This window comes from Nerophis ophidion, linkage group LG14 (genome assembly GCF_033978795.1).
Source record: "Nerophis ophidion isolate RoL-2023_Sa linkage group LG14, RoL_Noph_v1.0, whole genome shotgun sequence".
NCBI lineage: Eukaryota > Metazoa > Chordata > Actinopteri > Syngnathiformes > Syngnathidae > Nerophis > Nerophis ophidion.
The window spans coordinates 13,481,048-13,553,136 of NC_084624.1; the positions used below are offsets into that span (position 1 = coordinate 13,481,048).

A 72,089-nucleotide genomic window follows, 5' to 3' on the forward strand; every position below is an offset into this window, starting at 1 on the left:
ATAACATTCTAAAGTTAATGATTATTTGCAAAAAAAAAAAAAATGTTTCAGTTTGAACATCAAATATGTTGTCTTTGTAGCATATTTAATTGAATATGGGTTGAAAATGATTTACAGATCATTGTATTTTGTTTATATTTACAACTAACACAATTTCCCAACTCATATGGAAAAAGGGTTTGTAGAAAAGAAGAGCTTGTGCAAATGTGGGAGTATTTCACATTGTCATAACGGTGATCCACTCTCATTCCAGGCGGGAGCCCCTACCGGGCCGTTCACTTCGGGGGGTTCCACAACCAACCCCTTCCTGTAGCACAACTCCCAGTCCTCACCAGCAGAGGACAGCATGCAGCACATAGTCAACGCACCGTTCCGTCACGCTATTAGTGGCAGTACATTTCTTACAAAAAAAAAAAAACGTTTACACTATTAAGAAGTGCAAAGGACTATATTCAAGGGACTGTTAGCGGGGGAAAATGTACTGTTTGGACTATATTCATGATATGCTTTTTATTCTTTGTTTATGACCACGTGCATATCATTTGTAATCACATTTACGTACGTGTTATGTATAACAGGTGAGTAGACGCCTTGTGGAGAAACCACTACATGTAAGTAAAGGTTTACACTTTATGATCTACAGGGTTCTCTATAAACATCCGTTGTCTGGAGTGTGGCCCACCCATGGAGATGCAGGTATTTCATTTCAAAAAAGGGATTGTTTTATTGTTCTTTTAGCATAAATGTTACTATACTGGCACTTGGGCCCGAATTGTCCACGGGTAAGCTTTTAACAGGCAGTTAAAGTTGCCTCAAATCAAACGTGCGCTGAATTTCACATGCAGTTTTGTTGCAAGCTGGAAACTAAGGTCAGAGCTTTTGAGGAAATAGATGTGTGCCATAGAGCACAGATGCAGTAAAGCCGCAAGGTGATTTGGATGAACTGTGCAACAAATATCATCCAAATATGCTCCGTTGTTGTTTAGGGCTGTCAGATGAGCCGGTTTCAAATGTTCACAATGAACAGCGTTAACATAAGATTCAGTCTTGCTTCAAGCGCTGAAAAAGCTCTGTCTAATCGAGGCCTCTTGACTCTGGACGTGGATTAGGGTCCCCATTTGTGCCGCTAGTGACTAACAATGAACTTTGTGTGTTTCTTGTCTTTGCAAGAATAGCTAAGTCAATGTGTACATATATAAATATATGTATAAATAAATTAAAGATTTTTAAATACTGCATTCGTTTGTGGAACTGCATTTTATTTCAGCAAGAGTCGGTGTCAAACTCAAATACAGAGTGGGCCAAAATTCTAAACTGAACAAAGCCGCGGGCCAAAGTTGAACAACTTAACCTTTTAATAGGGACCCAAACAAGTTTTGCATTGAATATTGACCAAGCAAGGCTTATATAACTTTATAGTGACATGCAAAATCGAGTTTTGTTGGTAGCGGGGGGTGTATATTGTAGCGTCCCGGAAGAGTTAGTGCTGCCAGGGATTCTGGGAATTTGTTCTGTTGTGTTTAAGTTGTGTTACGGTGTGGATGTTCTCCCGAAATGTGTTTGTCATTCTTGTTTGGTGTGGGTTCATATTGTGGTGTAACAGTGTTAAAGTTGTTTATAGGCTAATAATACATTTGAAAATGAAATAACAATAATGAATGCATCAAACATTCAAGCCTTGAAGTAGCAAGAGAAAGCGCATGAATAAAACGTTAATTATTGCTCAGTTTGTTACACAGATTTGCTTTAACACTGAATATGGAACAAGCAACGCTTATATAATTTGATAGATGGATAGATAGATAGATGGATGGATAGATAGATAGATAGATAGAACATTATTGATTCGTTCAGGAGAGTTTATTCAGGAAAATTAAACAATAGTGAAATAAAATAAAATAAAATAGTGCAAAATCAACTTTCCAAAAAACAAACGAAAAAACATCAATGCTATATTAAATAAAATTTAACTAAAAAAATGTAATGCCTCTTTTCTATTTGCAGTCTTCTGAGGTAAATATCAACATTAACTTTTTCCATTGGCTAATACATTTGAAAATAAAATAACAATGTGGTGGGCGGGGTTGGAGGTAGCGGGGGTGGGGGGTGTATATTGTAGCATCCCGGAAGAGTTAGTGCTGCAAAGGGTTATGGGTATTTGCTCTGTTGTGTTACGGTGCATATGTTCTCCCGAAATCTGTTTGTCATTCTTGTTTGGTGTGGGTTCACAGTGTGGTGTAACAGTGTTAAAGTTGTTTATACGGCCACCCTCAGTGTGACCTGTATGGCTGTTGACCAAGTATGCCTTGCAATCACTGGTATGTGTGTATAAGCCGCATATATTACGTGACTGGGCTGGCACGCTGTTTGTATGGAGGAAAAGGTGGACGTGACGACAGGTTGTAGAGCAGGGGTGTTAAACTCAAATACAGAGTGGGCCAAATTTTTAAAACTGAACAAAGCCGCGGGCAAAAATTGAACAAATGAACCTTTTAATAGGGACCCAAACAAGTTTTGCGATGAATATTGAACAAGCAAAGCTTATGTTACTTTACAGTGACATGCAAAATCCAGTTTCAAATAATAATAATAATAATTAAAAAATATCAATGGCATATCAAATAAAATTTGAATAAAATTGTAATGCCTCTTTTCTATTTGCAGCCCTCTGAGGTAAGTATTAAAATAAACTTTTTCCAAAGGCTAATAATACATTTGAAAATAAAATAACAATAATGAATGAATCAAACATTCAGGTAACCAGAGAAAGTGCAAGAATAAAAACGTTAATTATTGCTCAGTTTGCTAAACTGATTTGCTTTAACACTGAACATAAAACAAGCAAGGCTTATATAACTTAACAGTGAAAAATTAAATTTCAAAAAACAAACGAAAGAATATCAATGGCATATTAAATAAAATAAAAAAAAAAATGGTGGTAGCAGGGGGTGTGGGGGATGTGTAGTGTATCATCCCGGAAGAGTTAGTGCTGCAAGGGATTCTCGGTATTTGTTCTGTTGTGTTTATGTTGCGAATGTTTTCCCGAAATGCGTTTGTCATTCTTGTTTGGTGTGGGTTCACAGTGTGGCCCATATTTGTAACAGTGTTAAAGTTGTTTACACGGCCACCCTCAGTATGGGTGTTGACCAAGTAGGCCTTGCATTCATTTCTGTGCGTAAAAGCCGCATATTTTATGTGACCGGGCTGGCACGCTGTTTGCAGGGAGGAAAAGAGGACATGACGACAGGTTGTAGAGTATGATAAAGGCAGGGTCCTCAATATTGTTGTCCAGGTGGAAATCGGGAGAAATTCGGGAGAATGGTTGCCCCCGGGAGATTTTCGAAAGGGGCACTGACATTCGGGAGTCTTCTGGGAAAATCGTGAGGGTTGGCAAGTATGACAATTAGCGTTGAATGCGGTGATACAGCGGCACCGCCACTGTATAATACCGGCGGGCCAGCTCTAATGTTAATTTATTATTGCCTCAAGGGCCAAATGAAATTACACGGCGGGCCAATTTTGGCCCGCGGGCTAGAGTTTGACACCCGTGGACTATACAAACTTATTTCAGCTCCGGGGCCGCATGGAGGAAAATCTGTGCACACGTATTAAAACCATGGCATTAAAACTGTAAAATAAAGACAACTTCAGATTGTTTTCTTTGTCTTACCTTGGCCTAAAATAGAACATACACGTTATGAAAATATTACAATAAAAATACAGGCAGCGGTAAAGTCTAGATCAGGGGTCTCAATCTCAATTCACCTGGGGGCCACTGGATGCAGAGTCTGGGTTGCGAGAAAATATTTCTTAAAAAAATGTTACATAGTCCTAAGCATATAATGACATTTCAAATTGTATCCCTTGTGCACCGCAACTTTCTTTGTGCAAATAAGACACGAGGTGCTCAAAAAAAAGAAATATTGCATCCCTCACTTTTCCTGGAATTGTCTTTGCTCATTACTAACCTTTCTCTTCACTGCAGGCTTTGAAAAAGACGTGTTTGGGGTTGTAGAATATATTTGTATTTAGCCGACGCACGGGGAATAATGTTATTTCCGCAATATGTCGTTTTGCTTTTCCTCCCTACAGCAACACGGCGGTCGGCGGATAATAGTAAGTACCTGGATAGCGGGCGCAAAAAAGTGACGGCTCCCGGAGTGTTATTCGCCGTCTAAAGGAATATATGTCGTGTTCATCGTGTGAGGCAATGCAAATTAAACAGTTAAATAACGGTTTGAATGGGTCCAGACTTATCGGGGACTGTTATTACTGACGGACAGGTGTCGCGGTCGTGGTGTGACTGCAGCCAGGCATGTAAGAAAACCCTCGTCTCCATGGCAACGTTTCTGTCGCTTTCACTTATTTGCCGCTTTTCCACCAACGCAGGGGTAGGCCAGTGTTTTTCAACCTTTTTTGAGCCAAGGCACATTTTTTGCGTTGAAAAAATCAGTTGGCACACCACCAGCAGAAATCATCAACTCAGTTGACAGTTAAGTCATTGTCGCAATTGTTGGGTATGATTGTAGCTGAGATAGGCACCAGCAACCCCAAAGGGAATAAGCGGTATAAAATGGATGGACATTAAAGCATAACCAAGTATGCATCAATTAGCTCTTGTCTCAAAGTAGGTGTAATGTTACATCATGCCATGACTTATTTGTAGTTTTTTGCTGTTTTCCTGTGTGTAGTGTTTTGGTGGCTTTTTCCTTTTTTTGGTATTTTCCTGTAGCAGCTTCATATCTTCCTTTTTGAGCGATATTTCCTGCATCTACTTTGTTTTAGCAATCAAGAATGTTTCAGTTGTTATTATCCGTCTTTTTGGGGACATTGTTGACTGTCATGTCATGTTCGGATTTACATTGCGGACGCCGTCTTTGTTCCACAGCAAGTTTTTGCTGTCGTCCAGCATTCTGTTTTTGTTTACTTTGCAGCCTGTTCACTAAGCTGCAAAGCCTTTCCTTAAGGGCACTCACCTTTTGTTTATTTTTGGTTTAAGCATAAGACACATTTTTACCTGCATTTAAAAAGCAATTAGCTACCGCCCTGCCGCCTACTGATATGTAAGAGTATTACACGGCTCTAGACAGCACCGCCACTCAAAAATAACAACATATAATTTGGAGACTATAATTACTGGTTTGCAAAAAATGTTTTTATCACAAATAGGTGAAATTAGATCATCTCCCACGGCACACCGGAATGTGGTTGAAAAACACTGGGGTAGGCAACCCAGAACGTTGAAAGAGCCATTTTAGACCAAAATAATACAACGCCGTCAAGTGCCATTCATATCAAACTCGCGGGCCGCACTAACATTAAACTCTTATATTAAGGTGATGGCCGCAAAATGACGTCTCGCGGGCCGCATTTGGCCCGCGGGCCGCATGTCTGATACCCCTGGTTATAGATCCATGAAGGAAGGAAGAACGTGAATGAATGTTGATAACTGAATAAATTTACATGTGCATAAAAATGTGTTTTCTTTTGTATTATTATTTTTTTGATTAATTAACATTAATGACGATCCCTTTCCAAAACACAATATAGAATGTGAGATATAACAAGATAATGCATACATGGATCATTTGTTTTCAAAACGGTTACAAAAAGTGTCACCCCAAAAATTTACTGTGGCACACCATTTTTATGACTTGATGGGGTCCCTGGGACCCCATTTTGAAAATTCCTAGCGTTAACACTGATGGAGTATTGGTGCGTGACAAATATCATCCCCGGGGCCATATGATAAATAAATATATTCATTCCAGGTCCTTGACTTTGACACTGTTGGATTTGGTTGTCTTTTTATTTCCTGGTCAGATTTTAGAACAGCTAAAGTGTGAGCCTTTTACATAGACCTTGAATTTAGAATGTAGGAATGAAGCCGTAACAATCTGTTATCTCAACTATCCGAGGTAGGGAGGAGAAGAAGAGGGGCGGGTAAGAGTGAGTGAGGAGGGAGAAACTGCCATTTTAGGTTAGATCAATTTGGACCGTGCCTTTGAAATGTTGTATCTAGATTGAACTCCTAAGGCGCTTTGGATATAAAATATCAAAATGAGCAACCTCTGTCACTGATTGATTTAAAACCAGCTTATGTGTCATACAAGAACCTGGGGGCGTTGACCGAAGGAAGAACAGGTCCAAACGCAACAACACCCTTGCACTAAAGCAGGGGTCACCAACCTTTTTGAAACCAAGAGCTACTTCTTGGGTACTGATTAATGCGAAGGGCTACCAGTTTGATACACACTTAAATACGTTGCCAGGAATAGCCAATTTGCTCAATTTGCCTTTAATAAATAAATCTACATGTATTAAAAAAATGGGTAATTCTGACTTTCATTCCGTTGTACATTTTTTTTCCTTTTACAGAAGTTTTTTTTTGTAGAGAATAAATGATTAAAAAACTTAATTGAATGGTTTAAAAGAGGGGAAAACAGGAAAAAAATGAAAGTTAAATTTTCAAACATAGTTTATCTTCATTTTTGACTCTTTAAAATTCAAAATTCAACCAAAAAAAAGAAGGGAAAAACTAGCTAATTCGAATCTTTTTGAAAAAATAAAAAATTTATGGAACATCATTAGTCATTTTTCCTGATTAAGATTAATTTTCGAATTTTGATGAAATGTTTTAAATAGGTTAAAATCCAATCTGCACTTTGTTAGAATATATAACAAATTGGACCAAGCTATATTTCTAACAAAAACAAATCATTATTTCTTTTAGATTTTACAGGACAAACATTTTAAAAGAAATTCAAAAGACTTTGAAACAAGATTTAAATTTGAGTCTCAAGATATTTTAAATTTGCCAGAATAATTTTTTTAAATTTTAATCATAGAAAGTTTGAAGAAATATTTCACAAATATTTTTCGTCGAAAAAACAGAAGCTAAAATGAAGAATTAAATTAAAATGTATTTATTATTCTTTACAATACAAAAATAAATTGACTTGAACATTGATTGAAATTGTCAGGAAAGAAGAGGAAGGAATTTAAAAGCTAAAAAGGTATATGTGTTTAAAAATCCTAAAATCATTTTTAAGGTTGTATTTTTTCTCTAAAATTGTCTTTCTGAAAGTTATAAGAAGCAAAGTAAAAAAAATACATCAATTTATTTAAACAAGTGAAGACCAAGTCTAAAATATTTTCTTGGATTTCCAAATTCTATTTGAGTTTTGTCTCTCTTAGAATTAAAAATGTCGAGCAAAGCGAGACCAGCTTGCTAGTAAATAAATAAAATTCAAAAAGTAGAGGCAGCTCACTGGTAAGTGCTGCTATTTGAGCTATTTTTAGAACAGGCTGTTGGTGACCCCTGCATTAAAGTCATCCATTTGATTCAAAAGTATATTTAAGTTTACATAATGAATAATCCATTTTTTAAAGACAATTGATTCAAAAAGTGTACTTCATTAATTCCAGGCTTATATTACAAAGAATACACTTTTGTTCAGATATATTCGAAGTCTGTACATTAAGGGAGTATAAAGACGTCTATTGCTGACGTCTTAGCCTTAACCCGAGTCCCGACCATTAAACGTGGTTACCATAGCAACACAAAACTGTCATGGCGTCCCTTCTGAAAGACCCGCTGTTTGAAACCTCAGGACGGGGACCGTCAACTAACAAAAACTTCTATAACTTTTCCATCACTAAGTCGAACGTAAGTAAAGCCCATTTATGTAATAACAAATGTTACAATGTTTATTTTCGCGTTTCTGCTTTCTGGTTTTCCTGGCTAATTTCGTCATACTGGCTACTGAATACTAACTGCTGTTAGCCGTTATGCTATGAAAGTTTCCATCCATCCATCCGTTTCCTACCGCTTGTCCCGTTCGGAGTACTGGGGGTGGCTGGTGCTGGAGCCTATCTCAGCTGCTTAGGAAGGCGGGGTACACCCTGGAAAAGTCGCCCTCTCATCGCAGATAAAAGTTTCTCATTAAAAAAAAAAAAAAAGAATATAAATACAAACCCCGTTTCCATATGAGTTGGGAAATTGTGTTGGATGTAAATATAAACAGAATATGCAAATCATTTTCAACCCATATTCAGTTCAATATGCAACAAAGACAACATATTTGATGTTTAAACTGAAAAACATTTTTTGGTTTGCAAATAATCATTAACTTTAGAATTTGATGCCAGCAACACGTGACAAAGAAGTTGGGAAAGGTGGCAATAAATACTGATAAAGTTGAGGAGTGCTCATCAAACACTTATTTGGAACATCCCACAGGTGTGCAGGCTAATTGGGAACAGGTGGGTGCCATGATTGGGTATAAAAGCAGCTTCCATGAAATGCTAAGTAATTCACAAACAAGGATTGGGTGAGGGTCACCACTTTGTAAGCAAATTGTCGAACAGAATAACATTTCTCAACGAGCTATTGCAAGGAATTTAGGGATTTTACCATCTATGGTCCGTAAAATCATCAAAAAGTTCTGAGAATCTGGAGAAATCACTCCACGTAACCAATGATATTACGGACCTTTGATCCCTCAGGTGGTACTGCATCAAAAACCGACATCAGTATGTAAAGGATATCACCACATGAGCTCAGGAACACTTCATAAAACCACTGTCAGTAACTACAGTTGGTCGCTACATCTGTAAGTGCAAGTTAAAACTACTACTATGCAAAGCCCCAAACCCATTTATCAACAATACCCAGAAACACCACCGGCTTCGCTGGGCCCGAGATCACCTAAGATGGACTGATGCAAAGTGGAAAAGTGTTCTGTGGTCTGACGAGTCCACATTTCAAATTATATTTGGAAACTGTGGATGTGGTGTCCTCCGGAACAAAGAAGAAAATAAGCATTGGGATTGTTATAGGCGCAAAGTTCAAAACCCAGCATCTCTGATGGTATGGGGGTGTATAAGTGCCCAAGGCATTGGTAACTTACACATCTGTGAAGGCACCATTGACGCTGAATGGTCCAAACAGGTTTTGGAGCAACATATGTTGTCATCCATGCAATGTTATCATGGACGCCCCTGCTTGTTCCAGCAAAACAATGCCAAGCCACGTGTTACAACAGCATGGCCTCGTAGTAAAAGAGTGCGGGTACTTTCCTGGCCCGCCTGCAGTCCAGACCTGTCTCCCATGGAAAATGTGTGGTGCATTATAAAGCGTAAAATACAACAGTGCGGACCCCGGACTGTTGAACGACTGAAGCTCTACATAAAACAAGAATGGGAAAGAATTCCACTTTCAAAGCTTCAACAATTAGTTTCCTCAGTTCCCAAACATTTATTGAGTGTTGTTAAAAAAAAAGGTGACATAACACAGTGGTGAACATGCCCTTTCCCAACTACTTTGTCACGTGTTGCAGCCATGAAATTCTAAGGTAATTATTATTTGCAAAAAAAAAAATAAAGTTTATGAGTTTGAACATCAAATATCTTGTCTTTGTAGTGCATTCAACTGAATATGGGTTGAAAATGATTTGCAAATCATTGTATTCCGTTTATATTTACATAAAACACAATTTCCCAACTCATATGGAAACAGGGTTTGTAAATATAAACATAAATAATATATACATTTAAACAAGGCATTTTTTCTCCTCTGCTGACAACAGTGTTGGCGGTAGGAATTTTCCAAATGGGGTCCCACTTTTTTGTAAGCGTTTTAAAAACAAATGATAAACAATTGCATTGTCCTGTTATATCTCACATTTTATATTGGGTTTTGGAAAAAAGTTGTCATATCCATCCATCCATTTTCTACCGCTTGTCCTTTTTTGGCGTCGCTGGAGCCTATCTCAGCTGCATTCGGGCGGAAGGCGGGGTACACCCTGGACAAGTCGATATAAACATTACATAATTCATCAAAAGAAATAATGAAAAAAGAAGACAAATTTGTATGCATATGTAAATGTATTCAGTTATAAACATTATTTCACTTTCTTCTTTTCTTAATGGATTTAAACTTTACCGCTGCTAGTAGTTTTTTCAATGTTTTTGTTTAATAAGTTGTAGTTGTATTCATTTCAGTATAAAAGTATAAAAAGTGTTTTGCTTCGGTCAATAAAATGATGATAATGTTGTCCCAGGGCATATATATATTTTATATTAAACGCTTAAATCTCTGGATTCTACATCAACTTCAGATGCATCTCTCATTTCAAAATCTTCCGCCAAAAATTGTTTTCAAAAATGTAATATTTGATGTGAAGTAATGGGAACCTTGGATATGTCAATAATTCATAATAACATTGATTTTGATTCAATATTTTTTGAGCAATGACAGTTTGAAAGGAAAAAAAATAGCTTTGTTTTATTAGTCATCATTGCAAGTTTTTCTCATTTACATTTCACCTTTAAGCTTTTTTGTTCCACTTTTGTTATGTTTTTTGTTTATTTTAAAAGTATTTTTAGAATGTGCCTTGAACGTTTAAAACATTAGCTGCGGGCTGCTAATGTGCCTCCGGGTCACACTTTTGACATTCCTGCTATAGATGATAAAACTGATAAATCTGATAAAACTGATAAATCTGATAAATCTATCGATAAAAAGCAGAGCCTGGCGACGCATGCGTGTTTATCATAACTTTCTCGTTCTCTCTGTCTTGGCCCCTGCAGCGCACAACTTTACAATTTATTTTGTTTTAAACCCCTTATTAACCCTGAACGTACATTGGAAATACACGCAACCTTGACTCAAAATGCCGGACATTTGAAGCATTTAAGGAACTCCGCCCGGACAGCCCAGCAAAAGAGGACATGTCCGGGGAAAAGAGGACGTATGGTCAGTCTCGCATAACATAACATCTCTTCCAGTGTCAGTCAACTTTGAGAATCAGTAAAGTCATGTCCAAAATTGAAATCTAAGTGATCATTCATAATTAAAAATATTTTTTGCCAAGCCCTTTCTATGCTAGACACATTTGCAAATCTTAAGTCAGTGGTTATACATTTGTTTTCATCAGGTACTACTTTACAAAAAACACTTGGCTCTCCAAGTACCACCATAATGACCAACATTTAAAATACAGCATTGTCGTAGGCCCGAGTATTCATTAAAAATAGGACAGAGGTGCGATTTAACAAGTACCTTTGCGAGTTGGACAGGCCTTCTCTCAATCTCTTCTCAAATCACTCTTAAAAACGCACTTTTATTCCATAGCCATTAACATTCTGTGATCTCCATCCTGCTATGGCATCCCATTATGCACCTGCTGTGAACCTATTTCTATGTTTTAGGATAGGATAGGATAGGTCTTTATTGTCATTGCACAAGTACAATGAAACTTTGTTTTCAGCACAAACCTGTTCAAGATTAGACAAGCAAACAGTATACAGGGTTACAGAACAAAAACGCTGATGGGTCGCCATAAGGCGCCCCGTAAAAGATGGGAAAAGGGTAAACGCTGGGGAAGGATGAGTAAAAATAAATACACTCCATAGCAAAGCACATATACATATTACAACATACATCTCGAGATATCTAGCATCAGAGGGAAGGAAGTTCAAGGTCATGGTGGTAGGCCGCAGCTCTCAGGCGCTGACTATCCATTCATCACTCCTATCGGATTTGCGTCGAGGGCGTTGGGTTGGGGGGTGATGGGGTGTGTATGTGTGGCGTATATTTTTGTGGATGTGTGTGTGTGTAAGCCCGTAGTGTGTCTCAGTTCCGCGGCCTTGATGTATTGCAGTCGCTAGTCCAAAGTCAACAACAACAGGTGTGTGTCCATGAGAGACAAGAAGGGAGTTTGTTGTGTCTTCACAGCACCGTCCTGCGGGAGAGTCTCAAATCCAGGGAAAGGATCCAAGTTAGAATTATTTTTATGCGGGTGAAAATAAAATTTGCTTTTCACTCTAAATTGTCTATGACTGGTCCTCAAAACTGCGGGGTAGACAGTCTGATGCAATCCACAGTTCTTCCCGCGTCCTCCAATCATTTGCGGCAGCTTTGGGGTACTTTGAAGACTGCCATCAACCTCCAATTTGTCGACAAACCAGAGCAGCGCTTACTCCAATCAGCAGATGTCCTGTTGTCATAATTCCGAATAGGTGGATATCTTCACGTCCTCGACAGAAAAGGGTCGCCAGGAATGCGGCCCTCCTTCTTCTCCCAAGAGTCCGGCGTGTGTCCAGCAACAACCGCTTTGTCACGACAGCAGGTTCCCCCAAAACCCAAGATCTTGTCAATTTTGTTGAGGCCAGTTAAATAGTTGCAATGTTTAGATTTGGAGAGCAGTGCAAAAAGAGGCAACAAGAAATTTAAGACAAGATAAAACAAAGAAGCAAGCAGGAGAGATAAGGGAGAGGAAAGGGCAGCGTCCATCCTCGATGAGTGCCAGAGATATTTATTTATTTATTTATTATCGTCCTGTGTTTGTGTTTGGTTGTGTTTGCTCGTTTTCCTTGTGTTATCTTTTAACCTGCCTATTTCACAGCACTTTGGCTACCCCCTGTGGTACATTTTAAATGTGCTTTAGAAATAAAGTTGATTTGATTTGTTTAGATGTTTTGGCTACTGTAACATTACACACAGTTTGAACAGTAACACTGGGTTTGAATATTTCATCAAGTGATTCTTTGGCGCACCATAAGGTAGAGCGCAAGTACCACAATTTGAGAATCCCAGTAATATTTCTCAAATCTGAAGTGTAGGCTACAGTACTTAAAATAATTGGTCTAAGATCGAAGTGAGAAACTGTCAGGCTTGGACTTGGATTTGGTTTACTCCTTCGATGCAGAGAGGATACGGGACGAGCCAAACGGGAGTGTAAGTACATGGTTTATTTGAATACTAAATACAAAAATAATCGAACTAAGGGCGCTCACAAAGAGGTATAAAGCTTGGCTACAAAAATACAAACAGGAAAACAAAACACCTGCTCGATGGCATGACAGACGATAAACTATAAATTTAAACTTACACTGTGGCAGAACTATGAACAACTAAAACAAAAACACTTAACTGTGACCGAAACAAGGGGGCATGGATAGCAGGGTGCGTAGCAAGTAATCGTGAAGGCATGAAGCAGAAAGCAAATAGAAAAGTTCCCAGAATGATGAACAGAAAGCAAATGACTTAAGTACTGGCTGTGGTAATAGAAAACAGGTGTGAGAGGCTGAGGACCGGGGCGCGACTTAAGGGGACCAGGTGGAAACTAATAGGTTGGCATGGAAACAAACAAAACCAGGAAGTGCAAAACGTGACTGAATGTCCAAAATCAAAACATGACAAAACAAAACATGATCCATAGGTGTGACAGAAACACTTTGGACAATCATTTTAGATATTTTGCTCATTTTTCCATTTTTTGGCCATGCAGATTGTGTAAGTGTACCTAATGCTGTGGACACTGAGTGTGTAATACCTGAACAGGTGATATGGAGATGGTGGCTGATATCCCCCAGAGCTGTGTACAAACTTTCAAAGCCCGGCCAGCTGATTCTGACTTATGAGGACTTCTTGGATGACAGCAAGCTACAAAGTAAGACCTTTGTTTTTATTAGGCCAGAATTAATCAAACTTTCCTTACCAAGTAGCACCTCAGAAGAAACTTGTCTCTCCAAGTCCAAATATAATGACAACATAAAATACAGTAGAATATTCAGCCGAAATATTAATTTAAAACAAAGCAGAGGTTTTATTTAACAAGTAAACAGAATATTGTGGCCCACATTACACACAGTTTGAGCAGTAACACTGTGTTTGAATATTTAATGAACTGATTCTTTGGCGTCCCAAGTAGAATGAGTAACACAGTTTGAGAATCACCCTTTTAGGCAATACTACTCCTTTTCGGACATGTGGTAAAAAAAAAAAGAAAAGAAAAAAGTGTGAAATATGGCATTATATTGTAACTTTGCACTATCAAAATAAACTTCAGCAATATGCTCTATATTGCTCTATTTTGCCTGTCACCTGCAACACCAGAGCTGTTTTTCCAATAGCTTGGCATAAATTGATCCACATTGTATTCTTTTGGGCATTTTTAGTCAAAGTATTGTCCAAGAAAACTTCCAGTAATTTTTGGTAATATAACAAAACTCTGTCAAGGTAGAAAAACATTTTTTTTTTCAAATTTGTCGCACTTTTATTATTTAGCAATTTTTTTTTACTTTTTATTCGACTCCTTTTACCGTATTGCTTTTGCACTATCTTGTTTAGCTCATTCATTGTTATTTTATTTATTTATTTATTTATTGCCCTATGCTTTTTAACCTGTAAAGCACTTTGGTTCAATTTAAACATTGTTGTAAATGTGCTATACAAATAAGTAAAGTGAAGGGAATTATATTTATATAGCGTTTTTTCTCTAGTGACTCAAAGCGCTTTACATAGTGAAACCCAATATCTAATTTTTACATTTAAACCAGTGTGGGTGGCACTGGGAGCAGGTGGGTAAAGTGCCTTGCCCAAGGACACAACGGCAGTGACTAGGATGGCGGAAGCGGGGATCGAACCTGCAACCCTCAAGTTGCTGGCACTGCCGCTCTACCAACCGAGCTATACCGCCCCAACCGAGCTATACCGAGCTATAAAGTTGCCTTGCCTTGCCATTTACACAGAAACAAGTATTAGTATTTGTAAATGTTTTATGCAAAAAATATCTACAGACAATATTTTTTGTGGATCTTTTTTGTTTTGATTTTTCAATGCTAATCTTTCGATTTTTTTTTGTTTGACACTTATTGTGAATTATTCAATTTTTTTCAGACTCCTCTTTTTAGTAACAACATACTGGCACAGTTTTTACATTGAGGGGGAGTTTTTTGAATTTTTTTATTTTTTGCAATTTTACAATATATAATATTTTTTTCAATGTCACTACAACTTTTTTTGTTTGTTTTTTCAACATCAAAAGTTACTGGCAGTGTTCTGGCTCCACTGCAAAGCGGTATAACAAAATAATGAGGGGATAATGGTGACCATAACACTTGCAATAAGTTCTTACAAGCCAGCAAAGAAAATGAAGCGGTATAACAAAAGAATGAGGGGATAATGGTGACCTTAACACTTGCAATAAGTTCTTACAAGCCAGCAAAGAAAATGAAGCGGTATAACAAAAGAATGAGGGGATAATGGTGACCATAACACTTGCAATAAGTTCTTACAAGCCAGGAAAGAAAATGATTACAGTTTTATATATTTAAAGAATTCCATAAGCTGCTCTATCTATTCAGGAGAGCTCAGCTCGGTCTTTGGCAGAGGGATCTTGCAGTATGCCAAAGCTTTGTGCCAGGGCCACTATGATTACCTGGAACGCCTGCCTGACCCTTTACTTCTGTGGATCATCAACCATCTGGAGCTCGAAGATGTTGGACAACTTGCAAGAACCTCACACAGGTTTAGGCAGGTGAGGTCTACAGACTCAAATTTTGATAAAAATGTAAGACTCTCAATTGTCCTTAGGTGTGAATCTGACTGTCACACACTAAGTCAGGGGTAGGGAACCTATGGCTCGAGAGCCAGATGTGGCTCTTTGGATGACTGCATCTGGCTCTCAGATAAATCTTAGCTGGCATTGCTTAACACGATAAGTCAGTGTTTTTCAACCTTTTTTGAGCCAAAACACATTTTTTTCATTGAAAAAATTCTGTGGCGCACCACCAGCAGAAAACATAAAAAAAATTCAACTCAGTAGCCGATATTGACAAAAAAAAATTGTTCTCGCAATAGCTCTTGTCTTCATGTACGTGTACTGTCAAGCCGTAACTTATTTTGAGTTTTTTCTGTGTTTTCCTGTGTGACTTCCGCTCCTATTTTGGTGGCTTTTCTTCTTTTGTTGGTATTTTCCTGTGGCAGTTTCATGTCCTCCTGGAATGCTATTCATCGCACCTGCTTTGTTTTTACAATCAAGACTATTTAAGTTGTGCGGACGCACTCCTTCTTTGTGTGGACATTGTTGATTGTTATGCCATGTACGGATGTATTTTGTGGACGCCGTCTGCTCCGCACACTGTAAGTCTTTGCTGTCGTCCAGCATTCTGTTTTTGTTTACTTTGCAGCCAGTTCAGTTTTAGTTTTGTTTTGCTTCAATGAATTTTCTTAGCGGCACTCGCCTTTTGTTTATTTTTAGTATAAGTGTTGGATACCTTTTTACCTACATGCTGCCTCCCGCATATTGTGATCATGACATACCATGTTCCCGACATGTATAAAAGCAATTACCTACCTGCTGCCACCTACTGATATGGAAGAGTATTACACGCTTACTCTGCCAAGCTCTAGACAGCACAGACACTCAATAACAGCATATTTTTGAATTATAGTTACAGGTTTGCATAAAATATTATCAACCTAATTAGGTGAAATTACATAATCTCTCCCACGACACACCAGACTATCTCACTGCACACTATGGTGTGCCGCGGTACAATGGTTGAAAAACACAGCGTTAAGTAATGAATAATTCCGCTGGTAATCACAGTGTTAAAAATAACGTTCAAAATATAAAACATTCTCATGCATTTGAATCCATCCATCCGTTTTCTACCGTTCCTGTTCAAGAAGTCGCATTAATGGTAAGAAGTATTTTATTCATTAGCTTCAGAATAACAATGTTATTGAAAAGAAGAAGATACTTATTGTATTCTTAAAATGTTGGTCTTACTTAAAAATGCACACATATATTTGTATTCAGTGTTAAAAATGACTACTATATGGCTCGTTCGGAAATACATTTTTAAATATTTTGCTTTCATGGCTCTCTCAGCCAAAAAGGTTCCCGACCCCTGCACTAAGTGGTAGAAAATTAATACATCACTAAGACATAGGAGTCCGAACTATGGTCCACGGGCTAAGTGCAGCACACTGGTATCATGAGTTTTTTTAAGGAACGTGGCCTGTGGGGTGTTTCCAAATTATTTTTTCATTTCATTTAACAACTTGTGGACGACGTGAGTAAATCAGCAGGGGAAGTATATTGTAGTATCCCGGAAGAGTTAGTGCTGCAAGGGGTTCTGAGTATTTGTTCTGTTGTGTTTTAGTTGTGTTACGGTGCGGCTGTTCTCCCGAAATGTGTTTGTCATTCTTGTTTGGTGTGGGTTCACAATGTGGCGCATATTTGTAACAGTGATAAAGTTGTTTATACGGCCACCCTCAGTGTGACCTGTATGGCTGTTGACCAAGTATGATTTGGATTCACTTGTGTGTGTGAAAAGATGTAGATATTATGTGACTGGGCCAGCACGCAAAGGCAGTCAGTGCCTTTAAGGTTTATTGGCGTTTTGTACTTCTCCCTGCGTTTGTGTACCACTGGGTACAGCGGCGTTCCAAAAAGTCATAAATTTTACTTTTTGAAACTGATACCAATAGTTTCCAACATTACATTTTAAAGCATTTATCAACCGTTAATATCGGCAGTCCGATATTATCGGACATCTCTACTGATGACCCTTTGAACATGTGACCCAATCCAAACAACTTTCCTTAGTCATTGCTCAAAAACATGCAACCAACACAAAAAGTCAACACTCATGGTCACACACATAACACAACCTACTCACTGAACTTTGTGGACATTATAAAAAACATCTAATCACCATAAAAAATTTCAAAATAAAAACCATTTAAATCTATAACATTGCATAATGGGAAAACATGTTAGACACTCTCTTCCATACTTGCCAACGCTCCCGATTTTCCTGGGAGACTCCCAAATTTCAGTGCCCCTCCTGAAAATTTCCCGGGGCAACCATTCTTACGAATTTGTCCCGATTTCCACGCAGACAACAAACTTTGCGTGCCTTCCCAGCCACATATTACCTGCGGCTTTTCACACACACACAAGGCAAAGCATACTTGGTCAACAAACGTACAGGTCCCACTCAGGGTGGCCGTATAAACAACTTTAATACTGTTACAAATATGCGCAATACTGTGAACCCACACCAAACAAGAATGACAAACACATTTCGGGAGAACATCCGTACCGTAACAGAAAAAATACCCAGAAACCCTTGCAGCACTAACTATTTCGGGACGCCACAATATACACCCCCAACGCCCCCGGTACCCCCTCACCTCAACCCCGCCCCCCAGCCCCGCCCACCTCAACCTCCTCATGCTCTCTCAGGGAGAGCATGTCCCAAATTCCAAGCTGCTATTTTGAGGCATGTTAAAAAAAAATCATTCACTTTGTGACTTCAATAACAAATATGGTAATGCCATGTTGGCATTTTTCTCCATGACTTGAGTTGATTTATTTTTGGAAAACCTTGTTACATTGTTTAATGCATCCAGCGGGGCAGCACAACAAAATTAGACATAATGTGTTAATTTCACTACTGTATATATAGGTACCGGTTGATATCGGAATCTGTAATTAAGAGTTGGACAATATCGGAATATTGGATATCGCCAAAAAGCCATTATCGGACATCTCTACTAATCACCATAAACAATTCTAAATTACAACCATTTAAATCTATAACATTGCATGATGGGAAAAATGTTAGACACTCTCTTCACACTTATCCATGTTTGGGGTATTGTAGCTACTTGATCATTCTGATTGATTACAATTACTCAAGTAAACAAGGTAGGATTCCAACTTTCACATACTCTTTGTACCAACTATTCTGGATTATATTACTACATTAATATACTATGTAAACACATATGTGCTGGCTATATACTTGTATCATTTACTGTACATGTAGTCGGCATTCGGCCCCCAGGCAAATTTTTTTGAACCCAATGCGGCCACTCAAGTAGGGCTGGGCGATATATCGATATACTCGCTATATCGCGGGTTTGTCTCTGTGTGATGTAGAAAATGACTATATTGTGATATTCGAGTATACGTTCACGCAGTTGCTTTTAGCTGCGGGCATTACACTACAGGCTCTTCCCACTCTTTCTTGTCTCTCCTTCTCACAGAGACGTAAACAAGCGCACCTTCTTACATACGTCACATACGTATACGCCCTCGCGGAGCAGAGAGGTAGGAGCATGGGTAAAGTTAGCTGTGGTGCGAGTGGTAATACGAGAGAAAGAAGGTGCCAATCTGGTAACGAATGAAGGAAGAATTAATTCCCAAGATAAACAGCAGGGTGTCCATCGTCTGGCTTCAAGTTGGAACATGTCGAACAGACAACCGTAATTTGTCAAGTGTGGGGCAAAAGCGTTGCTACAAAAAGGAATATGTAGCATCATTTGAAAAGTCACCCGCTAGAGAATGAAGAGTGATTACTCCGCATGTCAACATCTCCTTTCAGTGCCACACCAACAAAATGCCAAAGCAACCATTTCCCCATCAACACTGTATAAAAAAATAGTGAACATCATAAGGAGATAACGTCCGCAGGAACCTACCACATATCGATTTGATTTCCTATTATACAGCTCATTTTTATTTGACAGTTATTGAAATGTCTTTCTTATGTGACATCATGCACAAAAGTGCACTTTATTTATTTTAATCTATTGTTTTGGCGTTCTGTACAAAAAGTGCACTTTAATTTAGTGTTGTTTTCATATGTCATCTTATTCACATCATGCACAAAAGTGAACTTATAGCTTGTTTTAAAATGTCTCTGACAATCTTGCACTTTCTGTTTTGAAATGACATGAATGTTTGTGCCACTGCTTAATAACTGTTTAATAAATACACTTTTGCTGAATCGACTTAGTAGTGATTTGGCACTCTGCATGAAAGTTTAAAATAGGCATACTGTATATTAATGCAGTATGAAGAAGAATGTTGTAATGTGGACATATAGAATCATCATACTGCTGTGATTATATGCATCAAGTGTTCATTCAAGGCTAAGGCAAAATATGGAGATATATATCATGTATCGTGACATGGCCTAAAAATATCGAGATATTTAAAAAGGGCCATATCGCCCAGCTCTACCCTCTGCATTAAGATATTCTGTTCTCTGCTCTTCGATGCTAACATGCTATTTACCGGCGGTGCTAAGGCAGACATGGCACAGAGATGTATGGAATACCTGCAGATGCATTTGCAACGATAAAGTCAACGAAATCCCAAAGGTGAGTTTGGTCGATGTTGACTGCCAGCTAATCGATGCTAACATGTTACGCTAATCGATGCTAACATGCTATTTACCGGCGGTGCTAAAGCACACATGACACAGAGATGTATGGATAACCTGCAGATGCATTTGCAACTATATTACGTTTCCTTCCACCCACATTTAATGCGAAAAAAACACTTAACAATCGATGGATTTAAGTTGCCCCAGTGTCAAGAGATGCGAAAGTCCTGATCGTTTGGTCCGCACATTTTACCGGCGATGCTAACGCAGCTATTCAGCCATGCTATAGCTATGAATAGCGTCAATAGCTATTCGCTCAATAGCTTCAGTTTCTTCTTCAATACTTTCATACTCCAACCATCCATTTCAATACGTGCGTAATCTGTTGAATCGCTTAAGTCGCTGAAATCCGAGTCCGAATCCGAGCTAATGTCGCTATACCTTGCTGTGGTATCTGCCATTGTTTGTTTACTTTGGCAGCACTGTATGGCGTCACAGGGAATGGATAGTCGCATCGCAAATAGCGAAAATCAAGCACTTTAAAGCTTTTTTTGGGGATATTCCGGGACCGGTAATATTTTGAAAAAAACTTTTAAAAATACAACAAACCACTGGGAACTGATTTTTATTGTTTTTAACCATTTTGAATTTGTGATTATGTTCCCCTTTAAGCTTTGTGGATCAGAGGAATTCTGGGAGCAGGCAGTGCGGCGTCGCTGCAAAACAGTTTCCGCTGAGGTCCCCTCCCTGGCACAAGAGGTGGGTTGGCGCAACATCTTCTTCACCAACAAGCTGCAGCTGCAGAAGCTCATCAACCGCCGGAGGTTGAGGGGCGACGAACAGAAGGCAGAGGTAACGGCTGGCAAAAGGTCAGAGATGTCCCATCACGACCTAAAACCAACAGGTTCGAAATCCTCGAAGGAAGGAGGGACGTCTTAAAACAGAATATCAGTTTTGTACGTGACAACTTCTTGATCAGGGCCTTCCTTCAGCATTAACATCTGCCAAGGCTGTGCTATTCACAAAAATGATGGATTGTGTTTGTGAGGTCGCAAGCTATTTTCTGGTTCACGCGCCATGTGGTGCCAGTTTGATCAATTACCGCAGACATGCCTTCATCCCAAATTGTAATGGAGCAGAAATGACAAACATATTTGTAGTCTTACAATGTCAACATTTTGTACATGACTATCACCTTAGGTCACTCCTTTGGAAATTTGGTTGTAAAATGTGAATGCCTAATCTGTATCATCTCTGCCATTTGGAAAGGTTTGCTGAGATTGCTTTGTGCCATTTTTAAAGTCGACCCCCAGAAATAAATTATGAACTGAAACATTCCAAAGTCCAGATGAAACACAAATGACTGCTTTGCCTAAATTTTTTGATGAGCACCAGTTTTAAGTTGCATCATGATCCGAGTTCCTGGAAGAATCAACACGTCTGTTGGAGCCCTGATAGGATTATGACGAAATAGGACGAACTAGTCCTCTGGAGGGCGCACTTTGCCAAATGTGGTTGATTGGCAACACTAAATTGACTCTAGTGTGTGAATGTTGTCTGTCTATCTGTGTTGGCCCTGTGATGAGGTGGCGACTTGTCTAGGGTGTACCCCGCCTTCCGCCCGATTGTAGCTGAGATAGGCTCCAGCACTCCCAGCAACCACAAAGGGAATAAGCGGTAGAAAATGGATGGATGGAATGAACTCCATTAATATCACAGAATCCGTTTGAACTGATTTAAGAGAGGCATGCAGTTTTAATCCTGCAGAAATAGGACTGACTAGTCCTGTAGAGGGCGGACTTTGCCGCTCGTGGAATGTACTCCGTCATTATCACAAAATCAGATTGAAAGGTTGAATTTAGAGAGTGGGATGCAGTTATAGTCTAACAGAAAATAAGACTGACTAGTCCTCTCGAAGGTGCACTTTGCTGCTCGTGGAATGAACTCCATCATTATCACAGAATCAGTCTGAAATAATAGAGCTCCTGTGTTGAATTCAAGGCCCGGTGGCCAGTTCCAGGGCCCATGAAAGCCTGGAAAAATTGTGCATACTTCATCTTTCTTACTTAATGTTTTCATTATTTCCATTTTGACAGAAAAACATGTACATCAGGGGTGTCAAACTAGAATACAGAGTGGGCCAAAATTTTAAACTGAACAAAGCCGCGGGCCAAGGTTGAACAAATTAACCTTTTAATAGGGACCCAAACAAGTTTTGCATTGAATATTGAACAAGCGAGACTTATATAACTTTATAGTGACATGCAAAATCGAGTTTTAAATAATACTAATAATTTGAAAATAGCAATGGCATATCAAATCAAATTTAAATAGAAATTGAATGCCTCTTTTCTATTTTCAGCCTTCTCAGGTAAATATCAAAATAGACTTTTCCCACAGACTAATAATACATTTGTATATTGTAGCGTCCAGGAAGATGTAGTGCTGCAAGTGGTTCTGTGTATTTGTTCTGTTGTGTTTATGTTGTGTTACAGTGCAGATGTTCTCCCGAAATTTGCTTGTCATTCTCGTTTAGTGTTGGTTCACAGTGTGGCGCATATTTGTAACAGTCTTAAAGTTGTTTATACGGCCACCCTCAGTGTGACCTGTATGGCTGTTGACCAAACTTGCATTACATTAGCGTGTGTGTGTGTAAAAGCCACATATATCATGTGACTATGCCGGCACGCTTTTTCTACGTAGGAAAAGCGGACGTGACGAAAGGTTTTAGAGGACGCTTGAGGCAGTGCCTTTAAGGCACGCCCCCAATATTGTTGTCCAGGTGGGAATCGGGAGAAATTTGGGAGAATGGTTGCCCCCTCGTGATTTTCGGGAGGGGCACTGAAATTTGGGAATCTCCTTGGAAAATCGGGGCTGAGGGTTAGCAAGTATGAGTATTAGCGGTGAATGCGGTGTTACAGCTACACTGCCGCTGTATAATACCGGCGGGCCAGCTCTAATGTTAATTTGATATTGCCTCAAGGGCCAAATGAAAATACACGGCGGGCCAAATTTGGCCCGCGGGCCAGAGTTTGACACCCATGATGTACATAATACAGGAAATTCCACATGTTTTTAATTTTGATACTATCTGCTCATGCAACAAATATTCAATTGTTATTGGCGTGAATCTCTGGGCACCTCGCCATTCGATCCGATTCTTGGGGTGAAGGTTTGATTCATAATCGATTCTCGATTCAAATTGATTTTCGCAATGTATTATTTTTTATAATAATAACTTATCAAAACAACTTACGGGTTACAAAACCTATTTTTGGTTGCTGAGGTATGATACACATGAGCATTATGTAAGCATTGAAATGGCCTAAAAAATGTTTTGTTTTTTTAAAAATAATTTGTCAGAAAATTTAGATTTTTTTCAAATTATTAATCAATTTACAATCGAGAAGCAGCGCGGTGAAACAGGGGTTTTGCATGTGTCTCACAACACAAAGGTCCTGAAGGTTCAATCTTAGAGTCATATCTTTCTGTGTGGAGTTGGCATGTTCTCGACCCCGAAAGGGACAAGCGGTAGAAAATGGATGGATGGAATTTACAATCGAGATGAATAAGAATCTCGATTGAATAATTTTATTAGGACCTCTAAATATTATATACCGTATTATAGTTTGCAAAAATAATTAAAGCTGCAAGCAGCGTTGGTCGGGTCCGCCTTTAGCTGCTGCCCCCGTAACCCAAGGCCGGATAAACGGTAGAAGATGGATGGATGGATTATTAGACAGAGAAAAAGTTGTATACACATGTGTTATACATCAGTTTCATAGTAATAACAGTTGTAAAGTGGCTGGGGCATTTTTATAAGGATGCCTTTGTGCCACCATTTTGAGATCTAATGCATTGTGAAAGGAATGTAGTTGTATTGAAGTGGGAATAGCAAACTTCCTGTTGATTGTTGCTGAAGGATGTCAATTATAAAAATATAGGTGTAATTAAGACCTACATAGAGGTTTTTGTCTCTCTGACATTCTTACCGGAAGTTACAAGAGGTTTTGTCTGTGTTTTCTTCCTAGGACCAGTTTGTCTGTGTTGTATTCCTAGGGGGCGCTAGAGCGCAATTTTGAGTTTTTATTTTTTTATTTATTTTTTTATTAGATAGCAATTTTCGCCAGTCCTGATGTGTGTGCCAAGTGTGGTGCGTTTTAAAGCATTTTAAGGGGGTCAAATTACAGCTCAAAGAGGCAAAAATGACATTTTTTTAGGAAAATTTGCGCAGGGGTTCTTTAAAGGCGTGTAAAATCTAAACCGGAGCATTAATCAAAACTCTGAATAACTTTTAATCAGAAGGGTTCAATCTCTCTCCTGTGCGAGTTTTAAGCCGACACGACAAACGCGCTCTGAGGAGATAATGTTTGAAAAAAGGTGACAGGTTTTTACAAAACTTTTATTTTGAAGGGGTAATTTTTAACTTCCTGTTGATTTTTGCTGAAGGATGTCGATTTTTAAAATGTAGGTCTAATTGAGACCTACATAGAGGTTTTTGTTTCATGTCTTTCCGGCATTCCTACCGGTAGTTACAAGCAGTTTTGTCTGTGTTTTCTTCCTAGGAGCAGTTTTTTCTGTGTTTTATTAAAAAATTGCGTTAGAGCGCAATTTTGAGTTTTGGGGTTTGGTTTTTTCATTAAATTTTTGCCAGTCCTGATGTGTGTGCCAAGTTTGGTGAGTTTTGAAGCATTTTAAGTGGGTCAAATTACAGCTCTAAGAGGCAAAAATTGCATTTTTTGCAAAAATTTTGTTTTGAAGGGGTTTTTGCCAACTTCCTGTTGATTTTTGCCCGAGGATGTACAATTAGGAAATGTAGGTCTAGGTTAGACTTCCATAGTGTGATGACTCTTCTTCGGCATTGTAATGCCGGTGTGGTTTTCCCGTGGATGCGTCGAAGCAGAACACAGCATAGGTAAGATAAAGGGTATTTAATAACAAAAGTCTATGAACAAAAATACTGGTGTAAAGAGAAAAAGTAAACAAAAGACGCTAGCGTGAAAGCTAGGATAAAACAAGGAAAACTAGAACTTGGTACGAGGACACAAAAAAGTAAACAAAACATTTAGCATGAAAGCTAGACAATAAAGTGGCTTGGCGTGAGAGCTAGCGAGAAAATACATACGAATGATGAGAGTCGTCACTGATGCGCGTGGGCAAATTAGGATCCGAGAATGAGTAAACAGAAAAGGTGAGCTTAAATAGGAGGGTGAAAATTAGTAGCAGGTGTGCGGGGCGAGACTAACAGGTGGACTGATGTGTAACCATAGTGATGGACAAAAACAGGAAATAAACGGGTCAGACTGAAAATGAAAAAACAAACACGTGAAGATCTGAGCAGCAGATCGCAACAGTATTCCCCCCCAACAAAAGACAGATACCAGATGTCTTAAAAAACAAACAAAACTTGAACCCCCTCCCCAAAACCAGAAAGTTCACAAACGAAGGGAGGGCGGAGGGAGTCCACGGTGGAGGGTCGCCAGATCGCATGTCCCCGAATCCACCGAGGACACATCATGTGGCGGCGGCGGGTGGAACGCTGCTGCCGAAAAAGTTTTGGCGGGCGACCTCGAAAAGGCCACATTAGTGGCCGCCTCGCAGGATGAGGTGCCCGGCGAGGCGGACGACCCGGGCACGGCCACATCCGTGGCCGACATGGAGGAGGGAGTGTCTGGCGAGGAGGATGACCTCGCAGAGGCCACGCCCGTGATCGACGTGGTGGACGACGCCTCAGCACCGAAATCCCAGCAGGCTTGGAAGCAGCAGACGAGGGTGCGGGGACTGCAGCCAAAGCAGGCCCGAGTGCAGCTGGCGAGGATGATGCGGGTGCTGCAGCCAAAGCAGGCCCGAGTGCAGCTGGCGAGGATGATGCGGGTGCTGCAGCCGAAGAAGGCGTCGGAGGCGGCCTGGGAGCCGCAGGAGTCGTCGGAGGCGGCCTGGGAGCCGCAGGAGTCGTCGGAGGCGGCCTGGGAGCCGCAGGAGTCGTCGGAGGCGGCCTGGGAGCCGCAGGAGTCGTCGGAGGCGGCCTGGGAGCCGCAGGAGTCGTCGGAGGCGGCCTGGGAGCCGCAGGAGTCGTCGGAGGCGGCCTGGGAGCCGCAGGAGTCGTAGGAGGCGGCCTGGGAGCCGCAGGAGTCGTCGGAGGCGGCCTGGGAGCCGCAGGAGTCGTCGGAGGCGGCCTGGGAGCCGCAGGAGTCGTGACTGGTGTGAGCTCCAGCCTCATCGTCGGCGCCGGTGTGGGCTCCAGCTTCTTCGTCGGCAGTGCTTGGCGGCGTGGAGCTGGTACCGGCGCTTGTCGAGGAGCTGGCACTGGAGTGGGCTCCAGCCCTGTCGACACAGGTGAAGGTTCCAGCCCCGTCGTCGACGCTGGTGTGGGCTCCAGCCCCGTCGTCGGCGCTGGTGTGGGCTCCAGCCCCGTCGTCGGCGCCGGTGTGGGCTCCAGCTTCCTCGTCGGCAGTGCATGGCGGCGTGGAGCTGGTACCGGCGCTTGTCGAGGAGCTGGCACTGGAGTGGGCTCCAGCTTTGGAGCTGTTGCTGGAGTCGGCTCCAGCTTTGGAGCTGTTGCTGGAGTGAGATCCAGGTTAAAGTCTGTAATTGGTATGAGAACCAGTTCTGGGTCGGAGGCTGGTGTGAGAACCAGGCTAACATCAGTTTCTGGTGCGAGAACCAGACTAGAGTTCAAAACTGGTGTGAGAACCAGGCCCGAAAAAGCTGCTGGTGTGTGAACCAGGCGAGAGTCGAATTCTGGCGTGAAAACCAGGTTAGTGTCATGTGCTGGTGTGAGAACCAGACTGGGAGCAGGTGTCGGCTTCAGCCGAGGAGCAGGTGTCGGCTTCAGCCGAGGAGCAGGTGTCGGCTTCAGCCGAGGAGCAGGTGTCGGCTTCAGCCGAGGAGCAGGTGTCGGCTTCAGCCGAGGAGCAGGTGTCGGCTTCAGCCGAGGAGCAGGTGTCGGCTTCAGCCGAGGAGCAGGAGTCGGCTTCAGCCGAGGAGCAGGCACAGGGGTCTGCCGAGGAGAACTAGGGGACTGGCTGTGAGCAGGACTATGATGAGTGATAAGACAAACACTAGGACTCGGGCAAGGACTTGAGAGAGGACCAGGACTTACAATCACACTAGTGCTTTGAGAAGGGCTTGGGCAACGACCAGGACTTACAGTCATACCAGGGCTTGGGCAAGAACTAGGACAAACGGTCAAACTAGGGCTTGGGCAAGGACTGGGACTAACAATCAAACTGGTGCTCGGGCAAGGACTAGGACAAAGACTAGGACTTACAGTAACACTGGGGCTCGGACAAGAACTTGGGTAAGGACTAGGGTTCGGACTAAGACCACGAGGGGAATCAGTACTAATATTACAAAGGCAAGAAACAAGACTCGGGACCGGACTCGAAACAGGACTCGGACTACGGATCAGTCTACGAGTGGAACTAGGACTACGACGACTACGAGAAAGACTAGGACTACAACTAGAATCAGAACGGAAACTCGGACCAGGACTTGGACTACGACTCAGTCTACAAGTCGGTCTACGAGTAGGACTAGAGCATGGGCTACGAAGAAGGCTGGGACTCGAACTCTGAGAGAGACTGTGACTACAACTAGAACTAGGGCACGGACGGAACACAGGTGGAGGAGGTCTAGGAGGCCGTAGTGGCTTAACAGGTGTAAACACCGGTGGTGGAGGTCTAGGAGGCTTAGTAGTAATACTGGCCCTCCCCTCGAGACCCGGATTCCAGACGGGGTCCCGTTGGATAGAGGCTGACCGTAAGGGCGGGCGGTGGGAGGTTTGGAGGAGGGCAGACTCCACCCCATTAGTCTGTATGAGGAGAGGATTGTTCTGAGCAGCAAGAAATTTCTCCTCCAGCTCCAGTTCAATCAAAACTCTCCTGTACCACTCGTCCATCCAGGCAGGACTATATTTTTCTAGGTCAGTTTCAAAATCAGGTGACGTAGGGGTAGGACGTGAAATAGGCTGAGATGTGGGCGGGGCCAAAGTAATGGGAGGCTGATCTTGACAATTAACAATATACTGAGGGTGACTAGAATCAATATAAATGTCCTGATACTGTGTGAAAGTATTATTACTGTCCAAGTCTTTGGAAAATGGCTGAGATATATCGTCCACAATAAAAAAATCTTCTGAAAAAATGTCATCAACAGAGGCCGGTGTTGCGACACCGGTGGGCGTTCCCCAAATGACGTCATCGCTTGTGTCAGAAAAAGTGTCATGGCAGCTTAAGGAATGATTTGAAAAAAAACAAGCAGGATTACCGGTAATGACGGGTGAATCCTGGACGGGGTGAAACTTGCTGTGTCCATGGGGAGGAATAAGTGGTGCTGGAACATTACTGCCGCGCGGGGGACCTCTCCACTGGACCCCCCGCTTCTTCGGGGCAGCGCGAACGGCTTCGGAGGAGACTTCAGGCCCACAGTCGAGTCTTTCCTGCTCCCAAGCCACGAGCTCCAACCACAACCCTAAGTCGAAGGGTTCCTCCCGTGGTTTCGACGCGGAAAAACAACTTGATGCTCGGATCCTACTGTGATGACTCTTCTTCGGCATTGTAATGCCGGTGTGGTTTTCCCGTGGATGCGTCGAAGCAGAACACAGCATAGGTAAGATAAAGGGTATTTAATAACAAAAGTCTATGAACAAAAATACTGGTGTAAAGAGAAAAAGTAAACAAAAGACGCTAGCGTGAAAGCTAGGATAAAACAAGGAAAACTAGAACTTGGTACGAGGACACAAAAAAGTAAACAAAACATTTAGCATGAAAGCTAGACAATAAAGTGGCTTGGCGTGAGAGCTAGCGAGAAAATACATACGAATGATGAGAGTCGTCACTGATGCGCGTGGGCAAATTAGGATCCGAGAATGAGTAAACAGAAAAGGTGAGCTTAAATAGGAGGGTGAAAATTAGTAGCAGGTGTGCGGGGCGAGACTAACAGGTGGACTGATGTGTAACCATAGTGATGGACAAAAACAGGAAATAAACGGGTCAGACTGAAAATGAAAAAACAAACACGTGAAGATCTGAGCAGCAGATCGCAACACATAGAGGTTTTTGTTTCATGTCTTTAAGACATTGTTAACGGAAGTTACAAGCATTCTGTTTTTTTTTTTTCTTCGTGTCGGGCGCTAGCACACAATTTTAATTTTTGGGGTTTGGTTGCTTAATATGTTGGGAAGGTTTGCCAACCCAATGTATGTTTCAAATTTGGTGAATTTGGAAGCATGTTAAAGGGGTCAAATTACAGCGCGTAGGTGCGGAATAAAAAAGAAAGAATAATAAAACGCACGAAGAACAATAGGGTCCTTTGGCCCATTTCAAGAGGACTCCTTTTGATCCTTTTGCAAGTTATCCATCAATTTGTACATACAGAAATCAAATAACCAAACACATAGAAAATTGTGAGATGATATAATAAGGCGATTATAATTTTGTATTCTTACATTCACTGTTACAAGCTCTGTGACCCTCGATAAAAACAAGTTGACCCCCCTGATTTAGAGAGTGGCATGCAGTTTTAGTCCTGCGTGAATAGGACGAACTAGTCCTGTAGAGGGCGAACTTTGCCGCTCGTGGAATGTACTCTGTCATCACAGAATCAGCTTGAAAGGTTGATTTTAGGGAGTGGCAGGCAGTTTTAGTCCTGCATGCCTGGTGGATAAATGCCCCTCTCTTCAAGTTACCTGGGCTCCAACTTCCCTATAAGCCCCAACAAGAGATACGGACAGGTATTGAAACTTGTTGGATTGGTAGTAGGTCTACCGAGCTCAATGCTGGTCTCCTCAGATTCGGTGAATAGGCAAAACCACAGTCAGGTGCTGACAGTAGTTTACAAAATAAAAGTGCCTCAAATATGAAAACATCCACTATTTTCGTAATTTCCTTGTTAATAGCACCAATGTTACTCGAGTTACTGGACCATGACAAAGATATTGGTCAAAGACCTTGACCCCAACTTTCAAATTGGAGGTGTAGACCATTTGAAAAGCCCTTTAATAGATCAGGTGTTCATCCAACAGAAAATTGAAAACATCTTCCATGAATTGGTTAACGTGGACCCTAATAAGTTCTATCACACTTATTCGGGTGTTACCATTTAGTGGTCAATTGTACGGAATATGTACTGTACTGTGTAATCTACCAATAAAAGTTTCAATCAATCAATCTGACGGCATATTGGGTTGAGATAAAAAACTTTACACAGAGTACTGTCCTCAACCTTTAGGTCCAAATTTGTCATGATCCGTGTTTCGGATCATGTTTTGTTTAGTTATGTTCTGTTAGTTTTAGACTCCCTTAGTTCCTGTTTTGTGCACTTTGAGTGTTTTTTTTGGTTACCATGGGTGCTAATTGGTTTCACCTGCCTTTGATTAGTGCTCGGCATGTTCACCTGCTGTTGAGCACTAATCAGAGAGCTATTTATTCACGTTGCTCGCCACAGTCAATGTGGGTTCATTGTTTGCGGTATGCAACCATCACGTTGGTGTAGTCCTGTTCTAAGTTGTTGCCTTAGCTTCCCGTGCGATCGGCATCTTTTTCTTGTTTGGTTTTGTCTTTTTGGTACGTGTATGATTTATGATTGATAAATCATCTCCTACCTTACGCTGTCGTCCGGAGCTGTCCGTTCTGCGTTCCCGGAAAATAAACCTCGACCTGACTCCTCACATGTGACAAAAAGACGGAAACAAACAAAAGAAAAACGTGCCGATCGCACGGGAAGCTAAGGCAATCAAGAACAGGACTCAATCAATCAATTAATCAATCAATCAATGTTTATTTATATAGCCCCAAATCACAAATGTCTCAAAGGACTGCACAAATCATTACGACTACAACATCCTCAGAAGAACCCACAAAAGGGCAAGGAAATCTCACACCCAGTGGGCAGGGAGAATTCACATCCAGTGGGACGCCAGTGACAATGCTGACTATGAGAAACCTTGGAGAGGACCTCAGATGTGGGCAACCCCCCCCTCTAGGGGTGGGTTGCCCACCAATGTTGACAGTTGCATCCCTCAAACAATGAAACCACACCGACTGTGGCGAGCAACGTGAATAAATAGCTCTCTGATTAGTGCTCAACAGCAAATGTACATGCCGAGCACTAATCATAGGCAGGTGAAACCAATTAGCACCCATGGTAACCAAAACAATACTTGCCAACCTTGAGACCTCCAATTTCGGGAGGTGGGGGGCGTAATCCGGGTGGGGCGGAGGGTGTGGTTGGGGGCGTGGTTAAGAGGGGAGGAGTATATTCACCAAGTCAATAAATATATATATATATATTTATATATATATATATATATATATATATAAAAGAAATAGCTGGATAGGCGCCAGCGCCCCCCGCGACCCCAAAAGGGAATAAGCGGTAAAAAATGTGTGTATATATATATATATATATATATATATATATATATATATATATATATATATATATATATATATATAGTGTTCATTTATTTACACATTTACACACATAATACTCATCTACTCATTGTTGAGTTAAGGGTTGAATTGTCCGTCCTTGTTTTTCTAACCATATGCATGTCCAGTAGATGGCAGTGTTGTCCTGTTTAAGAGTGTCACAACATTGCTGTTTGGCAGACGAACTGCTTTACGGTAGACGAAAATGGATTGCTGTTGTTGTGTGTTGTTTTACCGCGCTGGGAGGACGTTAATGAAACTGCCTAAAAATAAACCCACATAAAAAAACAAGAACTCGCCCTCGATCATTCTACAGTTTTAACGTCATTGGGCAGACATGCTCTTTGTACACGTTATTCAGGTCCGCATGGAGCTGGAGGGGGCGTGGCCTGCACCTCCCCCTGAATTTCGGGAGATTTTCGGGAGAAAATTTGACCCGGGAGGTTTTCGGGAGAGGCGCTGAATTTCGGGAGTTTCCCGGAAAATCCGGGAGGGTTGGCAAGTATGGTATAGGGTAATGAATCGTCCAAACAAATCCATGTGATTTGATTCGATTCCTGGGGGTAATGATTCAGAATCGATTCTCGGTTCAAAATGATTCTCGATTCAAAATCAACACTTTTAAACCACATTGGCTTCCACTTCTATAATTAACTACTACATTCCTTCATAAAATAAACAGCTCTGATTTTCTAAATCTAAAGAAAACCCATCCATCCATTTACTACCGCTTATTCTTTTTGGAGTGGAGGGGGTGCTGCATTTCGGTTTTGTTTAATACAATTCTACACAATTATGTAATAAAGTCAAATACAAATAAAACATTAAGAAAAGAAAAGAAAATCATATTTGTGAGTGGCTATTTTTATCTGCATTACGCGACTTGCATTGCCTCACACGATAAACAGAACATATACTTTTATTTGATTTCATTAGTTTTTTTGTTTCCATGACGAGGGTTACAAGCACGGTGCTGATGCTGACACGGGGGCCAGCCTGGGAGCTGTTATATATATCCTATATATATATATATATATATATATATATATATATATATATATGTATATGTATAATAATAAACAATACTGACTAAAACTATAGAATGGTATGTGTGACACAACCCAAGAGTGTGTGTGTGTGTGCGTGTGTGTGTGTGTGTGTGCGTGTGTGTGTGTGTGTGTGTGTGTGTGTGTGTGTGTGTGTGTGTGTGTGTGTGGCTATGAGTACAGTTAGCTGAAGTGTGTGTTACCAAATGTTGAGTAGAGCGAGAGGAGGGCAGTCTGTGAGCAGGCAAGCAGTCGAGGGCAGGAGAGAAGTGAAAAGATGTGTGTCCAGGCGAGGGTCGAGGATCGAGGAAGGCAGTCCAAATCCACAGGGGAACGACAGGGGATCACAACGGGTAACTGTTGGAGGACAACAGGGACATCAGACACGGAGGGAAAACACAGAGAGAAACAGAACATAAGGCTTGTCGGTTTACGATACACAAAAGGTAATCAAGTTCCCGGAAGGATCCTTGGGTCCACTGGTCCTTATACAGCTCGCCCTCATCAATCCCAGGTGTGCAGATTACCGATCGCCCACAGCTTTGCCGGCATGTGGGCGTGACGCGGCCAGCGTAAGCAGGGGTGTGTCTCGGCGCGCTGCCCGCTTTTCCCTGGCAGACCCTGCTGCCAGGGAAAAGCGGGTTCGAGCCCGCGCCGTGACAGTTCAGTCCAGAATAATTGTAAGATTGTACATTCATGGTTAATTGACTCTTTTTCAATACCACAAAAAAAAAGAGTATTCTAAATTAACACCCTTGATGAAGTTAGAAGAGATTTACAAGGTAACATTTGTGACATGGTTGTAACTTTATTTGGGATAACAAATGTGTTATGTTTAGTCCCATTTTTTTCCAAAATGAATATGAGGTAAGACGTTTCTCTGGGACACAACCCTTTTTTGGTGGACAAGTTCTATCAGAATGAAATGTGTTCCCTGCGTGTCATTTACTAACTAATACGTTTATTTTTAGCAATCATTTCGCTTGGAGAAACTTACTCCATCTGTTCATCCCATAGAGAAGTCTTTAAGAGCTGAAGAAGCTGCACTTATCAATCTTCTATAATCAATAGGATTTGTGTCAATAATATATTTTTCAAGAAATATTATGTTTGAATGAAAGTCCATATAAAAAGAGGATATATTAGTTTTCCTTTTGAATGATCTTGTAGTCAGACAATATGTTCAGTATATTAAATGAATGATATTGGTTAGACTTCAGCACAACCCCCCCCCCCGCGACCTTGAAAGGGACAAGAGGTAGAAAATGGATGTTTCGACTGTCATTTGCAGTCTTCTTCAGAAGGGTCATCTGACCACTGTGACCTGTCGCCTATTAGCTCCTCCCCCATTGACCACCAAGTGGCAGTGGAGTAGTCTGCCTGGTTGGCCAGGCCTACTGTTCAAGAACACATGACAGCAGTCAGGTTTCCCTTCTGAAGAAGACTGCAGATGACAGTCGAAACAGGTCAGGTAAAGATTCCTTCTAATATACTGAAAAGATTGTCGGACTACAAGAACATTTGAAAAGTATATGTGAAATATATTGAATATTCCAAACATATTTGTGTGGAGAGAAGTTGTTTGGAAGCCAACTTTCATAAATCCAGAGGTTGTTTATTCCGTCCTTGTTGAAATGGTCGTGCAGCTGTGTGGTGACTCCGAAATAAGAATGAAACAATCCGATCACATTAAAACAGCCAAGACCAGGGGTCTCAGACATCTACCAATCACGGTGGTATATGCCTCTGAGGGCCAAACATTGACGTCACTTGCGTGATACAAGAGAAACGTTTTGCCACTTTTCCACTAGACCCGCATGTGCTCTTCCTCCCTCGCTCGCCTGCTTGCTCTCTCTCTTAAGCTCTGTCTGTCACTGTGTGTGTCTCTCTCTCTCTTGCTCCCTCCCGAGAGGTTACCGGTAGCTTCCGAAGCACTCCGCCGAAGGACCGAACGACGATACAAAACTGCGGCGCACTGGACCCCAGCGCTGATATTCCGACAGAGAGTCGCTGGGCGAATCACCCCGCCCCCCTCCCGTTGGCTCCAGACAGAGACGATTTTTGTAATCTGAGTCCAAAATGGTACTTTCAACGTTCTGGGTTGCCTACTCCTGCATTAGTGGAAAAGCGGCAAAAGAGTGAAAGCGTTAGAAACGTTGCCATGGAGACGTGCCAGGCCGCAGTCACACAGCGACACCTGTCCGTCAGTAATAACAGTCCCCGATAACCTGGACAAATTCAAACAGGTATTTGTTTTTTTTATTGTTTAATTTGCATTGCCTCACACGATGAACCCTACATATATTTCTATAAGACCCTGGATAACACTCCGGGAGCCGACGCTTATTTGCGCTCGATATCCAGGTACTTTCCAGGAAAAGTAAGAAAGGCAATATTTCTTTGTTGAGCACAGGGCCCCCCTGACGTGTCTTATTTGCACAGAGAAGTATTCAAACATTTTTTAAGGAATCTTTTCTTGCGGCCAAGCCTCACCCAGACTCTGCATCCAGTGGCCCCCGGGTAAATTGAGTTTGAGACCCCTGGCTAAGACAATAAGTCATATGGGAAAATGCATTTTTAGACAATATGATTTGCCTGAGCAGCCAGGAAGGAGACACCAACAACTGGACTGAAAAGACTAAGAGGAGAAGACTTTAGACCAGGACTTGACGAGTTCGTCAACATAAATAAACAGTGTCAAAGGTAGAGACTCCATACGTTCCGGGTAAGCTAGTAACATTTTCTTGATGTTAACAAACGTTGGTTTTGACGGCACCCCGAAAGGGACAAAAGGTAGTGGTACTCCTGGCCCGTATTGTGCCGCTCGAGGTGAAATTCTTGGACTGGCGCAAGAATGTTTTCATTAATCCAGGTGTAGTTTCCCTTCAGATATCCTTCTTGAAAATGGCCTTGCAAACGTATTTTTCCGTTGGATGGGTTAATAATGGTGTGTAGTTGTTGTCAATAAAAGATTTCCCTTTGTTCAACCATTGACATTTCTATTGACAATGTTAATTTTGAACATATATTTAAGTCGACAGGCCGTATGAACAACGCCAACTTCGTCATAAACGAGCGTGTTAGAATAATTATGTATATATTATCATCATAACTTTATGCTCAAAGGCCGTTACTATAAAGTATTGTCAATTGGTGCTGAAGTGGTATTTCTGTATTTGTGCAGAGCTAGCAATACAAGAGATTGCTACCCTCTTTTTTTAATCAGTGTTTTGTCCAGACTCGGCCTGCTGACTGCCAAGGCCGAACATTGGTTTCTAGGACCAGACAAAGCAGAGACTGGGTGATAGCACCAAGTGTCAACATATTTGCATTTTTGTATAATCATATATTGTCTAACTGGAGTTTTCGAGTCTACCCCTCTTCCCTCAGCGACAGTGATGTAAAAGGGACTTTCGCAATAAATAGGCTTGATTTTTTTAGAACGTAGTTTGGATCTGTAACTAAAATACAGCCCAAAATACGCGTCTCCTCATAATCTAAATAGAACTCTGTCTCTGCATGATTCCTTGCTTCTTGTCTGATTAATAGATGTCATCAGTGTTTGAACCTTTTCATTGATTGATTGATTGATTGATTGAACTGACATCTTCTTGGTCCTTCGAACTGGATTTGAACCAGCGACCTAAGGACCAAGAAGATGTCAGAGACCCGCTAATTTCGATTATACTCGATTATCACATCAAAAACTGATAATTTTGGTCACAACATAATAAGAAATATTAATACCGTGACATCCCTGATATATACACACATATATACCCCGTTTCCATATGAGTTGGTAAATTGTGTTAAGATGTAAATATAAACCGAATACAATGATTAGCAAATCATTTTCAACCCATATTCAGCTACAAAGACAACATATTTGATGTTCAAACAGATTAACTTTTTTATTGTTTTGCAAATAATCATTAACTTTAGAATTTGATGCCAGCAACACGTGACAAAGAAGTTGGGAAAGGTGGCAATAAATACTGATAAAGTTGAGGAATGTTCATCAAACACTTATATGGAACATCCCACAGGTGTGCAGGCTATTTGGGAACAGGTGGGTGCCATGATTGGGTATAAAAACAGCTTCCCAAAAAGTGCTCAGTCTTTCACAAGAAAGGATGGGGCGAGGTACACCCCTTTGTCCACAACTGCGTGAGCAAATAGTCAAACAGTTTAAGAGCAACGTTTCTCAAAGTGCAATTGCAAGAAATTTAGGGATTTCAACATCCACGGTCCATAATATCATCAAAAAGTTCAGAGAATCTGGAGAAATCACTCCACGTAAGCGGCATGGCCGGTAAACAACATTAAACGATCGTGACCTTCGATCCCTCAGACGGCAATGTATCAAAAACCGACATCAATCTCCAAAGGATATCACCAAATGGGCTCAGGAACATCTATCTGCAAGTTAAAGCTCTTCTATGCAAAGCGAAAGCCATTTATCAACAACATCCAGAAACGCCGCCGGCTTCTCTGGGCCCGAGATCACCTAAAATGGACTGATGCAAAGTGGAAAAGTGTTCTGTGGTTCGACGAGTCCACATTTCAAATTGTTTTTGGAAATATTCGACATCGTGTCATACGGACCAAAGGGGAAGCGAACCATCCAAACTGTTATCGATGCAAAATACAAAAGCCAACATCTGTGATGGTATGGGGGTGCATTAGTGCCCAAGGCATGGGTAACTTACACATCTGTGAAGGCACCATTAATGCTGAAAGGTACATACAGGTTTTGGAACAACATATGCTGCCATCTAAGCTCCGTCTTTTTCATGGATGCCCCTGCTTATTTCAGCAAGACCACAATGCCAAGCCACATTCAGCACGTGTTACAACAGCGTGGCTTCGTAAAAAAAAGAGTGCGGGTACTTTCCTGGTCCGCCTGCAGTCCAGACCTGACTCCCATGGAAAATGTGTGCCGCATTATGAAGCGTAAAATACGACAGCGGAGACCCCGGACTGTTGAACGACTGAAGCTCTACATAAAACAAGAATGGGAAAGAATTCCACTTTTTAAAGCTTCAAAAATTAGTTTCCTCAGTTCCCAAACGTTTATTGAGTGTTGTTAAAAGAAAAGGAGATGTAACACAGTGGTGAACATGCCCTTTCCCAACTACTTTGGCATGTGTTGCAGCCATGAAATTGTAAGTTAATTATTATTTGCAAAAAAAAAATAAAGTTAATGAGTTTGAACATCAAATATCTTGTCTTTGTAGCATATTCAACTCAATATGGGTTGAAAAGGATTTGCAAATCATTGTATTCTGTTTATATTTACATCTAACACAATTTCCCAACTCATATGGAAACGGGGTTTGTATATATATTGTATTTATATGTATATATGATTGTGTATATATGTATGTGTATATATATATATATATATATATATATATGTCTCCCTCGTATAGTTCCGTGTCTTTGCCTGAAATAAATCAAAAAAGGAAAGAAGCAAAAGAAAGAAATGTGAAGCAAATTGCTCCTCTTCTTCATACGTGACCACTCCCACTCAGCCCACCCACTCTGGTCATGGACAGCTGGGGCCATTAAGAGGATGGAGTGGGACCACGCATGGTAAAGCAAGTGGGGATAAGTTCAAGATGTGCCGTCCATCTTAACCTTTGCTTGCTGGTCAGGCCATGCTAATCCCTTTAGAGTGAAAGGAGCCTCTCAAAGATGCAGAGATCTAAAAGCCAGTGGAGAAAATATCTTGTCTTCTCCTCACTCTTTGACACCTTTGCCAACATTTCATCATCATGTGTCCTCCATGAAGCTGGAGACTAACATGGCAGAGACCCTCCTTGTAAAAAGGAGCCCATTCAATGACTGCTCAGCTGGCAGCTTAACTCTCCTGACCTGGTCAGACTTGGAGGCAATCACCCACTTGTATCCACTCAGGAGGCTTAAACCTAACTGACACTATGATCCATTGACCATGATATTTACATCCTTTAGAGCAGGGGTCACCAACTTTTTTGAAACCAAGAGCTACTTCTTGGGTACTGATTAATGCGAAGGGCTACCAGTTTGATACACACTTGAATACATTGGCAAAAATAGCCAATTTGCTCTATTTACCTTTAATAAATAAATATATATATATATAAAAAAAAGGGTATTTCTGTCTGTCATTCCGTCGTACATTTTTTTTCCTTTTACGGAAGGTTATTTGTAGAGAATAAATGATGAAAAAAACTAAATTGGACGGTTTAAAAGAGGAAAAAACATGAAAAAAATTAAAATTACATTTTGAAACATAGTTTATCTTCAATTTCGACTCTTTAAAAGTCAAAATTCGACCCAAAAAAAAGGAAAGAAAAACTAGCTAATTTAGAATCTTTGGGAAAAAATTAAATAATTTATGGAACATCATTAGTGATTTTTCCTGATTAAGATTAATTTTAGAATTTTGATGACATGTTTTAAATAGGTTAAAATCCAATCTGCACTTTGTTAGAATATATAACAAATTGGACCAAGCTATATTTCTAACAAAGACAAATCATTATTTCTTCTAGATTTTACAGAACAAAAATTTTAAAAGAAATTCAAAAGACTTTGAAATAAGATTTAAATTTGATTCTACAGATTTTTTTAGATTTGCCAGAATATTTTTTTTCAATTTTGATCATAATACGTTTGAAGAAATATTTCACAAATATTCTTTGTCGTAAAAACAGAAGCTAAAATGAAGACTTAAATTAAAATGCATTTATTATTCTTTACAATAAAAAAAATAAATTGACTTGAACATTGATTTTAATTGTCAGGAAAGAAGAGGAAGGAATTTAAAAGGTATATGTGTAAAAATCCTAAAATAATTTTTAAGGTTGTATTTTTTCCCTAAAATTGTCTTACCGAAAGTTATAAGAAGCAAAGTAAAAAAATAAATGAATTTATTTAAACAAGTGAAGACCAAGTCAAATTCTATTTGAGTTTCGTCTCTCTTAGATTTAAAAATGTCGAGCAAAGCGAGACCAGCTTGCTAGTAAATAAATACAATTTAAAAAATAGAGGCAGCTCACTGGTAAGTGCTGCTATTTGAGTTATTTTTAGAACAGGCCAGCGGGCGACTCATCTGGTCCTTACGGGCGACCTGGTGCCCACGGGCACCGTGTTGGTGACCCTTGCTTTAGATGTATTACGTAGATACGTAGACCTTTATTTTTGTTGTAGACTGAAAACATTTGGGTTTGACATCAAAAGATTAATAAGGGACAAGAGATTAACATTTCAGCTTTTTAGGGACCGATGTGCCTTTGGGACAGAGGACCCTATTGATTTTCTAAGGTTTTATTATTATTCTTTATTATTATTATTATTTGGACCCCCTTGTCATGCTTCAAAACTCACCAAATTTGACACACAAATTTGGAGAAAATTGCGATCTAATAAAAAAACCTAAACCCCGAAACTCAAAATTCCACTCTAGCGCCCCCTGGGAAGAAAACAGACAAAACTGTCTCTAACTTTCAGTAGGAATGTCGTAGAAACATGAAACAAAAACCACTACGTAGGTCTCAGTTAGACCTACAGTGGGGCAAAAAAGTATTTAGTAAGCCCCCGATTGTGCAAGTTCTCCCACTTAAACTGATGACAGAGGTCTGTAATTTTCATCATAGGTACACTTCAACTGTGAGAGACAGAATGTGAAAAAAAATCCAGGAATTCACATTGTAGGAATTTTTAAGAATTTATTTTTAAATTATGGTGGAAAATAAGTATTTGGTCACTTCAAAGAAGGAAGATCTCTGGCTCTCACAGACCTGTAACTTCTTCTTTAAGAAGCTCTTCTGTCCTCCACTCGTTACCTGTATTAATGGAACCTGTTTGAACTCGTTATCTGTATATAAGACACCTGTTCACAGCCTCAAACAGTCAGACTCCAAACTCCACTATGGCCAAGACCAAAGAGCTGTCGAAGGACACCAGGAAAAGAATTGTAGACCTGCACCAGACTGGGAAGAGTGAATCTACAATAGGCAAACAGCTTGGTGTGAAAAAAATAAACTGTGGGAGCAATTGTCAGAAAATGGAAGACATACAAGACTACTGATAATCTCCCTCGATCTGGGGCTCCACGCAAGATCTCATCCCGTGGGGTCAAAATGATCATGAGAACGGTGAGTAAAAATCCCAGAACTACACGGGGGGACCTGGTGAATGACCTGCAGAGAGCTGGGACCAAAGTAACAAAGGTTACCATCAGTAACACACTACGCTGACAGGGAATCAAATCCTGCTGTGCTACGCTCCTTGTACAATCGGTGTCAGAGCTTAGTCCGTCTTGCTGGCAGTAAGTCGGATTTCCAGTGAGGGTTGGACTCCGCCAAGGCTGCCCTTTGTCACTGATTCTGTTCATAACTTATGTGGACATAAATTTCTAGGCGCAATTAAGGCATTAAGGGGATCCGGTTTGGTGGCTGCAGGATTAGGTCTCTGCTTTTTGCAGATGACGTGGTCCTGATGGCTTCATCTGGCCAGGATCTTCAGCTCTCACTGGATCACTGGAGTGTGAACCGACTGGGATGAGAATCAGCACCTCCAAGTCCGAGTCCATAGTTCTCGCCCGGAAAAGGGTCGAATGCCATCTCCGGGTTGGGGAGGAGACCCTGCTCCAAATGGAGGAGTTCAAGTACCTAGGAGTCTTGTTCACGAGTCGGGAAAAAGTGGATGGTGAGATCGACAGGTGGATCGGTGCGACGTCGTCAGTAATATGGACACTGTATCGATCCATTGTGGTGAAGAAGGAGCTGAGCCGGAAGGCAAAGCTCTCAATTTACCGGTCGTTCTACGTTCCCATCCTCACCTATGGTCATGACCTTTGGGTTATGACCGAAAGGACAAAATCACGGGTACTAGCGGTCAAAATTAGTTTCCTCCGCCTTAGCGATGGGGGAGCTCAACCCTTAAATTAAAGCCGCTATATCTAGCTGGAACTTCTCCACCTCGCGCACTAGCTCAGGCTCCTTCCCCCCCAGCGAGGTGACATTCGTATATATATATATATATATATATATATATATATATATATATACTTATTTGGGGTGTGGGAAAAAATGTATTCGAATACAAATCGCGATTCTCACGTTGTGCGATTCAGAATCGATTCTCATTTAAAAAAAAATCGATTAAAAAAAAAAAAAAATATATATATATATTTTTTAAATATATATATATTTATTTTATCAATCCAACAAACCACTAAACAGCAATACCATAAAAATGCAATCCATTTTCAAAACCAAACCTGACCCAGCAACAGTCAGAACTGCAATAAACAGAGCAATTGAGAGGAGACACAAACACGACACAAAACAAACCAAAAGTAGTGAAACAAAAATGAATATTATCAACAACAGTATCAATATTAGTTATAATTTCAGCATAGCAGTGATTAAAAATCCCTCATTGACATTATCATTAGACATTTATATAAATAATAAAAAAGAACAATAGTGTCACAGTGGCTTACACCTGCATCGCATCTCATAAGCTTGACAACACACTGTGTCCAATGTTTTCACAAAGATAAAATAAGTCTTATTTTTGGTTCGTTTAATAGTTAAAACAAATTTACATTATTGCAATCAGTTGATAAAACATTGTCCTTTACAATTATAAAAGCTTTTTAAATCTACTACTCTGCTAGCTTGTCAGCAGACTGGGGTAGATCCTGCTGAAATCCTATGAATTGAATGAATACAGAATCCTTTTGAATCGGAAAAATATCGTTTTTGAATCGATAATCGCCTTGAATCGAAAAAAATCGCTATATAATCCAATCGCAACCCCAAGAATCGATATTGAATCGAATCGTGAGACACCCAAAGATTTGCAGCCCTAATATATATATATATATATATATATATATATATATATATATATATATGTATATGTATATATATATATATATATATATATATATATATATATATATATATATATATATATATATATATATATATATATATATGTGTGTGTATGTATATCCATCCATCCATTTTCTACCGCTTGTCCCTTTTGGGGACGCGGGGGGCCGCTGGCACCTATCTCAGCTGCAATCGGGCGAGAGGCGGGGTACACCCTGGACAAGTCGCCACCTCATTACAGGGCCAACACAGATAGACAACATTCACACTCACATAAACACACTATACATACATATATATATATATATATATATATATATATATATATATATATATATATATATATATATATATATATGTATGTATACATTTTAAGTGGGAGAACTTGCACAATCAGTGGCTGACTAAATACTTTTTGCCCCACTGTACATGCACCTGGGGATAGGTTGATTGGCAACATTAAATTTGCCCTAGTGTGTGAATGTGAGTGTGAATGTTGTCCGTCTATTGTCCATGGTGTACACGGCCTTCGACACGATTGTAGCTGAAATAGGCACCAGCGCCCCCCGTGACCCCAAAGGGAATAAGCAGTATATACATATATATATATATACATATATATATCTGTATATATATATATATATATATATATATATATATATATATATATATACAGATATATATATTTATATGTATACATACATAAACACACACATATATATATATATACATATATATATGTTTGTGCGTATGTATGTATACATATATATATATATATATATATATATATACATATATATATATATATATATATATATATATATCAATTTTCTACTGCTTATTCCCTTTGGGGTCCCGGGGGGCGCTGGTGCCTATTTCAGCTACAATCGTGCGGAAGGCGGTGTACACCCTGGACAAGTCGCCACCTCATCGCAGGGCCAACACAGATAGACAGACAACATTCACACTCACATTCACACACTAGGGCCAATTTAGTGTTGCCAATCAACCTATCCCCAGGTGCATTTACAGTGGGGCAAAAGTATTTAGTCAGCCAGCGATTGTGCAAGTTCTCCCACTTAAAATGATGACAGAGGTCTGTAATTTTCATCATAGGTACACTTCAACTGTGAGAGACAGAATGTGAATCCAGGAATTCACATTGTAGGAATTTTAAAGAATTTATTTGTAAATTATGGTGGAAAATAAGTATTTGGTCACTTCAAACAAGGAAGATCTCTGGCTCTCACAGACCTGTAACTTCTTCTTTAAGAAGCTCTTCTGTCCTCCACTCGTTACCTGTATTAATGGAATCTGTTTGAACTCGTTATCTGTATAAAAGACACCTGTCCACATCCTCAAACAGTCAGACTCCAAACTCCACTATGGCCAAGACCAAAGAGCTGTCGAAGGACACCAGGAAAATAATTTTAGACCTGCACCAGACTGGGATGAGTAAATCTACAATAGGCAAGCAGCTTGGTGTGAAAAAATCAACTATGGGAGCAATTTTCAGAAAATGTAAGACATACAAGACTACTGATAATCTCTCTCGATCTGGGGCTCCACACAAGATCTCATCCCGTGGGGTCAAAGTGAGCAAAAATCCCAGAACCACACGGGGGGACCTGGTGAATGACCTGCAGAGAGCTGAGACCAAAGTAGTGAAGTGAAGTGAATTATATTTATATAGCGCTTTTCTCTGGTGACTCAAAGAGCTTCACATAGTGAAACCCAATATCTAAGTTACATTTAAACCAGTGTGGGTGGCACTGGGAGCAGGTGGGTAAAGTGTCTTGCCCAAGGACACAGCGGCAGTGACTAGGATGGCGGAAGCGGGAATCGAACCTGCAACCCTCAAGTTGCTGTCACGGCCACTCTACCAACCGAGCTATGCCGCCCAAACAAAGGTTACCATCAATAACACACTACGCCGACAGGGAATCAAATCCTGCAGTGCCAGACGTGTCCCCCTGCTTAAGCCAGTGCATGTCCAGGCCCGTCTGAAGTTTGCCAGAGAGCTCATGGATGATACAGCAGAGGATTAGGAGATTGTCATGTGGTCAGATGAAACCAGAATAGAACTTTTTGGTATAAACTCAACTCGTCGTGTTTGGAGGAAGAAGAATACTGAGTTGCATCCCAAGAACACCATACCTACTGTGAAGCATGGGGGTGGAAACATCATGCTTTGGGGCTGTTTTTCTGCTAAGGGGACAGGACGATTGATCCATGTTAAGGAAAGAATGAATGGGGCCATGTATCGTGAGATTTTGAGCCAAAACCTCCTTCCATCAGTGAGAGCTTTGAATGGTTGACAAACATTTTCCACCATAATTTACAAATAAGCTCTTTAAAATTCCTACGATGTGAATTTTTTTTCACATTCTGTCTCTCACAGTTGAAGTGTACCTATGATGAAAATTACAGACCTCTGTCATCATTTTAAGTGGGAGAACTTGCACAATCGGTGGCTGACTAAATACTTTTTTGCCCCACTGTAATTGGCCCCCAGACACATTTCTTTCTCTCAATGTGGCCCCTGAGTCAATATAATTACCCAGGCCTGGTATAATCCTGCTTTGGGTCATTTTTTAAACTAATCATGGGAATGATGCTACTCTTCTTGATAAGCACAGTCAAGGTTTCTTCATGCAAGACAACTTAACCCCGCACACCCCCTGACAGAGTCCTTGGCACACTTTTGAGATGTTTGCGCTCAATCACAACTTTTAATTAGGTTTTCAGCTGCTTTGGCTTTTCGATCGCCACTCATTTGGAGTTGCACGGTCGACAGTACACAGGAGCACTGCTAGTGACTGCTGGTTAACGAGAGCAAATATAGAGGGCCACAAAGCTTCTTAAGACAGAGCCCGCTTACGATTCCTTTTCCGTGCACTGCATCCTCGAATAGACCACACAAAGATACTTAAGCCAAAATCCCTGCCTGGTATTTAAATCTAAATGAGTAATTACTGGGTGTGTCAGTGTGTCTTAGGTTTGCAGGTGCTCATTTGTTGACTGGCTTTAGGGAGTCCTGCACCCTGACGTCTTCAGACACATTGCAAGAAGGGTTTTCCCAGGGAGCTGCTGAAGAACCCGGTCTCATAAGGAGGGGGACTGAGCACATACAGCTGCCAAGATGTGTGACATGGGTGGACTGGATAACCTGGTGGCCAACACGGCCTACCTCAAAGCCCAGGGCGGTGATGACAAGGAAATGAAAAAGCGCCGTCGCAGCTTGTCTCTACCCAAGCCGGAGCAATGCGAAGCTGTCCGAACCTCCTTGGACAAGGACTTTACATCCGTTTGTGAAAGGCAACCTATCGGCAAAAAGTTTTTTCGTCAATTCCTGGCAAGCAATGCCCAGTACAAGCTCGCCGCAGATTTCTTGGATGAGCTTTATGACTGGGATCTGGCGGAAGGTGCGGTAAAAGACAAGTCGCGTCAGAACATCATGAACAAGTTTTGCAAGGCGGACTCCAAGAACTTCTTGGCCTTTCTCACCGGGGAGGCCTCTGACAAATGCAAGTCTGCGACGGATGCCAACTTCAGTGAGGTGATGAAAGGCAAAGTCCAAGAAGGTGTGAGAGAATATCTGAAAAACAAACCCTTCACAGATTACCAGGCCAGTCCATTCTTTGATAAATTCCTCCAGTGGAAGGAGTATGAGAAGCAGCCCATCAGCGACAAGTACTTCTATGAGTTCAGAACCTTGGGAAAGGGTGGCTTTGGAGAGGTAAGAATACGCTCTTTAAGGTATAAAGTAACACCAAAATAGAATAATAATGAAATCATTAACAAGCTAAAGAAACGTAATTGTAAGTAACAATGATCATCACATCTAAAAATTTAAAAAACTTACTGAAAACGTTTGCACAGAAGTTGTGTTTTAGAAACCTAGTTTGCAAAAGTAACCCTTTTACAAATTTTAGTAACATACTTTCATGTTTTTTATCCAGATAAATGCTAGCATAAACCAAATAGTTCAAAATCAAGTTGGTTTTAACGCAGATATTAGGTTCTGTGTGAAATGAGGCTGCTTCCCTGTTTTATTGTCATGAGGTAAAAGATACGAGATCATGACTTCGCCCCCCAGTATTCATGATGCTCCAAATTTAAAACCAGATCCGACGCTCATAAATGACATTGGATCCAGAAATGAACCATTTTTCGGAACTGGTTCAGTAACAGGCTCAGTCAGGCTCTTGGCAGTACGCCCGAGCGTACATCCACGACTCACAGTCAAAGGGTTAACAGATACAAAGAAAGGTTTGTTCGAAAAGTAAAAGACAATAAAAACATCTAAAAAGCGGTGAACCCTGCTCATGTAAAGTTCACAGGGTTGACTCCTGGACTTCAAGCATTCTTGCCTTGAACCGCAAACCTATTCAAAACCAGAACGTCCGTTCTGAGACTATTTGTCACAGACATTGTTGTCTTCGCATCCAATCGGTATCTTCCAACCTTGTTTTTTTTTGCAGGTATGCGCCGTTCAGGTGAAAAACACAGGCCAGATGTACGCCTGCAAGAAATTGTGTAAAAAGCGTCTGAAGAAGAAGGGCGGAGAGAAGATGGCCCTTTTGGAGAAAAAAATCCTGGAGAAGGTCAACAGTCTGTTTCTGGTCAATTTGGCCTACGCTTATGACAGCAAGACCCACCTGTGCCTTGTCATGACCCTGATGAACGGCGGAGACCTTAAGTACCACATCTACAACATAGGCTACGACGGCAAAGGCGTGGACAAGGGCATCGAGATGAAGCGCATTGTTCACTACACGGCCCAAATCACCACGGGGATTCTGCACCTGCATGAGATGGATATCGTTTATCGGGACATGAAGCCTGAGAACGTGTTGCTGGACAGCCAAGGCCAGTGTCGACTTTCAGATTTGGGTCTGGCCATAGAGCTGGTCCCAGGCAAGACCGTCACCCAGATGGTGAGTAGATCCACACAATCGACTTTTTGTTTGCTCAACTGGCTTGCGCCCTGACACGAGTCCAGTCTTGAGACAGCAAAGGACTGGTTGCTAGGTGACACTGCATACCCCTTCCTGCCAGTGCTCAGGTATCAGCAGATAACGAAGGCTGTCATCACCAAAACTGACCCCGAGTTCTTGGACAGGCTCTTAGTCTTGGTGGGCTTTTCGCCTTAAATCCGGACAGGGATTACCGGAATACTTAAAGATCTGTTCTATGAGTGTCTGTCTGTTATGTAACACATGCGATCCTTTTGCAGTGAGATTATAGACAGGCATTTTGGGTGACCATTGTGCGTGGATGCTATCTTGGAGGTCCAGGACCTTTTTAAAGACAACTGATACTAACCACAAGCACTGGGTCGGTTTTCTTCTGCATATACTTACCACCAACTACCCCAAATAGGCTGTACTTTTAGTTTGTCATTAATGCTCAAAACAACTTTTCTACGGCCATGCCTTCTAACCAAACATATGAGAACCTTTCAAACCGAGGAATCTTTAGGTCTTACTTTCCGTAGCAAGGAGTAAGCCCTGCAGCTCTACGAAGGTCTCAGTAATCTCATTATCCAGTACTGTGATGCTCCTCAGCCAGCTAAAGTGACTGTACTAACCTCCTATGGCAAGGCTGGCTTTGGTCCCCTGATCCTCTTAGGGGGAATTACACAAGTCTGTCCCTGATTGTCAGAAAAAATAATAGTAGAAGTTTGCAAGCAACGTGACTTTGTACTGTGACTGGGTTGCTTCCCAGGTTGATCCTAAAACTATCTTTTGTGCTGCTTTATTACTTGCTTGCTTCTGTTGACTGTAAAGTTTTGCTTATCATAAGCAGACCTCACATCGGATGCACGGAAAAACCCATCCAGGATTTATTGTTAAAGTACCAATGATTGTCACAGACACACTAGGTGTGGCGAAATTATTCTCTGCATTTGACCAATCACCCTTGATCACCCCCAGTGGGCAGTAGCGGGGGCCGCACCCGGGATAATTTTTGGTGATTTAACCCCCAATTCCAACCCTTGATGTTGGGTGCCGAGCAGGGAGGTAAAGTTGTTGTTCAAGAAGAAGAAGAAGCTCTTTGTCGTTGCACAAGTACAACAAAATATAATTTTCGGTACAAACCTGTTCAAGATTAGAAAAAACGTACAGGGTAACAGAACGGGAACGCTGATATATATCATGTCGGACACATCGGGAAGTTAACCGATAAATGTATTGTGGTGTTACGTCTCACTGCTCACGGTTATGACGTCCAGAAAGGTGCAGTCTTTATGCAAGCAGGTAGAATTACTCTGTCAGGGTGTAGACACACATGACTCTTGACAGGTAGTAGGCTTAGCATTAAGATTAAGCTCCAGGTCCGAGACTGCGGGTCAGGTCATGCAGGTAGAGGGGAGGAGGGGAGCTGTTAGCGTTGGCACAGGTGTTAGCAGAAAGTAACTAAGCTAAAGGTGAAAGTTACAAAGACTTATTGAGATTTCCCAGGTCTATACCTCCTGGCTGCGAAGTCGTTCTTGTGACTGAGACTACCTTATTTATTACCCTACCTCCCTTCCTCAGGCCGGCACAGGGGCGTACATGGCTCCAGAGCTCTTGAACAAAACTCCGTACAGGACATCTGTGGACTGGTGGGCGCTGGGTTGCAGCATCTACGAGATGGTGGCCGGCTACACGCCTTTTAAAGGCCCCGACAGCAAAAAGGAGAAGGTGGAGAAGGAGGAGGTGCAGCGACGTATTATCAACGAGGAACCCAAGTGGGATCACAAGTGTTTTGATGCCAACACCAAGGACATCATCCAGCTTTTCCTCAAGAAGAAAATCGAGGAGCGTCTGGGGATGAAGTAAGACGTCGTTCTCTTCTTTATTCCAGTCTGGTGTGATGGATGTTTGGCAACCTTAATCCCAAATGTGTTTTCTTTAGGAATAACATGGAGGATCCCAGGTTGCACCCGTGGTTCAAGAGCATCAACTTCCCACGTCTAGAGGCCGGGCTGGTGGATCCCCCGTGGGTTCCCAAGCCCAACGTCGTCTATGCCAAAGACACGGGAGACATTGCCGAGTTCTCTGAAATCAAAGGCATCGAATTTGACGCCAAGGATGACAAATTCTTCAAGGAGTTTAGCACAGGTGCCGTGCCCATACCCTGGCAGCAGGAGATGATCGAAACAGGACTGTTCGACGAGCTCAACGATCCCAACCGGAAAGAAGGAGGCGGGGGCGATTTAGACGGCGAGGCCAAGTCCGGCACGTGTATATTGCTGTGAGAGGACTCGTCATGTAACTTTCTGTCAGTCACAACGCTCGAAAAGATGGTGGACACTTCAAGTATGATGCGGCATGCGATCTAAGGCCGAGCTCCCCTGGTCCTGGGGCGAAAGGATTAGGATCCAATGGTGTTTGTGCTGCACCGATTCTTTCGTTAATATCTTTAATTGTGTCAACTTTCATACATGTTGAGCAGGAATGTCAGCTCGGTGTTGTCATGTCATCAGAACTCTGTAGAGTTAGTTGAAGGCTTTTGTGCCACAATTACTAAACTGTAGTTAGTAATGCAGCTTAGATAGGCTCCAGCACCCCCCCGCGACTCCGGAAAGGACAAGCGGTAGAAAATGGACGGATGGATAGTTAGTGGAGGAAGTGTCACTTCTCTGGCTGATTTGACGATGCCATCATAAGGTTACACAACATGAAAAGTGCTTTTTCACTATTTGTGTGGCAGGTAGTTGTAGTCCAGTTTATACTACACCTCATGGTCTGACCTCAGCTTTATTATAATCCAACAAGTGTACATATTGTACATAAAGAATATGTGTGTAGAGAGTTTAAAACAGAAGGTTTAGTCGAAGAAGACCTAATGTTGGTGCTATGAGGCATATCAACAAATAGCTATGTACGGACTATTCATTCCTAAGGGTTGAGGTTTCTGAAGGGGTCCTGGAATGTTCCGTTTTCCCCGCCCACACCTTCCGAGCAGAATGGGACTAACCAAAACCAGATGCTGAGAAAACATCTGCACGTTTTGTTGTACAATGAGGATTTAGTAGTAGGTTGTACAAAAAGAATGAGCACTATTCAAAGTTAACGTTGTGGGAAATTGCTAGGATTTGCAGATCTGGACCATATTCAGTTAAAAAACAAAACAGAGAACTTTTTATATTTAAAGCTACGAAGGGGAGTAAAATTGTACACGTCCTATTTCTTTTTCTCTAGGGAGAGTTTTTACGGTTACTGTGAGAAAAGATGATTTAAAGGTGGCTTAAGATGCTACATAGAAGTAGCAGATGTACCGATGGAAAATTTCCTTGAATCCTTTGAATAAAGGGAAATGCATGTCTTTTAAAAACGCGTCTTTTCTGTCTTGTCAGTCGAGACCATGGTCCTGCAGAGAACTGCAGAGTAAAAAATGACCAGGTCGGTTGAAGGATCGCTGACTATACTATGTGGTAAGTTCAACTCTTAGCTGTTAAAGGGATAACAACTGTTATCCTTTCACATTCTTTGCTCGAATCAGACTCAAATCCCTTAAGGTTCTAAAGCATCCCGAGGTAAGCGCCGGAAGGTTGGTCGGTGCGGAAAGAAGCCGATGTCGGACCGTAAAGGGACTGAATAGGTACATCCGAGTATACTACGGTGCCATCGGAATGACCTTGTGAAATAGTTGGGTCTTTGCGAGCGCTTGATTGGCCGGACTCAAAGAAAGTAGGAGTGCCGGAAGGTTGGTCGGTGCGGAAAGAAGCCAATGTCGGACCGTAAAGGCACTGAATAGGTACATCCGGGACTCTCTTAAGATGCTACATAGACGTAACAGATGTACCGATGGAATTTGCTTGAATCCTTTGAATAAAAGGGAAATGCATGTCTTTTAAAAAAGCGTCTTTTCTGTCTGTCAGTCAGTCGAGACCACGGTCCTGCAGAGAACTGCAGAGTAAAACACGACCAGGTCGGTTGAAGGATCGCTGACTATACTATGTGGTAAGTTCAACTCTTAGCTGTTAAAGGGATAACAACTGTTATCCTTTCGCATTCTTTGCTCGAATCAGACTCAAATCCCTTAAGGTTCTAAAGCATCCCGAGGCAAGCGCCGGAAGGTTGGTCGGTGCGGAAAGAAGCCGATGTCGGACCGTAAAGGCACTGAATAGGTACATCCGAGTATACTACGGTGCCATCGGAATGACCTTGTGAAATAGTTGAGTCTTTGCGAGCGCTTGATTGGCCGGACTCAAAGAAAGTAGGAGTGCCGGAAGGTTGGTCGGTGCGGAAAGAAGCCAATGTCGGACCGTAAAGGCACTGAATAGGTACATCCGGGACTCTCTTAAGATGCTACATAGACGTAACAGATGTACCGATGGAATTTGCTTGAATCCTTTGAATAAAAGGGAAATGCATGTCTTTTAAAAAAGCGTCTTTTCTGTCTGTCAGTCAGTCGAGACCACGGTCCTGCAGAGAACTGCAGAGTAAAACACGACCAGGTCGGTTGAAGGATCGCTGACTATACTATGTGGTAAGTTCAACTCTTAGCTGTTAAAGGGATAACAACTGTTATCCTTTCGCATTCTTTGCTCGAATCAGACTCAAATCCCTTAAGGTTCTAAAGCATCCCGAGGCAAGCGCCGGAAGGTTGGTCGGTGCGGAAAGAAGCCGATGTCGGACCGTAAAGGCACTGAATAGGTACATCCGAGTATACTACGGTGCCATCGGAATGACCTTGTGAAATAGTTGAGTCTTTGCGAGCGCTTGATTGGCCGGACTCAAAGAAAGTAGGAGTGCCGGAAGGTTGGTCGGTGCGGAAAGAAGCCAATGTCGGACCGTAAAGGCACTGAATAGGTACATCCGGGACTCTCTTAAGATGCTACATAGACGTAACAGATGTACCGATGGAATTTGCTTGAATCCTTTGAATAAAAGGGAAATGCATGTCTTTTAAAAAAGCGTCTTTTCTGTCTGTCAGTCAGTCGAGACCACGGTCCTGCAGAGAACTGCAGAGTAAAACACGACCAGGTCGGTTGAAGGATCGCTGACTATACTATGTGGTAAGTTCAACTCTTAGCTGTTAAAGGGATAACAACTGTTATCCTTTCGCATTCTTTGCTCGAATCAGACTCAAATCCCTTAAGGTTCTAAAGCATCCCGAGGCAAGCGCCGGAAGGTTGGTCGGTGCGGAAAGAAGCCGATGTCGGACCGTAAAGGCACTGAATAGGTACATCCGAGTATACTACGGTGCCATCGGAATGACCTTGTGAAATAGTTGAGTCTTTGCGAGCGCTTGATTGGCCGGACTCAAAGAAAGTAGGAGTGCCGGAAGGTTGGTCGGTGCGGAAAGAAGCCAATGTCGGACCGTAAAGGCACTGAATAGGTACATCCGGGACTCTCTTAAGATGCTACATAGACGTAACAGATGTACCGATGGAATTTGCTTGAATCCTTTGAATAAAAGGTAAATGCATGTCTTTTAAAAAAGCGTCTTTTCTGTCTGTCAGTCAGTCGAGACCACGGTCCTGCAGAGAACTGCAGAGTAAAACACGACCAGGTCGGTTGAAGGATCGCTGACTATACTATGTGGTAAGTTCAACTCTTAGCTGTTAAAGGGATAACAACTGTTATCCTTTCACATTCTTTGCTCGAATCAGACTCAAATCCCTTAAGGTTCTAAAGCATCCCGAGGCAAGCGCCGGAAGGTTGGTCGGTGTGGAAAGAAGCCGATGTCGGACCGTAAAGGCACTGAATAGGTACATCCGGGTATACTACGGTGCCATCGGAATGACCTTGTGAAATAGTTGGGTCTTTGCGAGCGCTTCATTGGCCGGACTCAAAGAAAGTAGGAGCTTAGGAGACACTTAAACCCACAGAGATTATCCCTCGGAAGCACAAAACTGCATGAGCAACAGAGCGCTTGATGGATGGCTGTAACTGCGATTTCACAAGTACCACACGATTCTATGAATACATTGAAACCATTAAGATGTGATTTTAAGGTTCTACTACTTACGTATAAAATACTACACGGTCTAGCTCCAGCCTACCTTGCCGATTGTTTTGTACCATATGTCTCGGCAAGAAATCTGCGTTCAAAGAACTGCGGCTTATTAGTGATTCCCAGAGCCCCAAAAAAGTCTGCGGGCTATAGAACGTTTTCTATTCGGGCTCCAGTACTCTGGAATGCCCTCCCGGTAACAGTTAGAGATGCTACCTCAGTAGAAGCATTTAAGTCTCATCATAAAACTCATTTGTATACTCTAGCACAGGGGTCACCAACGCAGTGCCCGCGGGCACCAGGTCGCCCGTAAGGACCAGATGAGTAGCCCGCTGGCCTGTTCTAAAAATAGCTCAAATAGCAGCACTTACCAGTGAGCTGCCTCTATTTTTTAAATTGTATTTATTTACTAGCAAGCTGGTCTCGCTTTGCTTGACATTTTTAATTCTAAGAGAAACAAAACTCAAATAGAATTTGAAAATAAAAGAAAATATTTTAAAGACTTGGTCTTCACTTGTTTAAATAAATTCATTTATTTTTATACTTTGCTTATTATAACTTATGGGGGGGGAGAGAACACAGGTCCGGTGGCCATGGATGAAGTACTGGCTGTCCAGAGTCGGGACCCAGGACGGAACACTCGCCTGTGCATCGGTTGAGGACATCTCTGCGCTGCGGATCCGTCCCCGCTTGGGATGGTTTCCTGCTGGCCCCACTATGGACGGGACTCACGCTACCATATTGGATCCACGATGGGCCGGACTCTCACCGTTATGTTGGCTCCACTAAGGATTGGACTTTCACACTATCATGTTAGACCCGCTCGACATCCATTGGTCTCCAAGGTTTCTCATAGTCACTGTCACGGACATCCCACTGGGGTGAGTTTTTCCTTGCCCTTATGTGGGCTCTGTACCGAGGATGTCGTTGTGGTTTGTGCAGCCCTTTGAGACACTTGTGATTTAGGGCTATATAAATAAACATTGATTGATTGATTGACCGTTACAGCCCTAGAGTGTGAATGTTGTCAATCTGTGCAGGCCCTGCCAAAAGGTGGATCCTTAGCCAGGGTGTACCCAACCTCCTGCCCCCCTCCGCAAGAGACAAGCGGTAGAAAATGGTCTTCTTTGGGAATTTCTGTGTTGGAAATTGTCCACAGTGTGAATAGTTGTGTGTCCATATGGGTCCTGACTAGTGACCAGTCCACGGTGCAACTCCCCTCCCCCTCAAAGTCAACTGGGTTAGGCTCCAGCCGGCGAAAATGGGCTCCAACTCTATTGCCCTCATGTGGCAACAACTAAGTATTGCACAGCAATCATACACTGCTAACGTCACTTTAGAGCAGGCCTGGGCAATTATTTTGACTCGGGGGCCAAATTTAGAGAAACAAATGTATCTGGGGGCCGGTACATCTACTTTTAGGAACATTAATACCATTGGCGTTGTTAGACCTATTTTGGGGGGGCTCTAGCCCCCTTAAAGGGGAACATTACCACCAGACCTATGTAAGCGTCAATATACACCTTTATGTTGCAGAAAAAAGACCATATGTTTTTTTAACCGATTTCCGAACTCTAAATGGGTGAATTTTGGCGAATTAAACGCCTTTCTATTATTCGCTCTCAGGGCGATGACATCACCTAGCTCAGGGGTCGGGAACCTTTTTGGCTTAGAGAGCCAAAAAAACAAATATTTTAAAATGTATTTGCCTAAGAGCCATATAATATTTTTTTTAGCACTGAACACAATTAAACACGTGCATTTTTAAGTAAGACCAACATTTCCAGAGTATATAAGTCTCTTATTCTTTGTAATAACATTGTTATACTGAAGCTAACTGTGGAGGGGGTGTGGCCTGCAGGCCTGCAGCAAAGCGGAATGTTGCCAGGACCGGCCTCGAAATCAGCGACAGGTGCGTTGAGGGCCCACCTGGGCCTTTTTATCTAATCACCTGTTGCTCTGTTATAAGCAACTGCCAGGAGGAGAGACAGGGTTGGGGCTGGAGCCAGAGCGCGAGTGAGGACGAAAGAGAAAAATGCAATTGCTGTAAAGCAACTGAGAGAAAAATAAAATAAAACAATATTGTAACCGTAAAACAGGCCCTTGGTGGTCTGAAGAACCCCCAGGAGGGCAAGCCCCACACTAACCAATAATAAATAAATTACTTCTTACCATTATTGCAACTTCTTGAACATAAAAATGCATGAGAATGTTTTATATTTAGAACGTTGTTTTTAACACTGTGATTACAAGTGGAATTAATCATTACTTATCGTGTTAAGCAATATCAGCTCAGATTTATCTGAGAGCCAGATGCAGTCACCAAAAGAGCCACATCTGGCTCTAGAGCCATAGGTTCCCTACCCCTGACCTAGCTAGTCAATCCGCCATTTTCTCAAACACATTACAAACATCGAGTCAAATCAGCTCTGTTATTTCCCGTTTTTCCGACTGTTTTCCGGTACCTTGGAAACATCATGCCTCGTCGGTGTGTTGTCGGAGGGTGTAACAACACGATCTGGGACGGATTCAAGTTGTCTTACGGGGAGTGTAAACATGCTAATCGATGCTAACATGCTATTGAGGCTAGCTCTATATACATATTGCATCGTTATGCCTCATTTGTAGCTATTTTTGCTTCCAGCCATTCCCTCCACCCACATTTAATGCCAAACAAACGCTTACCAATCGACGGATTTAAGTCGCTAGTGCACATTTCGCCGGCGATGCTAAGACAGACATGGCACAGAGATGTATGGATACCCTGCGACACTCAATCGTTGGTTAGAAGGCGAGCGCCGAATAGCTTCAGTTTTTGCTATCTGCCTCCATACTCCAACCATCCGTTTCAATACTTGCGTAATCTGTCGAATCGCTTAAACCGCTGAAATCCGAGTCTGAATCCGAGCTAACGTCGCTATATCTTGCCGTGCTATCCGCCATGTTGGCATCACTAAATGACATCACAGGAAAATGGACGATGGATTTAAAGATAGCGAAAATCAGGCACTTTAAAGCCTTTTTTCGGGATATTCAATGATGGGTCAAATTTTGAAAAAAACTTCGAAAAATAAAACAAGCCACTGGGAACTGATTTTTATTGGTTTAAACCCTTCTGAAATTGTGATAATGTTCCCCTTTAAAATATTCTCAAGCCCCCGTTAATAATTTGGACATTTTTCAAGAAAGTAAGTACCCATCACTGCTTGTAGTAAAATGTATTAGCTCCACTTTACACCAGGTCTGTGTTTTGACGAATAAAAACCTGTCTAGCACAATATAGACAACCTCTCTGCACGTTGTACATTTGTTGTTTTGCAGGCAAAAGTGACATTCCCGCTCCAAAACAATGCTGCTACTTAGTTAGCTAGTTAGCCTGTAATCCTTCATGAAGGTCCTGGTTATTTATGAAGTCAAATGTGCACTCTTTTTTTTACCATTTGCTATCTTTGGGGTTACTTCCGTCTGGAGCATCAAATGTGTTTCTCACTTTATACATGGAGGAGAACAGGAGCTGGGGCTTATTCAGGTATGACTATCATCAGTAGATAATAATAATAATAATAATAATAATAATAATAATCACTCCACAACCCCTATTGACCAATAGGAGTCAGGGCAGAGGAGCACAGAAAGTGAGAGGGGAGAGGCCTCCACTGGAAAGGTGAGGATAATGATGCATATAAATAAATATTATTATTATTTTTTTAATGGCTTATCCATAAGCCATTTGTTTTATTTATTTCGGGGTGGATCATGTTGACTATTGGTACTTCTAATTGTCAATCATGCTGGTGATGTTACGTAAGGACATATATATGTGTGTGTATATATATATATATATATATATGTATATATATATATATATATAAATTGGTATTTCTGTCTGTCATTCCGTCGTACATTTTTTTTCCTTTTAACGGAAGGTTCTTTGTAGAGAATAAATGATGAAAAAAAACACTTAATTGAACGGTTTAAAAGAGGAGAAAACAGGGAAAAAAATGAAAATACATTTTTTTAAAAATAGTTTATCTTCAATTTCGACTCTTTAAAATTCAAAATTAAACGGAAAAATAAAAGACAAAAACAAGCTAATTCAAATTTTTTGAAAAAATTTAAAAAATAATTTATGGAACATCATTAGTAATTTTTCCTGATTAAGATTAATTGTAGAATTTTGAGGTCATGCTTTAAATAGGTTAAAATCCACTGTGCACTTTGTTGGAATATATATAACATATTGGACCAAGCTATATTTTCTAACAAAGACAAATCCTTATTTCTTCTAGATTTTCCAGAACAAAAATTTTAGAAGAAATTCAAAATACTTTGAAATAAGATTTAAATTTGATTCTACAGATTTTTTTTAGATTTGCCAGGATATTTTTGGGGGGAATTTTAATCATAAAAAGCTTGAAGAAATATTTCACAAATATTATTCGTCGAAAAAAACAGAAGCTAAAATGAAGAATTAAATTAAAATGTATTTATTATTCTTTACGATAAAAAAAAAAAATTTACTCGAACATTGATTTAAATTGTCAGGAAAGAAGAGGAAGGAATTTAAAAGCTAAACAGGTATATGTGTTTAAAAATCCTAAAATCATTTTGAAGGTTGTATTTTTTCTCTAAAATTGTCTTTCTGAAAGTTATAAGAAGCAAAGTAAAAAAATAAATTAATTTATTTAAACAAGTGAAGACCAAGTCTTTAAAATATTTTATTGGATTTTCAAATTCTATTTGAGTTTTGTCTCTCTTAGAATTAAAAATGTCGAGCAAAGCGAGACCAGCTATATATATATATATATATATATATATATATATATATATATATATATATATATATAGGGGCTGCAAATACGATTCATTTGATAATCGATTAATCTGTGGATTATTACTTCGATTAATCGATTAATAATCGGATAAAAGAGACAAACTACATTTCTAACATTTCCAATACTTTATTTAAAAAAAACGCATACTGGCACCATGTCCTTTCGACTTGCCAAATAAAACAAGGCAAGTGTTACAAATTTTTTTTTTTAATTTTTTACAAAGTGCACTATTGTCTTGCACATTAGCAATAATTTTGCTTAGGGGAATTTCAAACCTGGCTACTACCTATTCCAACCATTCTGCAATGTTGGATGCTGAATGTCTTTCCTCTAGTGGCATGGTGGTAAGGGAGATTGACTTCAGATTCGAGTCTCCAATGTAGTGGCATGTATTGCCAAGGTAGGCTACACTTGTCCAAACATCAGTAGTGAGAGCAATTTAACTCTGGGTGGGATTTATATCGGCCTACACTGCATGGAATGTCTGCTCGTACTTCCTCTCCATTAGTTTTGGTAAAATGAGAGAGAAAGAAGTCCTTGATTACATTTGTCATTTGGGCCCCGAATTCAAAGCCTAATAAGACCCAGGACAGCTGAGTGGTTAACACTGTTGACCATCAAGGAAGGGGACCTGGGTTCAAATCTTAATAAGGACTCAGTGTTTCTTTTTCAGTAGTGAGGCAGGTGCTCAATTAAATATGTCATTTGGGCCCGAAATCTGATTTAAGGAAGACCAAGGATAGCTGAATGGTTAAAGCTGCAAGCTCCCAATCAAAGGGCACTGGGTTCAAATGCCAGGCAAATTGATCGGTAACTAGGAAAGCTATTGTTTTGTACCATAGTTTACTGAGACAGGTTATCAATTGAATATGTCATTGCGGCCCGTAATCTATCCATAAGAAGACCAAGAATAGCTGAATGGTTAAACAGCGAGCTCCCAATCAAAGGGCTCTGGGTTCAAATCCCAGGCAAAGTGATTGGGAACTAGGAAAGCTATTGTTTTGTATCATAGTTTACTGAGACAGGTTATCAATTGAATATGTCATTGGGGCCCAAAATCTATCCAGAAGAAGACCACGAATAGCTGAATGGTTAAACAGCTAGCTCCCAATCAAATGGCACTGGGTTCAAATCCCAGGCAAATTGATTGGGAACTAGGAAAGCTATTGTTTTGTATCATAGTTTACTGAGACAGGTTATCAATTGAATATGTCATTGGGGCCCGAAATCTTACTTAAAGAAGACCAAGGATAGCTGAATGGTTAAAGCTGCTAGCTCCCAATCAAAGGGCACTGGGTTCAAATCCCAGGCAAGTTGGTCGGTAACTAGGAAAGCTATTGTTTTGTATCATAGTTTACTGAGACAGGTTATCAATTGAATATGTCATTGGGGCCCGAAACCTATCCATAAGAAGACCAAGAATAGCTGAATGGTTAAACAGCGAGCTCCCAATCAAATGGCACTGGGTTCAAATCCCAGGCAAATTGATTGGGAACTAGGAAAGCTATTGTTTTTTATCATAGTTTACTGAGACAGGTTATCAATTGAATATGTCATTGGGGCCCAAAATCTATCCAGAAGAAGACCACGAATAGCTGAATGGTTAAACAGCTAGCTCCCAATCAAATGGCACTGGGTTCAAATCCCAGGCAAATTGATTGGGAACTAGGAAAGCTATTGTTTTGTATCATAGTTTACTGAGACAGGTTATCAATTGAATATGTCATTGGGGCCCGAAATCTTACTTAAAGAAGACCAAGGATAGCTGAATGGTTAAAGCTGCTAGCTCCCAATCAAAGGGCACTGGGTTCAAATCCCAGGCAAGTTGGTCGGTAACTAGGAAAGCTATTGTTTTGTATCATAGTTTACTGAGACAGGTTATCAATTGAATATGTCATTGGGGCCCGAAACCTATCCATAAGAAGACCAAGAATAGCTGAATGGTTAAACAGCGAGCTCCCAATCAAATGGCACTGGGTTCAAATCCCAGGCAAATTGATTGGGAACTAGGAAAGCTATTGTTTTGTATCATAGTTTACTGAGACAGGTTATCAATTGAATATGTCATTGGGGCCCAAAATCTATCCAGAAGAAGACCACGAATAGCTGAATGGTTAAACAGCTAGCTCCCAATCAAATGGCACTGGGTTCAAATCCCAGGCAAATTGATTGGGAACTAGGAAAGCTATTGTTTTGTATCATAGTTTACTGAGACAGGTTATCAATTGAATATGTCATTGGGGCCCGAAATCTTACTTAAAGCAGACCAAGGATAGCTGAATGGTTAAAGCTGCTAGCTCCCAATCAAAGGGCACTGGGTTCAAATCCCAGGCAAGTTGGTCGGTAACTAGGAACGCTATTGTTTTGTATCATAGTTTACTGAGACAGGTTATCAATTGAATATGTCATTGGGGCCCGAAATCTACCCACAAGAAGACCAAGAATAGCTGAATGGTTAAACAGCTAGCTCCCAATCAAACGGCACTGGGTTTAAATCCCAGGCAATTTGATTGGGAACTAGGAAAGCTATTGTTTTGTATCATAGTTTACTGAGACAGGTTATCAATTGAATATGTCATTGGGGCCCGAAATTTTACTTAAAGAAGACCAAGGATAGCTGAATGGTTAAAGCTGCTAGCTCCCAATCAAAGGGCACTGGGGTCAAATCCCAGGCAAGTTGGTCGGTAACTAGGAAAGCTATTGTTTTGTACCATAGTTTACTGAGACAAGTTATCAATTGAATATGTCATTGGGGCCCTAAATCTGTCCTTAAGAAGACGAAGAATAGCTGAATGGTTAAACAGCGAGCTCCCAATCAAAGGGCTCTGGGTTCAAATCCCAGGCAAAGTGATTGGGAACTAGGAAAGCTATTGTTTTGTATCATAGTTTACTGAGACAGGTTATCAATTGAATATGTCATTGGGGCCCGAGATCTGTCCTTAAGAAGACCAAGAATAGCTGAATGGTTAAAGCTCCTAACTCCCAATCAAAGGGTCCTGGGTTCAATCCCAGTCAGGTCGACCGGCTTGCCAAGCTAACGAGAGGGAACGCTGGAAAATGTGGGGGTGCATCACCTCCTCCACACAAAGTAAAGCTAAGTGGTAGCTGGTTAATTGACTTATAGTTAAAAAGGTAAGTATGGATAATAATAATAACAAATAGTCTATAGTCCAAAAGTCTAAGTTATCTCCTCCTGTGTGCTGAGGCTAAAATTGGTAAGATGTACCATCGGTAATTCCTGGCTGGGATGGGTGGGAATAGGAACATGAATAATTAATCATTGTGAATGTTGACCAATCAGCTCTCCTCGGTCTGACCAACAATTAGTTAATAATAATAATAAAAAAGTAGCAATAAGTACAACAAATTGGAATAATTGAAGAGAGAAAAAATTTCAATTGGATAAATGAAAAAGAAAAAAAAAAGATTGGATGAATAAAAAGAAGGATGGATAATATTAAAAACACTATTAAGAAAAGTTAATTGCATATCATTTATTAAAATTATGCTTTATTTTTTTTTTCATCATCCAATTATTCATCATTTATATTGTTTATTATTCAATTGCAGGTAGTTAGGAGGATTCGTCCACCCATTTATTTTTCTTTTGTTTTTCATTATCCAATTAGAATTTTTTCTCTCTTCAATCATTTCAATTTGTTGTATTTATTGTTTTGTTTTTTTTTATTAACTAATTGACTATTTGTTGGTCAGACCGAGGAGAGCTGATTGGTCAACACTCACAATGATTAATTATTCATGATCCTATTCCCACCCATTTTAGCCAGGAATTACCGATGGTACATTTACCAACTTTAGCCTCAGCACACAGGAGGAGATAACCCCCGAGGTTACCCTTAGACTTTTGGACTATAGACTATTTGTTATTATTATTACCCATACTTACCCTTTTAACTTTAAGTTAATTAACCAGCTACCACTTAGCTTTACTGGTGCACCCCCACATTTTCCAGCTTTCCCTCTCTTTGGCTTGGCAAGCCGATCGACCTGACTGGGATTGAACCCAGGACCCTTTGATTGGGAGCTAGCTGTTTAACCATTCAGCTATTCTTGGTCTTCTTAAGGGCAAATTTCGGGCCCCAATGACATATTTAATTGATAACCTGTCTCAGTAAACTATGATACAAAACAATAGCTTTCCTAGTTCCCAATCAACTTGCCTGGGATTTGAACCCAGTGCCCTTTGATTGGGAGTTAGGAGCTTTAACCATTCAGCTATTCTTGGTCTTCTTAAGTACGGATTTCGGGCCCCAATGACATATTCAATTGATAATCTGTCTCAGTAAACTATGATACAAAACAATAACTTTCCTAGTTACCGATCAACTTGCCTGGGATTTGAACCCAGTGCCCTTTAATTGGGAGTTTTAACCATTCAGCTATCCTTGCTCTTCTTTAGGCAATATTTCGGGCCCCAATGACATATTTAATCGCGAACCTGTTTCAGTGAGCTATAATATAAAACATTTACTCTTGCTGCCGGAGTTTTCATAGTTAACCAGTGAACCTGGCAGGGATTTGATCCTTGCACTCTTGGATTGGGAGTTAGCTGCTTTACCATTAAGCTATCCTTGGATGTCTTAGGGATAGATTTCGGGCCCCAATGACATATTTATTTGCGAATCTGTCTCAGTAAACAATGAGATAATATGTTTACTCTTGCCGCTGGAGCTTTCATAGTTACCAATGGACCTGGGTGGGATTTGAACCCAGACCCCTTTGATTTGTAGATAGCTGCTTGAACTACTCAGCTACCCTTGTACTTCATACAGACAAATTTCAGGCCCCAATGACATACTTAATTGCGAAGCTGTCTCTGTAATCTATGATATAAAATACTACCTCATCCAGCTGGAGATTTTCTAGTTGTGGATGGTCATGACTGGGATTTGAACCCCATACCCTTTGATTGGGAGGTAGCTGCTTCCACTACTTAGCTATCCTTGGCCCACTGAAAGAGAGATTTCAGGCCCCAATAACATATTTAATTGCGAACCGTTCACGGTAAACTATGATATAAAACTGTGACTGGAGATTTCCAAGATACCGATGGATGGACCTGACCGATGAACTCCCTTCCCTTTGAATGGAAGATAGCTGCTTTAACCACTCGGCTTGAGAACCGGTTACACTAAACCACAATGATAGTGAAACAAAACACTTACTCTTTACCAGAGGTGGGTAGTAACGCGCTACATTTACTCCGTTACATTTACTTGAGTAACTTTTGGGATTAATTGTACTTCTACGAGTAGTTTTTATGCAACATACTTTTACTTTTACTTGAGTATATTTATAGTGAAGAAACGTTACTTTTACTCCGTTCCATTTATCTACATTCAGCTCGTTACTCGCTACTTTTTTTAATCGATCTATTAATGTTTGTTTTGGTTAATGACAGAGCTTCAAAGTAGGATCTACACATGCCTGCGTTTCACCAATCAAATGCAGTCACTGGTGACGTTGGACCAATCAAACAGAGCCAAGCGGTCACATGACCTGACTTGAACAAGTTGAAAAACGTATTGGGGTGTTACCATTTCGTGGTCAATTGTACGGAATATGTACTGTACTGTGCAATCTACTAATAAAAGTTTCAATCAATCAATCAATCAATCAAAAGTGTAAAGGAAAAGAGACACTTTTTATTTCAACGGTACTTCCCGTTTATTTCAACCGTACTTCCCGTCAAAAGCCTAAAGACTGATCCACAGTTCCTGTCTTCACAATAAAAGCGCCGCTCCATCGCGCCTGCGCTAACAAAATAAGAGTCTCCGAAAGCCAGCGCAAACAAGCGAGCAAGCTACGGAGTTTGCCGCCAATGTATTTCTTGTAAAGTGTATACAAACGAATATGGAAGCTGGACAAATAAGATGCCAAAAACCAACGACTTTCATGTGGTATTAGACAGAAAAGAGGAACTTTTTTTTCTCCTCCATTTGAAAACGTGGACATTATCGGCACTATACTGTCTGATTCCAATCAATGCAAGTCATCAGAATCAGGAAATACACCAACTTATATTCTTGTCTTCATGAAAGATAGGAATCTATATGTTAAACATGCATGTATATTCATTAAAACACCTTTAACATGTGAACAAAAACGGCAAAATAAATAAATATAAATTATATACTGTATATATATATATATATATATGATATGTGTATGTGTATGTATATATGAGGTAGATCACCTTCACTTGGTCATTTACTAAGTAATTAATAAGAGTTGAAAAACTTATTGGGGTGTTACCATTTAGTGGTCAATTGTAGGGAATATGTACTGTACTGTGCAATCCACTAATACAAGTCAATCAAATCAACGAATGACTACTGAGGCTATGGTGCTGTTAAGTTATTGTGGCTAAATGTGCCATTTTTAAAATTTTATTTTAATGTACAATTATTTAATATATATTATTGTTTTAGTTGCTTAAGAGATATTCCTGGCTCTGAATTTGCTCATTGCTATTTTTATGTTTTTGTGCATTATTTGTCGCCGTCATCAGGTTACTCATCAGTTACTCGGTATTCGAGTAGTTTTTTCACAACATACTTTTTACTTTTACTCAAGTCAATATTTGGCTGACTACTCCTTACTTTTACTTGAGTAATAAATCTCTAAAGTAACAGTACTCTTACTTGAGTACAATTTCTGGCTACTCTACCCACCTCTGCTTGCTAGTAAATAAATACAATTTAAAAAATAGAGGCAGCTCACTGGTAAGTGCTGCTTGTTGAGCTATTTTTAGAACAGGCCAGCGGGCGACTCATCTGGTCCTTACGGACTGCCTGGTGCCCACGGGCACCACGTTGGTGACCTCCTGGGGGCTAAAGGCCTTCTGAAATGAGATTTTCTTATTTAAACGGGGATAGCAGGTCCATTCTATGTGTCATACTTGATCATTTCGCGATATTGCCATATTTTTGCTGAAAGGATTTAGTAGAGAACATCCACGATAAAGTTTGCAACTTTTGGTCGCTAATAAATAGATTTTTATTGCTGATAGAAAAGCCTTGCCTGTACCGGAAGTCGCAGACGATGACGTCACAAGGGTGAGGGCTCCTCACGTCCTCACATTGTTTATAATGGGAGCCTCCAGCAGCAAGAGCTATTCGGACCGAGAAAATGACAATTTCCCCATTAATTAAGATTCAGATGTTTTTAGACACATTTACTAGGATAATTCTGGGAAATCCCTTATCTTTCTATTGTGTTGCTAGTGTTTTAGTGAGATTAAATAGTACCTGATAGTCGGAAGGGGTGTGTCCACGGGTGTCTTGACGCCAGTCTCTGAGGGAAGTCGACGGCAGCTGCATGGACGGCGCAAGCTCAACGGATCCCCGGTAAGAGGCGACTTTATACCACCATTTTCTCACCGAAACCTGCCGGTTGACAGGTGGTCGGGAACCATGTTCGCTTGACCGCGCTTTGATCCATAGTAAACCTTCACCTCCGGGAATTTTAAACAAGGAATCACCGTGTGTTTGTGTGGCTAAAGGCTAAACCTTCCCAACTCCATCTTTCTACTTTGACTTCTCCGTTTTTAATTGAAATAATTGCAAAAGGTTCAGCAAGACAGATGTCCAGAATACTGTTTAATTGCGCAATAAAAAGAGACGACTTTTAGCCGCCAATGTCATCATTCCGCGACGTTTTCAACAAGAAACTCCGCGGGAAATTTAAAATTTCAATTTAGTAAACTAAAAAGGCCGTATTGGCATGTGTTGCAATGTTAATATTTCATCATTGATATATAAACTATCAGACTGCGGGGTCGGTAGTAGTGGGTTTCAGTAGGCCTTTAAAAGCTAGTGACGCCCCTGCTCCAGACAGATTTTTTAATTAAATTTTTGGTCCAATATAGTTCTTTCAACAGTTTGGGTTGCCCACCCCTGACATAGGGTGATTCGTAAACAGTACCCGCACAACGGCGGCTGCACTTTTGATGTTAAATGTCTAAAATAATTATTTGGAAACATCCGGCGTGGAAATTTGCCCAGGTCTGTCATACCAATACTGCACATCGGTACTTAAGCACCGGGATCTGGTCGGACTGACAAAGAGCTGTTACAGTCCTCATCTCAAGGGATCTAAATTCCATCATCACACCGTAGGTCATTGTGGAGAACCACTTCCCTCCGGGTTCCTTGGACCAACCAAGGAGTGACATGACCACGTGCAGTTTTGCGACTTTGTTTATTCTTTCAATAAACACTCAGCCTGCTTTGGTTGCTTTTTAACCTCCTGCCTCTTCTGTGGCGTCTCCCTCTTCCGGTCGCTTTTCAGCCGTCCCCGTCGTCGTCTGTGTTTCGCTCCTCCTTGTTCTTGCTCGTCGTTCCCCAGCGGCTCTCCAGCTCTTTCTGCCCCTCCTGCTGCCCTTTTACACGGAGCCGGCCCCCGCCTCGCTGCAGGTCTGCCGGCCACGCCTCCTCACAGTCATTTTAGCAGCGTCGAGCTCCTAAACGTGAAAGGGAAGATCTTTGCCACCCTGGCGAAGAGATTTACCAGCTACCTCGCAAGCAACAGATAAAACGCCTATCGGTCCGTTGCATTTAAGTAGTAGTCCTTGGACTTCATCCAGATTCCTGTCTGCAGTAAAGTCTTGGTAGCCCCCAGACCGCCAAATGTGCTGCATCCACCAGGACTTTACCACAATCTAGCCAATCCTGTTTGTCTCTGCCTTTGAGATCGTTCTCAATCCTCGTGAACATGGTTGGAGGAGTGAATTTTTCCACCGGACCAATTAGAAGCTCTCTTGGACAACATCGCCAGCGTTTAGACTTCAGCATGCATGGCAACACTGTTGGTCATCGGTAGTGTCAAGGAGGGTCGAGCAAGTCTCGGGGGAAATGGGACCCCTTCTCGGGCTTTACTCCAAAGAAGAGCCCGTAGTGGCGGCAGAAGGACAGATCAAGAATGTCTAAAAATCAAAGTGTTCTCTCAGAACTGGTAAGGATGCTGCATGTCATGAATGCATGGTCAGATCTGTAGAGGACCTCCCTGATCCAGACTCAGTTTCCCGATTATCCATCCATCCATCCATTTTCTACCGGGGTATCGGGGGGGGCGCTGGTGCCTATCTTAGCTACAATCGGGCGGAAGGCAGGTACACCCTGGACAAGTCGCCACCTCATCACAGGGCCAACACAGATAGACAGACAACATTCACACTCACATTCATACACTAGGGTCAATTTAGTGTTGCCAATCAACCTATCCCCAGGTGCATGTCTTTGGTCAGTTTCCCCATAAGTTGCACCTCTATATGACGCCCAACTTGTATCCGAAACCTTTACCAATGGTTCGGCGGAGAAGATACTTTTCCCTTCTCAAACACCATCCAAGCAAGTCTCCATCATATCTTGATGGGCTTCGAGACATACAGCAGTTGTCCGAAAACTCCTACAGGTGGCTACGTGATCTGATTCCTATAGAAGATTGGAAGAGGTGTCGGGCAGACAGAAGCCTGTACCTGGTCCAGCGAGACCTGCTCGTTTGTTTCCAAGAGCTGAAAGAACACCACAAACCCTACCAAAAAGAAACTGGACTCCCAGCAGAGAGTGGTCCCTGATGGTCGAATTGCAGATTGTCAAAACATCACTCAGACGGTCAGAGCCACGCCACACCATCATGCTGTTAAAGTTCACTGGAGCAGGAGAATATAGAGGCCGCCAACATGGAGAAGTGTTTACAGGTATGCAGACAAGTGCATGGTCGGAGAACTTCCATTTGATCTGTCAAAGTGGGATGTAGGTGTTTCATCGGGTTCTCAACCGCGACATTCCGCAACATTGGATGAACAGGAGCAAGGTGCCGACAGCCTAAGGAAGGAGGTGTCAGAGACTGAGGAGGCCAAAAACTGAATCTTCTGGCAAGAACTAAGGAAGAAGCAGATGAGTTTGAGGACTGACAGAGGAGGCCAAAAACTGAATCTTCTGGCTAGAACTAAGGAAGAAGCAGAGGAGTTTGGGGCCTCGTAACACAAACTATTGGGCATCGGCAGGGTTGGCAAGTATGCTGCCAACCCGATTTTTCCGGGAGACTCCCGAATTTCAGTGCCCCTCCTGAAAATCTCCCCGATTTCCACCCGGACAACAATATCGGGGGCGTGCCTTAAAGGCACTGCCTTTAGCGCCCTCTAAAACCTGTCGTCTCGTCCGATTTTCCTCCATACAAAACAGCGTCACATAATATAAGCGGCATTTTAAACAAACACATGTGGATGCAAGGCATACTTGGTCAGCAGCCATACGGGTCACACTAAGGGTGGCCGTATAAACGACTTTAAAACTATGCTACACTGTGAACCCACACCAAACAAGAATGACAAACACATTTCGGGAGAACATCCGCACCGTAACACAACATGAACAAAACATAACAAATACCCAGAATCCCTTGCAGCACTAACGCTTACGGGAGACCCCCTCCCCCCAAATTCCCGAATTCGAAGGTCTCAAGGTTGGCAAGTATGGTTGGCAGGGAGAGATTGAGCCACCACCATTAGCGGATGGCCCGATTGTGCCCACAGAGGTGTTGAGATGAGCACACCGGCTCCTCTCGTATCATGGTATACCGCGGTAAAAATTCCTGACCGTTTAACTACAGCAAAACCGTGATTGATTTCCACACGTAGAAAAATTGATTCTGCATGCTCATTTTTGTGGAGCTTGCTTAAATGCAATCATTGAATAAAAGACCCATAAAGGTTTTAAAAATACAACTTAGATTTCAGCTGTGAAGCGTCCGGCATGAAAATCAGCACGTCCAAGTCCGAGTCCATGGTTCTCGCCCGGAAAAGGGTGGAATGCCATCTCCGGGTTGGGGAGGAGACCCTGCCCCAAGTGGAGGAGTTCAAGTACCTAGGAGTCTGGTTCACAAGTGAGGGAAGAGTGGATCGTGAGATCGACAGACGGATCGGTGCGGCGTCTCCAGTAATGCGGACGCTGTATCGATCCGTTGTGGTGAAGAAGGAGCTGAGCCGGAAGGCAAAGCTCTCAATTTACCGGTCAATCTACGTTCCCATCCTCACTTCTGGTCATGAGCTTTGGGTCATGACCGAAAGGATAAGATCACGGGTACAAGCGACCCAAATGAGTTTCCTCCCCCGGGTGGCGGGGCTCTCCCTTAGAGATAGGGTGAGAAGCTCTGCCATCCGGGAGGAACTCAAAGTAAAGCCGCTGCTCCTTCACATCGAGAGGAGCCAGATGAGGTGGTTCGGGCATCTGGTCAGGATGCCACCCGAACGCCTCCCTGGGGAGGTGTTTAGGGCACCTCCAACTGGTAGGAGGCCACGGGGAAGACCCAGGACACGTTGGGAAGACTATGATCCCCCGGGAAGAGTTAGACGAAGTGGCTGGGGAGAGGGAAGTCTGGGCTTCCCTGCTTAGGCTGCTGCCCCCGCCACCCGACCTCGGATAAGCGGGAGAAGATGGATGGATGGAACTTAGATTTCAGCGTACTTTTAGTACTTTGGAGCACATTCGATGATACTGTGATAATTAGTGCAATGTTGATATCGTCACATCCCTACTTGCACATGGACACATGTATCCAGCAATGTCCAGCATTTATCCAAAGTGTTCAACGGAACAGGGAAACAAAATCCAAATTGAGCATTTGACCAAATTGAAAGAAGGAATATTATTTCAGCATAACTTCTTTTTCTGACATATTTGGTTGGTAGTTTTGTGGTTACATTTTCCGATGTAAAAATATGTACTTTGACTGGAAAAAAGTTGGGAAACGGAGATGGAAAACCACAACACCGAGTCCAAAAGTTTTAGGTAGTACCTAAACTGACCTCTGAGAGGCAGCAACGAGCCAGACTATTGGGAAATAAAAAGAAGAACAGCGAGGCTAGCTGTTAGCGCCACTGCTAACCAACTATGTTGTGTTAAGACTTGTTTGACACATTTGTTCCCGATTCAAATTACAAAACCCAAAACCAACAAAGTTGGCACGTTGTGTAATTCGTAAATAAAAACAGAATACAATGATTGACAAATCCTTTTCAACTTATATTCAACTGAATAGACTGCAAAGACAAGATATTTAATGTTCAAACTGAGAAACTTAGAATTTTTTTTTTTGCAAATAATCATTCATTTAGAATTTAACGGCAGCAACATATTGCAAACAAGTTGGCACCGGGGCATTTTTACCACTGTGTTACATGGCCTTTCCTTTTAACAACACTCCTTAAACGTTTGGGAACTGAGGAGACCAATTTGTGAAGCTTTTCAGGTGGAATTCTTTCCCATTCTTGTTTTACGTCGTATTTTACGCTTCATATTGCGCCACACATTTTCAATGGGAGACAGGTGTAGACTACAGGCAGGCCAGTCTAGTACCCGCACTCTTTTACTACGAAGCCACACTGTTGTAAGACGTGGCTTGGCATTGTCTTGCTGAAATAAGCAGGGGCGTCAATGATAGCGTTGCTTGGATGGCAACATATGTTGCTCCAAAACCTGTATCTACCTTTCAGCATTAATGGTGCCTTAACTGATGTGTAAATGACCCATGCCTTACCAGTGATGCTGGCTTTTGGACTTTGCGCCTATAACAATCCGGATGGTTCTTTTCCTCTTTGGTCCACAGTTTCCAACAACAATTGGAAATGTGGACTCGTCAGACCAGTGAACACTTTTCCATTTTGCATCAGTTCATCTTAGATGAGCTCGGGCCTAGCCAAGCCGGTGGCGTTTCTGGGTGTTGTTGATAAAAGGCTTTCGCTTTGCAGACTACAGTTTTAACTTGCACTTACAGATTTATTAACTGTAGTTGTCCCCTAGAGGGGGGGGCGGGGGGTTGCCCACATCTGAGGTCCTCTCCAAGGTTTCTCATAGTCAGCATTGTCACTGGCGTCCCACTGGATGTGAATTCTCCCTGCCCACTGGGTGTGAGTTTTCCTTGCCCTTTTGTGGGTTCTTCCGAGGATGTTGTAGTTGTAATGATTTTTGCAGTCCTTTGAGACATTTGTGATTTGGGGCTATATAAATAAACATTGATTGATTGCTTGATTGAGTTACTGACAGTGGTTTTCTGAAGTGTTCCTGAGCCCATGTGGTGATATCCTTTACACACTCATGTCGGGTTTTTTTTAATGCGGTACCGCCTGAGGATTCCAAGGTCACGGGCATTCAATGTTACATGCAGTGATTTCTCCAGATTCTCTGAACCTTTTGATGATATTACAGACAGTAGATGGTGAATTCCCTAAATTCCTTGTACTAGCTCAGGGGTAGGGAACCTATGGCTCTAGAGCCAGATGTGGCTCTTTTGATGACTGCATCTGGCTCTCGGATAAATCTGAGCTAACACTGCTTAACACAATAAGTAATGACTAATTCCACTTGTAATCAAAGTGTTAAAAATAACGTTCAAAACATTAAACATGCTCATGCATTTGAATCCATCCATCCATCCTTTTTCTACCGCACTTTATTTATTATTGTTTTTTTTAGGGCTTGCCCTCCTGTGGGTTCTTCAGACCACCAAGCACCGACATGAAAGCCTGTTTCAGGGTTACGATATTTCTTTATTTTTCAAAAAGTCTCTCAGTTGCTTTCCAGCAATTGTCTTTTTCTCTTTCCTTCTCGCTCGCACTCTGGCTCCAGTTCCAACCCTGTCTCTCCTCCTGGCTGCTGCTTATAACAGAGCGACGGGTGATTAGATAACAAGGCCCAGGTGGGTTGTCTACGCACCTGTCGCTGATTTCGAGGCCGGTCCTGGCACACCCCGTTTTGCTGCAGGCCCGCAGGCCACGCCCCCTCCACAGTTAGCTTCAGATTATCCATGTTATTCCAAAGAATAAGAGACCTATTATACTCTAGTAATGTTGGTCTTACTTAAAAATGCACACGTTTAGGTGTGTTCAGTGTTGGAAAAAAAAAATATGGCTCTTACGGAAATACATTTTAA

The 72,089-nt window shown here is 41.4% G+C and overlaps 3 protein-coding genes across 6 annotated transcripts in view; all 3 read left to right on the plus strand.

Moving 5' to 3' along the window:
* The window catches only part of agfg1b (ArfGAP with FG repeats 1b), a 39,907-nt gene extending 38,669 nt beyond the window's left edge, over positions 1-1,238 (plus strand). For all 3 annotated transcript variants that reach the window (XM_061919890.1, XM_061919889.1, XM_061919888.1), the window contains one exon: positions 254-1,238. In XM_061919890.1, coding sequence (XP_061775874.1) covers positions 254-313 — 60 coding nt within the window. In that variant the 3' untranslated portion in view covers positions 314-1,238. The remainder of the gene's footprint in view (positions 1-253) is intronic.
* Positions 1,239-7,374: 6,136 nt separating this feature from the next.
* Positions 7,375-21,326, plus strand: fbxo36b (F-box protein 36b). The gene is made up of 4 exons (XM_061921114.1): positions 7,375-7,669; positions 13,349-13,457; positions 15,154-15,326; positions 20,650-21,326. The coding sequence occupies exons 1-4, from the start codon at positions 7,574-7,576 to the stop codon at positions 20,914-20,916; spliced, it is 645 nt and encodes a 214-aa protein (XP_061777098.1). The 5' UTR covers positions 7,375-7,573; the 3' UTR covers positions 20,917-21,326.
* A 6,461-nt stretch (positions 21,327-27,787) lies between these two features.
* On the plus strand, positions 27,788-53,487 carry grk7a (G protein-coupled receptor kinase 7a). 2 transcript variants are annotated; one of them, XM_061919892.1, is made up of 4 exons: positions 27,788-28,587; positions 46,833-47,288; positions 48,891-49,171; positions 49,252-53,487. In XM_061919892.1, exons 2-4 carry the CDS (start codon positions 46,866-46,868, stop codon positions 49,592-49,594), a joined length of 1,047 nt encoding a protein of 348 aa, XP_061775876.1. In that variant the 5' UTR covers positions 27,788-28,587; positions 46,833-46,865; the 3' UTR covers positions 49,595-53,487. The 2 variants fall into 2 exon arrangements, with proteins under 2 accessions (XP_061775876.1, XP_061775875.1); XM_061919891.1 differs by lacking the exon at positions 27,788-28,587 and adding an exon at positions 45,324-46,087 and having other exon boundaries at positions 49,252-53,445.
* The last annotated feature ends 18,602 nt before the right edge of the window (positions 53,488-72,089 follow it).

Excerpts from the sequence above, each read along its gene's own strand:
- fbxo36b (XM_061921114.1), top strand. The coding sequence starts at position 7,574 with ATGGCGTCCCTTCTGAAAGACCCGCTGTTTGAAACCTCAGGACGGGGA. Across the intron at positions 7,670-13,348 it reads TTTCCATCACTAAGTCGAAC|GTGATATGGAGATGGTGGCT; the intron begins GTAAGTAAAGCC and ends ATACCTGAACAG. Across the intron at positions 13,458-15,153 it reads GGATGACAGCAAGCTACAAA|GAGAGCTCAGCTCGGTCTTT; the intron begins GTAAGACCTTTG and ends CTATCTATTCAG.
- grk7a (XM_061919891.1), top strand. The coding sequence starts at position 45,491 with ATGTGTGACATGGGTGGACTGGATAACCTGGTGGCCAACACGGCCTAC. Across the intron at positions 46,088-46,832 it reads GAAAGGGTGGCTTTGGAGAG|GTATGCGCCGTTCAGGTGAA; the intron begins GTAAGAATACGC and ends TTTTTTTTGCAG. Across the intron at positions 47,289-48,890 it reads GCAAGACCGTCACCCAGATG|GCCGGCACAGGGGCGTACAT; the intron begins GTGAGTAGATCC and ends TCCCTTCCTCAG.